Here is a 65,327-nt window from a genome sequence, read left to right on the forward strand (position 1 = left end):
AACTAAATCACTATCCATCGTCATCAGTAGTAATTATGTTACTCCCGATACAGTTGAATTCAAGTGGTCACAACTTCACACCAGAACCTTATAACTCACCAGTAAGAAACTTCTGTAGAGTTCCATACTAGGACAAAATGGTTATCCATCACTACTTCCCTTTCATTTTATCATCAAGCCAAAATTATTTACTGTTGTTATCCATCTTCAGGTTAAAGGCTCTATACAAATCTCCTTTCGTTGTAATAGAAATAATAAGTCATCAATGAAGTTACGTTTATCTTCTTCTTTCAATCAGTATTCTGTCAAAAACTGACAACTTAAACGATAAAATACATTGATATTTTTTTCTTGAGTCGAAAATAAAAAAACTCAAGTAGATATAAACCAATATTCTATCCAAAACAACATTTCATTCTTTATCAACAGAACAACACATACAATTAATATTAAATACACAACATTTACCATTAATAATAAAAATTTTACATTTTTACTGATCAGATGCAGTCCAAAAACATCAATGGGAAGATTCAAACAAACAATACCAAGTGAATTTAAACTTAACCCCATTGCACATGCAAGTGGCTATCAGGACTCAATAGCTAAATGGATAACGCGATGGTGTTTGAAACGAAAGGTACTGGGTTCAAGTCCCAGAGTGAACATCAACTCTGAGATGTAGGTATATCCAGCTGACTCGTCCCAAATAGGACGAAACGTGCGTCCTGTATTCCACTGCTAGCCACTATCCATCTTTGCTTACAATGCTTGTAAATGAAGGCTATATCGAGGCGATACGCACAATATGCACATATGCTAATTAGAGACTGGCCAGTTGCAGTCCGAAAACATCAATGGGAAGATTCAAACAAATAATACTAAGTGACTTTAATGTTACATTTTGTTCGTTGTTTATTCAGTTTCTTAATATTTTTTTTCATCTTAATCTACTTCCCCCCCTCCTCTAAAAAAACATAGAGAAGTGAGTAAACAACAAGAAAAAAATTAGTAATGGGAAGGTAAAACGATATATATATCCAAATGGATACTCGTGCAACCAACTTCCGATTTATAAAAAACAAAATCCAAGTAAAATTCAATCTTTCATTATATAGAAACAAATTTTTCGTGCAAACTATATACAGTGTTTATATTCACACAGATACACAACATTCATATATATATATATACATATGAATGGTGTACATATTGAGCATACAATATAATACTAAAACATGCATTATTAACTACTTAAATAATAAGAAATGAGTAATTAAAGTAGTATAATACTTTATCATTTCTAAATTTATCATACCATAGATTGGAAACAGAACCATTTTGTCCACGGATGCTGTAGTAAGATGAAAATTAAATTTTTAAAGAGAAAAAAAGGGTATATATATATGTATCTAAGGCAACTTAATACTGTTTATAGAAGTTTAATGTATTCAATGTTAAAGAAATTTCAATTCGTAGCTTTTTATTCCCCCCCCCCTAGATAATTATGCTCATTATGGTAATAGAATGTAAACATTTCTTTTTAGTGAATTCACAAAAATAATTTAACTCATTAAAGAATTCTAATGAAAATTATTTACCAATGAAACTGAATATAATGATTGAGTAATTAGAAGGGGTTTTGTGGAGATTTCAGTATTTTCCTAGTTGAGAGCATGAGTCAATTGAAGCTAGACAACTATGGAAAACTTGGAAGCACTGGACGGCCGTTTCGTCCTATTGTGGGACTCCTCAGCAGTGTGCATCCACGATCCCGCCTCGCGAGATTCAAACTCAGAACCTACCAGTCTCGCGCCAGAGTGCTTAACCGATAGAACACTGAGCCGGCATCCGATGGTGTTAATGTCTAACTTTAACCAACCCACGAAGATGAGCAACTGTTCGCCAATTGTCTTCAGTGAGTTTTTATCTCACAACAGACATGGTTTGAACTCCACTGGTCACTACTTCTCACTAGAAATCAAAGAATTATATTATCAGAAAGGGGTTTCGTGGAGATTTCAGTATTTTCACAGTTGATCATAATTGATCAAAAATCAGTGGGATGATTCTTTTTTTCAAACTAGTGTATAAAAGGTGGAGTGTGTGGAGATTTTAGTAATTTTATAATTGAAATCATGAGTCAATTGAAGCTAGAGCACTATGGAAAGCCTTGAAGCACTGGATAGCCGTTTCGTTTTATTATGGAACATACAATACCAGTAAGGTGCCTATAACTTAGTAAACAATAGTATATGGATCATATTTGAAATTGACTGATTTTGTAATGAGAATTAATTAGGGTTGAAAACATGTGCTGTAAATGTTTAGGCTTGTTTTAATGAAAATGACTTAAAACACCTCAATCCTATTTCAAAACCTATTGAATGTACTTTAGCTTCTGATCAAATATGTAAAAAATGAAGAACTATGAAGAAAGCAATTAAGAAATACCTCAGAAATTAGATACTAGATATAACACACTTTTCAGGTCCTTCGGTAACCTCGTCCTTGAAAGTTAAATCATCTCCACATTGTCCTACTGCCATTTCCAACATGATTATTTTGTGTTTTACCAGTTGGAAGACATTGCCGGAGGATTTAAATAATTAGTAAGTACGTTGATCAAATTACTGGTCAAGCATTCATATACAATCAATACTGAACATCTAGTTATATTATCGTAATGCAATTCATTGGAATGAAAGATATCTGGTTATCGTTTGTAGTTCTCTTTACACCGGTTGCTCTTTATGTTCCGTTAGAGTTGATACGCTTGGCCATTTTGTAACTAACAGTTTCAGTCGTCATAAAATAACCTATCATTCCCTAATCCCAAACCATTTCTACACATACATTACTAATGACCCAATGACCATTTAAAAAGGAAATAGAAAAAACTTATAATACATCATACAACTATAAACTTAATCATCGATGCAAATTATCTTTGAATAAAATCAGCTATTCCATTAGTTTTGGACATTTTTTAGACAGATAATTCGACCCAAAGGTAACTGACTATATATTTCCTCTTCTTCTAGTTATATGATGAATTAACGATTATTCAACCAGAATTTAAAAATTTCTGTTAAATAATGCCTTTATTTTGAAGTGACTTTGTTGAAGACAGTTGACCAAAAGTATTCATTCACAGATGACTTGGAAACATTTGTAGAGTATAGAGGAACCACAAAGTAAGCGATGTTGAGAATAGTAAGCAAAGATGGATAGTGGCTAGCAGGGGAATTCAGGACGCGCGTTTCGTCTTATTTGGGACTCTTCCACTACTAGCCGCTATCCATCTTTGCTTACAATGCTTATGAATTTAAGCTATATCGAGGCAATACGCACAGTATGCACATATGGCAATTAGAGACTGACCAGTTGCAATCCTAAAACATCAATGGAAAGATCCAAACAAAACAATACTAAGTGGATGTTGAGAATAGACTAAAGGTATTAGGTATTTATGGCAAGTCGACTGACGCTGCTATGATTTATTGTTAATTGAACTAGTTAGAATGAGAGTCGCACATCCTCAACCATTGTCTACCTCAAAACTTAATTTTACAAGGCATATGTTTACGTTGAAAGAAAGTTATTGTCAAGGAAACCAAAACTTGATGTCAGTCCATTAAGTAAATAATTATTAGTCTGAAGTTTTATGTAATATTTAGACCACAGTTAGTTAAACAACAAACTTACCAAAATAGGCAAAGTAATAATAAGATTTGGATGAAAATCACAGAATCGGTTCACTAAAAGAGTTCTCAGAAATCCTCATTGAGGAAAATTCTAGGCGTTGAATTTTGGACTAGTTTTACCTATCTAGTGAAGTCTTGAGCACATAATGCTGAGAAGTCTAGTGCTAGGACGTTTATTTATTTATTTAAACACATAAATATTGGTACAAAGAGGCATCAGATACATATGTGCCACACAAATCTCATTCGATTTGTGTGAAGGCTGTGATACTGACCAGGTGCCCAAACTGAAGCTGGTGGTTCTCTTAGGGGGCCACACCCGGAGCCTTTGACCTAAAGGTCTGATCCACAAGGCAGTGGAGCATCGTAAGAAGATGCAGTTCCATGGTAGCCGGTGACCAACGATTGATTCATACACCATTTGTTCCCTCAGGATACTGCAGCGAACGTGTACCATTGGTTTGGAATCAGGGTTTTCCAACTCCCGTAGGTGGACTTTCCGTGTCCACCAACCCGGTTAAAGCGCCGGACATCTGCTTTTCGTCCTCTTAATTTCATAAACAATGTCCGTGGCGCGAGAAGACAGGGAATGGGACTTTCCTGGCAGTGGTTGTATGTACGTCGCCATGTGAGAGATTTTCGAGAGGGTATCGGAATGTCCCCACTCTCGGCCGTACCTGGGCATTTGGGGGCCGAGAGCTGTCTAATTCCTCCTGGTTTGATATGTACCTAACTAATTTCATTTCCTGACGAATGCTATTTATCGCAGGATATCATAAACGGTTGTCAAATTCTGAAAACTACTCAGATTAAAGCGACATTTTAATGCAATGTTACCTGAGACATAGTAGCTACTTGATACTTAATAAATTATCTAAATATCTCCTAGATATCAAACGAGGAATATTTCCAATCAAACAAACATTTGAAGGTTATAACATTCAACTGACTGGAAAAACGTCCATCTTTATTGAAGAAATAAACATCTTGTACTCCTAGTATTAACACCATCTGTGAAATAAAATATAATAACCAAGAAAAGTAACAGGTGAAGTAATTCTTATTTTTTTTACACAAAAATGTACATGACGGTCGAAATCAGGATCTCCAGATCCTCCAAGAATATGGTACTATTGAGTTATAATACGATTGATCACATTTCTAACTTCAGATAAATTCTATTCGACCTCATCAGAGATGTCTATCTCACTTCTGTGACATTCATTAACAAAATATAAAGGTTAAATATATTAAATAAACTCGAATATTGAAAATCAAAATATTAAACCTTAGTTAATATAATTAAGATCTTTAAAGCAATTAGACCCTTTGATAAATAAGAAGACGTAGATTATAAGAACTATGTGATATATATTAGCGCAATACAAAATGGCTGCAGAAACAAATAGAATTAAATGACCCAATAAGAGTACAGTATGAATATCCATAATCCTCTATTACCAAACACATAATTGAAACAGGTCATAAAATTGATCTTAATTCTACTTTTGTGGTGTTGTAGAAAAGTGTGAAAGGGCATCTACTAAGGTTTATTGAAGCCTTAACCATACGAAAATTCAATCCCCTTTTATGTAATCAAAAACAGTTTGTTATCATCTTCAACCTACCCTGGTAATATTAGCTTATTATCCAGAGTGATTGAGTTTCAAATTGTTTTCACGTTATTATTATTATTATTATTATTATTATTATCCTTGTCTCCTCTTACCCCCCCCCCAAATTCTAGTCTAGTTGATCTTTTATTTTTATATAAAAATGTTCTAAACAGGTATAAGTATGATCAGATTGTTCTCAATGTATTGCACTAATATATCATCACATAGTTCTGATAATCTTCATCTTCTCATTACACTATCAAAATAATTAAGATCAAAAATCGCCTTTCCAACAGTCTAATTAAACAACAAAACAAAAACTTTATATCATCTTTAATTGGAAATTAGTCAATTTACATTATAAGTTTTCATAAATATACCCAAATAACCAATCACTTATTTATATTTCATGGAGCCAGTCACTAGTGAGCTCTGGCGCGAGAATGATAGGACCTAGGTTCGAATCTCGCGAGACGGGATCGTGGATGCGCACTGTTGGGAAGTCGCACAATAGGATGAAACAGTCGTCCAGTGCTTCCAAGTTTTCTATGGTGGTCTAGCTTCAATTGACTCATGATCTCAACTATATAAAATTACTAAAATCTTCACAAAACCCCCTTCTGATATTTATATTGTTATTACAAATTCTATATTATTATTTCATTATGGAAAAAAAATCAATAAACAACACAAGGAATCCTAAAGAAAGAAAAAAACCAAACAAACACTTCATTATTGATTATCAATCAAAAAATAAATTTGATAGACATAAAAAATAGTTACCATTTAATTTTATTAAATCTTTTTCCACAGTAAAAACTAACGTCATCAAAATAGTTTCCATGTGATTTTTTAAAGAAAGAAAAATGCCAACTAATATCATTCAATAGTTGTCAGTGTATTTGAATGAATACATGAATATAAGTGATTTATATACATACTAACTTCTTTTTTTTAATGTACAGTGTAAATGCTATTTTGAATATTCTATTGGTATATATAAGTGATCTTATGCTCCTCCATGACGGGTAACAGGTGTAAGTAAATAAGTAAGTAAATAATATATAGCGTTTTTTTAGCGAGTTAGTTTTTCTACGTGATGGGGTCACTAACCCCATGCCAAACCCTCCTCCTTTACCGGGGCTTGTGACCAGCAGTAACTCTAGAAGAGCTACAGGCGGAGTATAATTGTAGTGCCGTGCATCAATAATAGTTCACTTCGATAACCGTTATTATACCAATCTTAACGGTGTATAAAATCAGAAGGCAAAAGGAAGCGGCAACTACATTTTTATTGATGAATGATACAGACCAGAAAGCTGTAGGCACATGAGCAAATGTAAGCGAGTGAAGCAAAGATGATGCATAGTGGAGATGGCTGGGAAGCCAACTTGCTATGAGCAAGCATTACTCAATATTTATAATCAGACAAAAATGAATGACAGACATATGATGAGTGAGATACAAAGGGTACACATATACGCTCATATAAAAATATAGTCAAGGTTAATAAGCGAATAATTAACAAGAACAAAATATGACTCATAATGTATAGGTGAATTAGCTTGGCCAGTAGCTAGAATAAAGTATATGGGCTTAACATATAAACTGATACTACATAATAATTCATAAAAGTTGTATTTACTCATTTGCCTAAAAAAAACCAACCTTTGAATACGACCTCTATAGTGAGGCTACGAGTGCATGTCATTGTGAATTTCTGTTGTAGGACTTTTAAAAAAAAATCTACTAATTACTGGTTTTCACAGATTCTCCACTTGAGATTAATCCATGACAAAAATCAACTTGAGAAAATTATTTTCTTCAATTTGGGTCATTTAATCTCAGTTAATAATCAGTTAACTCTTTTTTTAGCATATTTGATTATGGAATTGAGCAACTGACAACCCACGATACAACCTTCAAGAACAAAGAACGTACTCTTTTTAAAAAAATCATTCTTGTGATCTCCAAATCTTCACTATTATAATATAATATGTACCGAAGACCAAAATGAGTTTTTTTTTAGCATCCTACATATAGCCAATTAACTTAATAGGATTAACTTTCAACGAAAAGAAAACTAGCCAGACATCAAAAGTGATAAGTTCACCGATAGGAATAGTAATTAATCTTTTATTACTAAAATCTTGTTCTCGTTCAGCCATATAACTTATGAGATTGTATTTGAATATTGGTCTAGTTATCAGTTAGATTGACTAAATAAATAATCACATTATTAATTTATTGATATATTCACTAGCCAACACACTTACGCTGGATCAGTAACTATACAGTTAAATAATGGTCATCAGATGAAGAATGAAAATAGGGAAAAATTATGTTCAATGAAGATGGACTGACGCTGGTGACAGTAAACAAAAAGCGTTCGTTTAGTATGGTATAAAGTGTCTTACTTCATGTGAATTGTATTCACAAGAATTTGTAACTGATTTAACAACAGATGGTGGTTGTGCAGTATTGTAAATTGACTGAAGTCGAAAATCTGTACTAGTGAACATCAACCTGATGAATCTAACAATTAAGCATGTGTCACATGATTTGGGGTTTACGGATTTTATCCCTAAAGCGATTGTGGGTATACATCTCTGTAGAGTCTAATACTAGAATGAACAACTATCCAGTATTCTCTGACCGTCAATTGTATCCAAGATGAGATCAATCTATGATGATAAATATTTTCAACATTTCTGAATGTATTAAATTCAATTGATGTTATTTACTTGTATCTTACCATTGTTATTTAGGACTGTAATCGAGCAGCCTCTTATTGGCATATGTGCATCCTTTGACGACTGCTCCAATATTGCCTTAATTCATAAGCTTTATAAGTAAAGATGGATAGTGGCTAGCTATGGAATTCAGGACGCGCTTGTGAATTAAGGCAATATCGAGACAATCCACATAGGATGCACATATGCCAATAAGAGACTGATCAATTGAAGTCCTAAAATAACAATGGAAGGATACAAATAAACAATACCACGTGGATTTAAACTTCACCCCATTGCACAAGCAAGTGACTATCATTACTCAGTAGCTAAGTGGATAACGTGATGGCGTTTGAAGCAAACAGTACTTGGTTCGAGTCCCAGAGTGAACATCAGCTCTGGAATGCAGGTACATCCATCTGACTCGTCCCAAATAGAACGAAACGTGAGTCTTGAATTCCACTGCTAGCTACTATCCATCATTTTTGAATGTAGCCATTACTAATTAACTAATGTACTTGAAGGTAGTATACATTAGGTGAAGGATTGTTTAGAACTGGGAATAATTAAACATATGTATGTTCACAATTAGATATTGACAAGAAAGAAAATACTGTATGGAACTTATAATTTTCTTGAATAGTATGAAATTTGTTTTTATCAAAAATGATTTTTTTTTTATTGATATTGATTCAGTAAAGTCTTAAAAGAGGAAAATCTTCATCTTATTTATAATAAACATTCACAACCAGTTAAGTTGTTAATTATCCATATTCAAAGACACAAATGATCTTTTGTTGTCTAAAATTATACATTCACAATGAAGTAAACAATTTTTCCTTCTTAATTATGAGGAATTACCAAATTTTAGTAACATATGGTTGATCATTCCGTTACATTACAGAAGCTAATGGATTAATTAATTGGATTAAATTTATAAACAAATGGGGATAACGTTCATTTATAATGATAGTATAAATTTTATTACATATGGTAACTGTACACATACTAAAAATTGCATTTTGAGGTGGTGGGGAAAATTTGTAGCTCAGATGAATGATTTCGGTGGAGGTTCGTTTTGTGAGTTAAAGAGAACAAAACTACTAATTTTATTTAGTTAAGATTATGAATCAATTGAAGCTAGACCACCATGGAAAACCTGGAAGCACTTGATGGCCGTTTCTTCCTATTGTGGGACTCCTCAGCAGTGCGTATCCACGATCCCGTCTCGCGGGATTCGAACCCAGGACCTATCAGTCTCGCGCCAGAGCACGTAACCGATAGACCACTGAGCCGGCATCCAGCGGTGTTAATGTACTGATTTTTAAAACGACCAAAATCTTTTAACAGAGAGTATGATCTGACGTTAAGAAGTTAGAGTCAATTAGTAGAAATCTATGACTTAAATTTCTTGTTATTTGGTGCTTGTCAGTAAACGACTCCTAAAATCTTTAGAGAATCGACGCCTCCTATTGAAGTCGAATCCTTTACACTCTTCACCAACGTACTATGTCGGGATAGATGTAAAGCCAAATCGAACTCTGGGACGATCTTATCCTAAGTGATTGTTTATATTTTTATTGTATAATTACCAAATGCATAAACTATTATATTCTTTTATATCCCTACTTGTAAGTTCTTGTTAGACGCAGAAATAAGTGTAATATGTTATACCTTTCTAGAATTATTCTTTGATTATTACGGGCCTATGATTTAGTTCTCTTCCATTAGTGGCTCAGTTATGCCCACATTGTAAGTTCTCGATTCTATTGATGTATGGTCAGGACTTCGCTCTATATTATTGTTGTTTGAGTGATTCGTAAATTCAAACTGTATAGTTTGAGAATTTATTTGATTGACGAGTTGTTCTCTATTCTAGCCACTGTATAAGCGAGGGTGGGAAACTGTATTGTAGACCAATTGTCATTTAATGTTATTCTTGGCTGTTGTCTTAATTTTAGCCTCTTATTGGTTACCCAAAGTTTTTTGTACTAAAAAAAAACAATCTAAGGAGTTAATAAATATTTAGATCAGATCAATACAACTGCTCTCCTTTTTTGCGTTCCGATCTCACGGGCTCCAGATAACCAAACAAGGAAATCTGACTATTCTCACAGACTCCCTAAGATGAAAACTTATTTCACGGAAATGATGGAAAAAAATGGTCAGCTTTGTTAACAAAAAATGATTAATTGTGATACTTTTTACTGTTTCCTGATCTAATTTCCTACGTCCCATATTGCGAAAATAGATTAGTTTCAATTGAATGTTAATGCGAAATTACTTTTTTTAATCGATAGAACTCAGAAACGTAATATAGGTTCGTATGTTTGGCTTTAAGCTATCTTTCGCAATAGAGACAAGTCATATAAACCGGAATGACTGCGGTAGGATTTAGATTTTTATGTTATGTAACCACTATTCCATCATTCAGATGAAACTTAGCTTCAATTAAATGTATAATAATAGCTTGTTACAGTCAGTGACCAATCAAAACTAAATGACAATGCCACAAAAATTAACAACTAACAACATAATCCATTTGTAACTTTCTATGTTATAAGATAAAATAAGAATGATACAGTTGATAGGCAATCAATTCGGTGAACATTTAGTTAATTTTCATAGTTGAAATCATGAGTCAATTGAAGCTAGATCACCATGGAAAACCTGGAAGCACTGGACGGCCTTTTCGTCCTATTATGGGACTCCTCAGAAGTTCGCGAGATTCGAACCTAGGACCTACTAGTCTCGAACATTAACACCGTCGGATGCCGGCTCAGTGGTCTATTGGTTAAGGGCTCTGGATCGAGACTGGTAGGTCCTGGTTCGAATCTCGTGAGTGCAGGATCGTGGATGCGCGCTGCTGAGGAGTCCCATAATAGTACGAAACGGCCGTCTAGTGCTTCCAGGTTTTCCATGGTTGTCTAGCTTCAATTGATTCATGATTTCAACTATGAAAATACTAAATTCTCCTCAAAACCCCTCTGATTTAGTTAATTCTCAATATTCACCATAGATCAGTTTTCTTGTCTTTCATGACCCTGATCGTCATCGACCACTGTGTTTCTCACAAATATTATTGTTGAATGCTAATATTACTTTATGTAATCATTTATTCGTTTACATTATTCACCATGAGTTGTTTTTACTAACTATCACTGCTTTCTATGACAACAGTAAGAATAATTTTGATGCTTAATCCAGGTTTTGTCTGAAAGCATTAATTTGATTAATCCATATGTTACATGTCATGTACCTGAAATTAATCTATGCAAATTTATCGGCAAAATTTTTATGCAGGTTTAAATTATATTATACTGTATCTAATGCTTGTGACAAATTTTGTAATATCGATAGGATTTGTATTGCCAGGTTCATTTAGTCTTTGGTGATGATCGAATTCCATCGATCAAGTTCAATGTAGTTATTAGTCTAAGTGACTGAGGATAGCTCAATGCCATGTTAGATGTTAAGACTTGTAAATATAACGTTAATTGTTGAGTGATGATAAATTGGCATGAATATCACAGTCTGGATATGCCATTCATGGCCGAAATAATTCAGTCGTGATGTCATGAACTTTATCACTGAATGATTCAGATTTATATCTCACTAGGAGTGTCAGCCTTCGGAAGAAATCGCTGATTATAGTAAAATATGTAGAATTGAAATGGTATGAAACGTTCATGCATTTTAAATGGACTAAAACTGACAAACCTGACTATCATAAATCATACTAAGTCTAACTAAAGCTATGTCACCATTTTGCTTTAGTTAAAGTTTCAAGTACAGTCAATTATAACAAGTTTCTATAGGATGCTTGAAAAGTAGTTGAATCAATTTATCACTCTCCATGTCGTCATGAACGTTTTCTGTCAGTTGAAATATTGAGAATTCATCATCACAACAAAAGCTTCGAAATTTCACATTGCTGAATGCATCCGACCAAGCCAAAAATTTATTCTCATTCTGGTGATTAAATCGAGAGGTTTTCATTACTTCACAAGATAACATTATCATAAGTAGTCAATATTTACTTACAAGTAACTAAAATCTTGTTTTGTCAACATGGCATTTGATTAATCATTGCCAACAATTGTACTACCAATGTGTCCTCCAACTGAAAAACCAGACAAGCAAAAGTGTTTCTATGTCGTGGATCTTGGAGAAATTCACTTTATTTATTGGTTGCATATCGTGTGGCTTGAATTTATTTAGCATACAGCGAAGGTAATCGGCTCGATTCACAACAGAGTTGTGAGTGTGCATTGGTGAAGAGTCCCATAATAGAGATAAACAGTTATTTAATGATATCCCTACGGAGATCAGTCTGTGAATGATGCCTTGCTGTGTTGTTTATTGGAAAAACTTTTTTTAAAACAAAATTAATTTATTCTAAATAAATTTAAATTCGTATTTCTACCATCACTCTTTATTCATCTGCTTATCAAGCAATCAAAATAACCTAGTGATAATGTTTTCATGATAGGTAAAAGAATAGACGTAACTTAACACAATTTTTAAATAAAATTAAATAAACTCTATGGTATTCAATCATTCACTAGCTAGTGAGTAATTCTGAATGGTGATTCTGGAGTTCTAGTGAGAAATCATAACCAATAAAGTTCAACTATGTTGAGCGAGAGGCAACTGAACACAATGTACATTGAATGATGGACTTGTGATATTAGGGATTGATTACAGCTAAACATGTATACCACTGGATGCTGGCTCAGTTGTCTAGAAGTTAAGTGTTCTCGTGCAAGACAAATGATTCTGGGTTCGACGCCCGGTGGATGGATCACGTATTAGCAGTGCTAAGGAGTCCTAATCTAGGAATATCAAGTGCTTCCTTGTCTAGCGATTGTTCAATGAAGATCAAGTCCGTCACATTAACCATGAAAAGCAAATTAGTAAAGTATCCGTACTTAGTGTTAGAAAAGCAGATGGCTCGTTGGTAAACTCCAGGAAGCCTTCAAGAAGCCCAGAAAGAGCCGAAGACGTTCCATCCAATCACTGCTAGGGGAACATCCTAGAATGTCGATGTGTAGCTTCCCTATTGGATGGATAAGAATGACCCCCTATGTGCCTATTGGTTGACCGAAATGATGATTTACATTCAGCCAATAACTATAAATGTATGAGATTTCTGTACTACATTTTGACACTGTTTTGGGGAATAAAAGTTCCTACTTACTAGTCTTCTGTCTTCTCTTTTGCGACGTTGCGGGTTCTATCGTTCAAGTAGTCTAGTAGTACGCGGCATAGTAAGAATCAAAGCTCTAGATATAACATATTGAATTATTGTTTTACTTAATTTATCATCAAAATACGCCTGACTGTTAATGTATCTTGAACGAATGAATAAACGTACATACAATCATATATATGATACAACATTTTGACAAGAAATACCTAGGAGACACAAAATAAATGATAACCCTATGTGTAAGTATATATGTTAATATTATTTTAAGTAACATATTCCACCAAGTTTTACATCATACTAAGCAGTTTTATTCCATAAAAGTAAACTAAACTAATCAAGAAAGTTTTTGCGGCAATGGTAACAAAATGATGCAGTCTATATAACTAAAGATAAGAAAAAAGAAATGAAGTACTGATAGTCTAATGTTAAGTGAATAATAATGAATAAAACTTTCGAAATTGTAAATTTAGCCTAATTAGTTTAGAATATTTGATAGATTTATGTATGTAACTCACCGAGTGCATATTCGAGTACTTGACTTTCAGCCATAACCTATGTGTGAGAGCTAGTAATACCAAACTGAATTAAATGGATCTAGACTCTAATTTGCAACCTAGTGACTAGAAGTTAAATGACTAAACCAATAAACTACTGCTTCATCAGTATATGATATAGAGTGAACCTTGGTTAATATCTTCGTTAAATCATTATCTTATCATTTATCCATGATTTATGTATTCAGTAACTATTATTTGCCACTGTATATCTTACAACTGCTTTTAATTCCGTTAGAAATACCTTTGTTTTATTTATTAATCCAATAAATAAATAGATAGAAAATAATTTTAATAGTTGAAATCATAAGTCAATTGAAGCTAGACCACCATGGAAAATCTCGAAGCACTGGATGACCGTTTCATCCTATTATGGGACTCCTCAGCAGTGCGCACCCACGATCCCACCCCGCGAGATTCGAACCCAGGTATTCCATCTCTTGTTGATTTTTTTTCTTTTAAGCATTAATTAAGAGAAGAAAAAAACAATAGGTAACAATTCAACTAATATTTATATCATAACTGAAAAATTACAAATCACCCCAATACTAAAATTAACTTTATGTTTTAATGAATGTGATCAATGTTGGAAACAATCCTCAAAGTTCTAGTAAACTACCATGAATGGGGGAATACACCTATGTTAGAAGTATGATAATATATTCTACTAATTTAAGTTAATTATAGTTGTATATTTGAACCAGTAAAAGCCAACTCAATGATTTAAATCACAACATGGTTACTAAGAGGCGTCAGGGGTCATAAATTTAGCATCTGGAAGTGCTGTGGTTGAGTACTACTAGAAGGAATATCACTAATGCAAACATCTGTTCAGTACTTCACGATTTTTTAATAGTTGCTATGCAAATGGCAATTATTGATCTACACCGAAATAATTTCCCCCTAACCTATTTTTATTGATTCAATAATATTTGAAAATAATTTGATCTTTGATAGAAAAATGAAGACATATACTTATGCACACATGGAAAGAGATTAGATTTCAAACTGTCATGATTACCATCTATGGAATATTCATGATATTTTTTGTAATTTTATGTCTTTCAACTTTCCTTTTTTTCAAAGTAGAACTTTTCACATGTCAAGTGTCAAATGATAACTTACTGGACTATCGCTTTTATAATAAATCCGTTTCTTTAACCATATCTAATATCCTCAAAATAACTCCTGATTTTTTGTAACTTGACAAAAATAATTGTTTGTCAACCGATCGGTTACACAGAAGTTGTGTCATTAGTGTTAATTGAATAATGTTTAGCACTGTAGGATATACAATACCTGGATGAGAAAGATAAAACAGATGATAAATCAGTTGTTTTCTGTAAATACACTAAGTTTTCTGATCATTTCTTCTTTATAAACAAGCTGTCAGCAATCATTATAGTTTATTTAATATGTGCCGACTAATACGAAACCTAGGACAAAGGTTTCTTGCTTACTGCTTCTAATAACATAACTTTAAAGTACAGAAAGTGTGATTTACTTAGACTAATGGCTGAAATTGTAATTTAATCTATAGAATTTGATAAGCGTTAAGGACTAGGGTGACATGATAATAGTCATTACTCTGTGATTTATCATTGCAAATGAAGTACTGTTTCGGTAAATTTTGATTGTGGCTAGCAATGGAATACTGGAAAAGTATATAACTATACTTAGTAACCGTCAGCTGTACATAAGTATACACTGCTCGTGTTTACAGTGGGACTTAAACCTAACAGCTCTTGGTTCAAACTTCAACGCGTTATTCACTAAATTGCTAAGATTAAACAACCATTAAAAATGGAGAACTATGTTGAATATAACCTGATAGTGTTTACTTCACTCATGCTCATTGAATCAAACAGTTTAGGATCGAACACAAAATATATTTTTCAGTTCACGTTTTCACACTTTAAATCAACTTACTTAGAAACGTGAATTATGATTAAAGGCGGTTAACTTGAAATAATAAAAATATGACTAAGAAAAGAAATAAGAGGAATGGAACTGACAGGATTGATCGAAATCAATTTCATTATATGTTAAGCTTTCCATAGCAAGAACTGTTAATGTAACATTTTCCACCTCAATCCTGTTGTTACATGAGAACGCTATGTAATTGAAACCTATTCCCTTACTTACTCACGCCTGTTACTCCTGTAGTGGCGTGCTTCAATAATAGTTCACTTCGATAACCGTTATTATATCAATCTGAACGGTGTATAATATCAGAAGACAAAGGGAAGCGGCAACTACATTTTTATTGACAAATAACATAGGCTAGAAGGCAGTGAGCATATGAGCAAATGTTAGCGAGCGAAGTAAAAATGACATGCATGGGAGATGGCTGGTAAGTTAACTCGCTATGAGCAAGCACTAATCAACATTTATAGTCAGACAAAAATGAATGACAGACATGTAATAGGTAGGATAAGAAGTGTGCATACACATACGCTCATATGAAAAAATAGTCAAGGTCAATAAGCGAATAATTAACAAGATCAAAATATGACCATAACGTTACAGGTGAATTGGCTTGTCCAGAAACTAGAATAAGCTACGTAGGTGTAATATAGTACACGACGTTACACTACTCCCCACACTCCCAATGGAGCATAGGCCGCCGACCAGCTTTCTCCAACCCACTCTGTCCTGGGCCTTCTTTTCTGGTTCTATCCAGTTTTTGTTCATTCTTCTCATGTCTGTCTCTATTTCTCGGCGTAATGTGTTCTTTGGTCTTCCTTTTCTCCTTTGGCCCTCAGGATTCCATGTGAGGGCTTGACTTGTGACGCAGTTGGGTGATTTCCTCAAAGTGTGCCCAATCCACTTCCAGCGCTTCTTCCTGATTTCTTCCTCCGCTGGATGGAATCTGGTTTGTTGTCTCCCACAGTAACTTGTTGCTGATAGTGTCTGGCCATCTGATCCGAAGTATCTTGCGTAGACAGCTGTTGATAAACACTTGTATCTTCTGGATAATGGCTTTCGTAGTTCTCCACGTCTCCGCCCCATACAGTAGAACTGTAATGACATTTGTATTGAAAATTCTAACCTTGGTGTTGGTTGACAATTGTTTTGAGTTCCAGATGTTCCTCATTTGTAGATATGCTGCTCTTGCTTTGCCAATCCGCGCCCTCACATCTGCATCTGATTCACCGTGTTCATTAATGATGCTGCCCAGATATGTAAAGGTTTTCACATCATCCAAAGCTTCTCCGTCAAGTGAAATTCGATTGCTACATGCTGTATTCTATCGGAGAGTCTTGCTTTTCCCTTTGTTTATATTGAAACCTACTGCTGCTGTGGCTGCTGCTACACTGGTCGTTTTCTCCTGCATTTGTTGTTGCGTTTGTGATAGAAGAGCCAGATCATCCGCGAAGTCTAAATCGTCAAGCTGCATCCTGCCTGTCCACTGTATCCCATGCTTTCCTCCAGATGTTGACGTCTTCATGATCCAATTGAAACCTATTCCCAGTGGTTATTATATATATATATATATATATATATATATATATATATATATATATATATATGCTGTGAAGTCTATCTGTTCAATTGTCCTTGCTCAATATAAAAAGTTGTTTTACGTGGTTACTGCTTCTCTCTCATAACTTTCATTCAGTTGTCATTGTCGCGATTATGTAATTATAATTAGATCTATCTAGTTACTCTAGATAAAATTTTGTTTTTATTTAGTACTCACCAAGTATGAAATGTAGAACAAGCAATAATAAAGATGGTCGCCCAATGTTGTGGATTTACACCGTTGGATGCTAACTCTGTGGTCTGGAGGTTAAGCTTTCGCGTGCGAGACAGAAGTCCCTGGATTTGAGTCCCACTTGCGGGATCATAGATGCATACTGCTGTGGACTTCCATACTAGCACGAAACATCCGTCCAATGCCTCCAGGTTTTCAGTTGTGGTCTAACATTCATCGATTCATAATCTCAATCAAAATCTCAATATTCTCCACAACCCCATACTGATAATGATGAATTCAAGATTTTGAAAGGAAATAAAAACCATTTATTTCCAACTATATTATGTGGATATTTCTAGCCATAGATTATGATCAACCTATGGACCTCAACCATTATATCTACATCTGTATACAAATTTCAGAATAACTACCAAAGAAGTATATTTCTAATGATCAGTCAGCACAACATATCGCGGCAGAGCATGATTGGTTAATCACAGTAGCGTATTCAAAACATTACTGAATTGATACTCTAGGCTCATAAAAGGTGAGATTTGTTGGTTTTTTAAACAGGCTTAATTATGTCATCTTCATGTACAAAGTTGATGAGAAAAAGTAAAAGTTATCTTAGGGAGTATATTCTGGTAAATATTTTTAAAAGATACTAATTATCTCAGGTGGTCTAAACGATACTTCACCGTTAACTTAACTCGACCAGGGATGTTCACATGTTCAGTAAAGTAATTTACCTACTTTACCCCATCCAATATAAAATAATTCTAAAACGCCTGTTGGTTGACTGAATTAAATCTCTCCTTTAACTCAAATGATACTACCTAAATTAGATAACAGCGTTAGTTTTACAAAACCTACCGAAGATTTACTTTTTGTGTTTAGTTAATTTTTTTAGCTTCAGTTTGGCGTTAGATAATGATAGAAGCTAGAAAATATATTTATTATTCAAAATAGTTCTTTGATTATTACAAGAAACTCTCTGTCATTTCTTATCAACTCTGCTAATGGGAAGTTCAAAACAGTCTAAAGGAGATAAGTCTGTTTCCTAGACTCAGGTTTATATCTCATTCAGTCTTTCTAAAATAAGATATCTGAATCAATCCATCGAGGTCTGCCACTGTTTTATCCTTCAAGTTATCCATACTTTTCTTTACCTAGCAAATACTTGGAAGTTCAAATATCAATCTGTCATTTAACTTACTGGTCACTACAAGGACATTTTAGACTATATGAAGGAGAGATAGTCTGTTTCTCAAAATCTTCCGCTCATCGTTTCAGTCGTTAGTTAAAGAGTGAATCATTTTTCCGCTTTTCCCATGAAAGGTACGCTAACAGTTAACTTTAACCCTAGTTTGATCAAGTACTCGGAAAAGTTATTTAGTTTTATCTAATATTGCTTAAATCTTTTTGACTTTTTTTCAGTCCCTATTCTGTGTAGAGTTTAACTGTTAACATATATTTATTTACTAAAAACTCCCGTAAGTGAATAAAATAAATGACTCAGTAGCTAAGTGGATAACGTGATGGCTTTTGAAGCGAATAGTACTGAGTTCGAATCCCAGAGTGAACATCAACTCTAGAATGCACGTCCATTCAGCTGACTCGTCCCAAGTAAGATGAAACGCGCGTCCTGGATTCCATTACTAGCCATTATCCATCTTTGCCTATAATTATTAAAATTTCACGAATAACTCCATATTATATACGTATAATATTCTCATACAGTACATTATTCTTTCTCGAACATTGCACATTTTATTGATCATTACTTTTTTTTAAAAAAAAACGTCATTCCATAGAATGTTTGCTGTTGTAAAATTACTTTTTTTAAAGTAACTCAATCAATATGTTTTTTAATAAGTCACGTTTATGAGTCACAACTCAATTGAGTTTACTTTTATCATAAAACTATAAAACTTATGATAAGGCTTTCACATAAATCAAACTGTTATCATTTATCATGTTAATAGTTTGTAATGGTATGTTGCCAAAAAAAATCATTCCATTTTTTTACAACAATTAAGTAGTACTAACTACATGTAAACTAATAATAAATTGTGCAGTTATTGATTCTTTACTCAGTATTCTCAATCGAAACATTTCCCTTCATTTTAAAACTAAAACTTGATTTTTAGGGGGTGGGGATAATTTCCACTCTCATTAGTAATTTTGACTTTGCACCTAGCAACTAAACAAAATAAAATGGGACTTATTATTTATATAATCATATGATGGAAGGGGTGCTTTATTCTGTGTCGTTTATGCTAGCTTATTTGAAAAATGTAAAGTTTTCTACGACAAAAATACCACCCCATCATGCTACGCAACTTTTCAAGTGTGGCGCACTTAGCAAAAGTCATACTTTTAGTTAATTCTATAATAATAATAACTATTATTCCAAAATATCAATAATTGGGTGATTAGATAAACGAAAACAAAACCATGATTACTGACTACCACACACTCAGATGATTTGAGAACGAAGAGTTTATCCCAAACTGATTTGTATTTATGAAGATGAAATATTTCAAATGAATATAACACTCTACTGAAACTGTTAATCTAGTTACCGTTAGGAAAAACAAAAAATGTCACTAAAGATGAAATTTTGAAATATTCAATTTATAGAGTTGAGATCATGAGTCAATTGAAGCTAGACCACCATGAAAAACCTGGATGCATTGGACAGCCAACTCGTCCTATTATGGGACTCCTCAGCAGTGCGCATCCACGATCCTGCCTCGAAGGATTTAAACCCAGGACCTACCAGTCTCGAGACAGAGCACTTAACCGATAGACCACTGAGCCGTAGGTGGTTGCGCACTTCTGAGGAATCACACAATAGAACAAAACGATCGTCCAGTGCTTCCAAGTTTTCCATGGTAGTCTAGCTTCAATTGACTCATGATCTCAACTGTATAAAATTACTAAAATCTCCACAAAACCCCCTTCGGATATTCAATTTAGTTGATAGAATCTTACATATACCTAATTTTCCCTTTGTTGTAATATTGATTAAAATAACAATAATTAACATAAAAACGTTTTTTGAAATTTTACTTACTCTATACTACTAGAAGGTGAACTTAAATCACCAATTGTGGTTAATGTTAATGTAGCCCAATAAAATGATTTTAAATATCTTCTAGACATAGTTACTTGTTCTGCATCATTATATGGTTGATAACCCCATGGATTTTTAAATCCTTCATATTTTGATATTAAATAATAAAATGCAGCAAACCAATGACAACCTAAGAATAAAATATGAATTAAATTTAATACTCTCCATATATTAGGAAATATAGTTCTATTTTCAACACGTAATTTCCATTCATAATATCTATACCATTTAAGAAATCTTGGAAAACGTAACATTGGTTGGATACCAACTTTGAATTGTAATAAATCCAATGGAAGTAATGATGTAATATCTAAAAGGAATTTATAGGATTTCATATAACGTATCAATAGTTTTTGATGTTCTTTTACTTTTAATCCACATTTTAAATAACTTGTATTACATTGTATAAATATATCAATTAAATAGATTATATCTGTTAAAATATCAAATGATAACCATATTGTTTGATATTTTAATTGTAATTCATCAAATGCTTGACGTGCTATTGGTGTCCATAAATTATATAATAATGCCATAGATACTATTGTTAACCATATTAAATAACCAGTACTATTTGGATAAAAAATGATCAATAGTTGGGATTTATTATTATTATTTTTTAAATTTTTTAAATTTTTTTCTAATTCATTATTGAATTCAAATGATTTATTACTTTTATTTGTTTCATTACTTAATTTTTTTTTAATAGAATAATCATTATTATGATTATTTGGTAAAGTTGGTGTATCTAAGTAGAACATTTCATCTTGTGTTATGGAATTTATTGGATTTTCTAAAAGTAATTGTTTTTCTGGAATAATTGTTGTTGCTAAGCTTTCCGCATTATTATTATTATTATTATTATTATTAGTAGTAGTAGTATTGTTAGTTATTTGTTCATTTAAATCAACTTTATGATATGATGATTTTCTTTCATCATTAATATGATTATCATGATCATTATTATTATTGTTATCATTATTATCGATTTTTGGGATACAATTATAATTATCTAATTTTTGTTGTGAATATAATTGATCAATAAATGAATGATCATAATTTGTATCTATAAAATAATCATCATTATTATATGTTCCACGTCTTTGTGTTGAAAAACGATACATAAATGAATCTCTTCTAGATAATTCATTATTATTATTATTATTATGTAATTTACGTTTAAGCTTTACATGATCCATTGAACTTAGGACAACTTTCATTGTACATTGTACTTTTTTCCAACGACGTGATGCATTATCATTTGATGATGATTTTTGTATATTATTTTGTGTATTATAATAGATTTTATTTAATTTTGTCATAGATGATCTAGTTATTTTATCTAATTTAGATAATGACATACCATAATTAGAATGAATATTAAGATATTGTTTTGATGGTAATTTACATTGATCCATTTTATTGATTTTAGATGAGGGGGATAATTTTTGATCATGACTGATATTATTACAATCCAATAAAATTGTTTCATTATCAGAAATTGATTTTTGTGATATGTTGTCATGAGAATATTGAATATTTAATAATGAATTTGGTTTATTGATTGGATTTTCTTTAGTTGTCATTATTGATTATATTAATTAATGATTTTAAGAAAAATAAAATTTTTTTTTATTTTTTTAATCAATTAATTATTTTCAGTAAAAAAATAAAAGGGATAAGTCTATTTTTCAGGTAAATTCCATACATTTTGAAAGATGACAAGTTTAATTTGTTACCATATCAATTTACTCATTTGTGATTGGTTAATTAATTGGCGAGATTTGATTGGTCAGTTTTTCATTGAATTGTAAATGAGACATGATATGACAATCATTACATATTAAATGAATAATTTCATAAAATATGTATTTAAGTCAAATGAATTGATCTAAAAAAATGTGTAAGTATTTACCCTAAAAATTTAAGAAAATATTCTTTCTACTTGAAATTATCATGAAGTTCAGTGAAATCATGGATGGCCGTTTCGTCTTGTTATAAGACTCTTCAGCAATGGGCAACCACCACTCTATGTGTAAGAAACGAACCAGGAATTTGTGATCTCACTTCGAATGCTTAACCTCTAAACCATTGAGTGAGGATCTAGAAGTTAAATGTTCGATGGCGAGACGGAAAATCATAGGTTTGTTTTTCGTATATGGAGTCGTGGATGTGTATTGCTGAGTCACATACTAGGATGATGTGGCCCTCTAGTGCTTCAAATGTTTTAATAGTGGTCTTTATTTGTTTGTTATTCGATTCGTAATTACAACGAAATTCAACAACCTCCATAATCCTATACTGATTATAATGAAATCATGTGAAAAATATGCAGTCACATCACCAACGTAAGATATGATGATATTTTATGTACAACTATAAGTCAAGGTTGTTTCATCTTAAACTCTTGGGCAACACATTTTATTCTCTGACATAATTTTTCCGGTTTTCCGACTTAATATGTATGGTAACCATGTGTACTTATGAGCTTTAGTAAATTGTTTACAACCTACCATAAATTTAATCGCTTGAAACTTCAAGAAGTATCAATAAAATGGATCTAATGTGTTCCTCAGTTCCTTTGGCAAAACAAGAGGGGTGTAATATATCGAATTCATGAATCAAGTGTATTATGCAGTGAAGAGAGATGTAATGGAAACAAAGCTGATCATGTTTATTTACTAATAAATGTAAAAGAAAGCTCATTACTGATTAGAAAACTTTTGTAGATAGCTTTTTGTGTATTCACAAGTTAAATAGCTATGAAATGAGAATATGTCGGAAAACTGAGTATGTTGTACTGTAAATTACTAACATTAAACATGTGTCGACGAATGAAGTGATTATTAACATCATTGCTGCCATTCATGTCGAACCCAAATTTTACACAATATAATTTAAACAAAAATTTCTTAATGTATGTTTTATTTCATTTTTTGATTGATAATATCAGATGAACTAACTGGACTGACAAGATTGAGGAGTATATTGAAGTTTTCTAAATTAAGCCATGAAGTATCTAAGAGTTTTCATAAATTTATCTTCTAGTTAATTTTCAATTGATGAAACATAATCAAACTGTAGTTATTTTCAGAAACATGGTATTTTGAAATAAAAACGTTCATTAAAGGAATAAAATGAAATGATTATGTGTAATTTCTACCCACTGACCAAAATTCAGCACTTACTAAAAACCAGGAAGCACTAGACAGGTACTTCGTCCTAGCATGTGACTCATCATCATTATTTATCCACGATCCCACCGGTGAATGATCCCAGAACCTTAATACCACTCAGGAGTCGCTCAAACTTCAGACTGTTAACTAAAGATAAGGAAATTAACCTTTTGGTACTGTAAATAGTTTCACACCAAATAAAGTTTTAAAATAATTCAACTGTTGTTACTTTTCAACAGTCTCAAGTACAACTCACTAGCTGAGCATTGAATATGTTGCAAAGAATCTCAGACGTATTCACCAGTGATGATAATTTTATTTGTAACAGATTTGATGTCCTAAAAAGATATTGAGAAGGAGTTTACTCATACACCCATGATACAAACAATTTTTCTTTTTTGGTTTATAACATATTAAAACTATTGAGATTGATAATAGGAACAATTATAGAATTGATAGTTGAGATCATGAACCAATTGAAGCTAGACCACCATGGAAAACCTGGAAGCACTGGACGGCCGTTTCGTCCTATTATGGGACTCCTCAGGAATGTGCATTCATGAATCCGCCTCGCAAGATTCGAATCCAGGACCTATCAGTTTCGCGCACGAGCGCTTAACGACTAGTAAAGTATCAATAAGTAGAAAATTAAATTTTTGATGTCACTCGAATTAGTATAAGCCAATGTTCAATTATTGCCATATCGAATCTCGTTAACGATACCTCCATTGAGACAAATATTTTATTTAACGTTTAAAACTAATCAATACATTAAAGGATTGAACCACATATCTTGTAAGCAAAAATGGATAGTGGTTAGCAATGGAATCCAGAACGCGCGTTTCGTCCTATTTAGGACTCGGCAGCTGGATGTACCCACATCTCAGAGTTGATGTTCACTCTGGAACTCGAACCCAGCACTATTCGCTTCAAACGTCATTACATTATCCACTCAGCTACTGAGTCCTGATCGCCACTTGCTTGTGCAATGGGATGAAGTTTAAATTCAATTGGTATTGTTTGTTTGAATCTTCCCATTGATGTTTAGGACTGCAACTGGTCAGTCTCTAATCTTGTTTTGTTACTTTGTCGGATTTCTTATTACAAATAAATCATTTAATGTAATCCACACAATCTATCTCACTTTATCTCTGAGATTGATACAATTCTAACTATAATAATGAATAGTCATGCCAAAAAATGTTGATTCAGAATACAATCAAATTATTCTGATTTTATCAATATTAGTTTGTGAACGCATACACGATACTACTTATGGTTTTTATAATAATTTAACATTACGTCGTCAGGAAAGTTTTTAATTCATGTAACATGAAATCTACATAAAATATACACATACATTGTACCATAAACAGGAAGTGGTCATTTTATTCATATATTATTTATTATATAAATTCATTCATTAAAACAAAGAAACCATAAACATGGGAATATATTCCATACTGTACATAATTCAGAAAACATAATGTATTGCACTAATATATATCACATAGTGTAGTGTGGTCTACTTATATCCTCATAAGTAGTATACGGTTATGGTCAGACATAGAATGTATTTTGGCAGAAGACCGATAAGGAAAGAACAGAAATGAAACTCGATTGGTAGGAAAATGCATAAACAATGTAATTAGAGAAGATGGACTGATATTTACAGAAGGAACAGTGAAGATTGAGACAATTGATTGTTAATTTGCAAATTAACTGTTCATTGTATGGTTATGAGAATTTAGTTAGATAGTCTGTAATTTGTGTCTGAACACATTCGATTGTCCCACTCGTTTTCTGTTCACTATAATAGTCCTGATAATCTTCATCTTCTTATTACACTATCGAAACATAATTTCACTTAAGAACACAAAGTCTGTCATTAACCTGATATAAATTAAGGAACCATATAAAGATGTGAAGTATTGAACAGATTTTGTATTATTGTACAACGATCTACAGTATTACAACCAGACAGTTTGAACAAAGAAGCTTCTCACAAAACAACCTTGTAAATAAGTTGACTTATATATTTTATACCGTTGACTAATCTTCCCTTATATGGTTACGGTATAGTGATTAGTCTAATATGACACTTTAATCTAGGATATAACAGCTTTCTTCTCTCTTAGTTTCTATTACTCAAAAATACAAATGTTACAAGGAAGATCTATTAATAAATACTTCAGAAGAATCTATTACATTCTAGATTACTTAGTTATATGTCGATAAAATCCAGTAATTACCCATTAACTATAGGAATTATCAAACTGAGTACAAAATCACAAAGAATTAAGTGATATAATAAAAACTGAATTAAAAAATCAAATGAATGAAGTTCATACTGGATAAATATGAAATTTAACTGAGTGATAGTTATGTGGTATGGTCTACTTATATCCTCATAAGTAGTATACGGTTATGGTCAGACATAGAATGTATTTTGGCAGAAGACCGATAAGGAAAGAACAGAAATGAAACTCGATTGGTAGGAAAATGCATAAACAATGTAATTAGAGAAGATGGACTGATATTTACAGAAGGAACAGTGAAGATTGAGACAATTGATTGTTAATTTGCAAATTAACTGTTTGCTGTATCAGATCTTAGTAAGACAGTTTGTAATTTGTGCTTAGATACATTCAGATGTCCCTACTTGGGTTTTTGTTCACTACAGTTATATTTAAAATTATTACCTAAACTTCCGATAGTGTAATAAGAAGACAAAGATAATCAGAACTATATGATATATTAGCGCAATACATTAAGAACAATCTAGTCATACATAGTTGAAAGCATGAGTCAATTGGAGCTAGACCACCAGGGAAAACCTGGAAGCATTGGATGGCCGTTTCGTCCTATTATGGGACTCCTCAACAGTGCGTATCCACGACCTCGCCTCTCAAGATTCGAACCCAGGACCTACCAGTCTCGCGCCGGAGCACTTAACCGATAGACCACTGGACCGCCTTTCAGGCTTTCCTTGGTTGTCTAGCTTCAATTGACTCATGTTTTCAATCATGAAAATACTGAAATCTCCACAAACCCACTTTTGATAATAATCACGCATATACTTATTAAGACATTTTTATATGGAAACGAAAAGGTCAACTAGACTAGAAATGGAAGGTAAGAGGAGACAAGGATAATAAAGAAATAATGTGAAAACAATTTAAAACCTCATCACTCTGGATAATAACCTAATATTACCAGGGTAGGCTTAAGATGAGAACAAACTGTTTTGATCAGATTGTTCGAAATGTATTGCTCTAATATGTTACATAGTTCTAACAATCTTCGTCTTTTTATTACCCTATCAAAATTTATCAAAGAGATTAATTGCTTTAAATTTCTTAAAAGAAGACTCCTAGCACATAAACTTCCGTTTAATTTCTTCTTATTAAATTGGATTTAGGGATTGACACCAATGTTTTTATTGCAAGTAATTTCTAATGTTTATGATTATTAATCATAATCTGGGTCATAGCTATAATAAAATGATTCTTACTAAATAACAATACTAGTGATAATAATGATAGTAATGATACTTTTGGAATATAGTACTGTAGTGAACGATAACATCACTGGGGACAACTGAATGTATTTTAATACAACATTACAGAATATCTTGATAAAATCTGAGAACCATACAATAATACGTCATTTGCAAAATATCCTTCAATTGTCTCAGACTTTGTTATTCCTCCATTTTCATACCAATCACCCTTAGTTCTTATTCTTCTCTCTCCGATTTTTTCAAACTTCTGTCGCCAGCCATTTCTTTTACGACTGGTGATACATGCTACATATATCTGTCGACATCAGTAGAGCACACCACAGTACCTATGTCAGCTTAGATATTATTTTATAGAATAATTATGAAATACATCAAACTGTTGAGTAAAATCTGTTATAAGTTTAATAAAAAGTATTATCTTATTACATACATATAAATAACTTTATTTTATACAAGCCTTAATAAAAAGACAAGTTGATATAGTCAGTTTTAATATTTTAGTAAATAAATACTTCTAGTAAAGATGGACAGTAGCTAGCTGTGGAGTCCAGGACGCACGTTTCGTCCTATTTTGGACTCGTCAGCTGGATGTACCCACATCTCAGAGTTGATGTTCACTCTGGAACTCGAACCCAGTACCTTTCGCTTCAAACGCCATAGCGTTGTCTACTCAGCTACTGAGTCCTGATAGCCACTTGCTTGTACAATGTGGTGAAGTTTGGATTCACTTGGTATTGTTTGTTTGAATCTTCTCATTGATGTTTAGGATTGCAACTGGTCAGTCTCTAATTGGCATATGTACATACTGTGCATATTGCCTCGATATAGCCTTATTTCACAAGGATTGTAAGCAAAGATGGATAGTGGCTAGCAGTGGAATCCAGGATGCGCATTTCGTCCTTTTCGAGTCCCAGAGTGAACATCAATTCTGAGATGCAGGTGCATCCAGCTGACGAGTCTCAATCAGTTGCAGCCTTAAAACTCAATGGGAAGATTCAAACAAACAATATCAAGTGAATTCAAATACTTTTAGTATTTAAAAATGTTGGAATTATCCCTTCGTTATTATTCACGAGTGAATTTTGATTAATCATAGTTGATGAGTGACGGTTAAAATACATCTATCTGACAAGCCTCTGCATAAGACGAAACATGTATTCTAAATTCCATCTCTAACCATAATACGCTTATTTTAAAATGAATATTTTTGCTTAAACTTTGTCTATTATCTAATATTAGTCTGGATGATGTGTCTTATAAGCCTCAGTTAACAAAATTATTCATTAAGCTCGTATAAACACTCTCTGAAAACACTTATTCAAATACAGAAATCATAGAAGAAGTGTACTTTACTTATAGTCTACTTGTTAAATCGATTGCGCGCGTGCGTGCTGATTCCCGCCAATTAGAGAGGAGTGGATTATCGATAAGATCACTGATACACAAAACCAGTATGACCAGTCTTGAGTACTTATCAATCCTGCTTTCTGCCTAGCCCACACAGTTAAGTCCAGAACACCAATAACAGCCTCTACAATATGAATCATTATAAACAAACATACTGAGTTTATATACCAATCAAACAGACCACATCATACTATAAAATAGAAAATAACATTTGTACAAGATTTGGCCAAATGTGGCTGTGAATAAGGGAGACAGTAATTAATGGACTAGGGATAACTCAAGAATGGTAAATCGAATAATAATAGTCTATAGGTCAAAATAAAGCTTATGATAAGAGAAACACGAATATGTATAGTTAAGTTACTTAACAATTATACAATAGGAAATATACATATCACATTGGTCCATAAACAGCCCTCAAAGTTATCATTCATAAATCTCCAACGGATATAACACTGCTCATTTAAATCTTAAAGTATGATAAATGCTAAAGATGTATTTGGTTTGATTTCTGAAATTTTTATGCAGATTGCATTTATTACGAATGGACGGTCAGTTGAAGTCGGTGAATTGGTACAACAGTCTCTAAAGAGGTTGAATACCATTTGTAGTAGTAGATAGGTCTTGTTTACACTTATCGACAATCATAAAGCTTGATTTTGATTTTTAAGACTAATCTTCTTGAGTTCCATGCCATTAAATTATGTTGTACCAAAGTTAGCGATGAATAAACTGATGTTCGGTTAGTGATATGCCCCGAGAACAATAGTGAATGGTAACTTTGGGATCCATTTATGGACCCATATTTTGCATATAATTTTTATCTTATATTTGCTAAATAATTAAACTACTCATATTCATGTTCCTTTCATTGTGAGCATTATTTTGACCCTTGGACTATTACTGTACGAATTACCATTCCTGAGTTATCCCCAGTCTATTAATTACTGCTCCCCCTACAGCCACATTTGGCTAACTCTTGTACAAATGTTATTTTCTGTTTTATTGGTACGTTGTGGTCAGTCTGTTTGGTATATAAACTCAGTATGTTTGAAATACAATGATTCCTACCACAGAGGCTGTTATTGGTGTTCTGGACTTAACTGGCTGGTCTAGGCAGAAGCAGTACCGATAAGCACTCTAGACTGCTCGTACGATTTTCGTGTGTCACTGTTCCAATCGATAATTCGCTGCTCTCTGATTGGCGGTCTTATCACGTCATACATTAACAAGGGCATCCACTCGGCCATAAGATATAACAGTTAGTCAACGTCAAATTAACTACTTATTATTTCTAACATTAGAGAATGCGAAAATTGATGTTTACCAAATCTAAATGATGTTTTGTAAATAATTATTTTCCTTTCCTAATCATGAATTTACTGTGTCAATCATAAACTGACAAACATTTCCATCTGAAAACATAAATTTGGTTTGAGTTTTTTTTCAAAAACTACTACTTCAGAGAAGCGTAAAGAAGTTATGTTTTTCTTCTGTCCCAGGGAATCTAAGACCAATCCTTTAAAAAAATGAACAAAGGAAAACCAAAGGCTATACACGCTTCCTTGAATCAATAGCTATTAAAAACATAAACCGAATTTGTTTTCAAAAAGAGACAGTTGTCAAGTTATCATTGTCACGGTTAATCTAGTTAAATCATCTGTAATTATTAAAATTGTTGTTGTTATTTGTATTTTGTTATGCTATCTCTAGTTGGCTGATTGTTGTTTCATTCACAATAAATTATCTTGATACTCATCAAATTCTTAAACCTACACAAAACTCTTCAAATCTTCTTCATACAGTCTATCTTATCAGCTTTTGAATATATGACATGGTTGAACCCAACTGATCACAGCTTCTGACTCAAACTTTAGGAATCGAACTATGAAGCTAGCCATTAGTTGTCATTGGTGGTCCAGTACAAGACCAGTTCGTGTTTTGAAGTATAGAAATTCCACAATCTCAACAAAATCTTATGCTGGTATGATTTTGTATCACTTAGTTTATCTTTCATAAGTTCTCTGTTTCATCGACTTTTCACTCTTACATTAGTAAGATTTTGGACTGGTTACTCATGAACGCTTTGCCGCTCTATCTATCTAACTAATGTAAACTAATAAATGCTTACAAATTGATTCACAAGTCAACAGTTAATTTAATGTAACTTTGAAATAAGTTTATCCATTTGATTTTAAAATATTTTTGACATGAAAAGCAGTGATACTATCTAACTGTTCAAACAGAAGTAGACAAACAGGGATTCGAATGCGTTTATCCAACTGTTAAAAACTGACTGCTTAGACTGTTAATAATACAAACTTTGAAATCTAACACAAAAGAAATTACATTAAGTAAATTATTCGATAACTACATACTAACTGATGCCGTGTCAAGTGCTTTTAAGTATTGAAAAACGAATACACTTCATATTCACATATATCTCGAATGTGTTCAATTACTCATAAGTAATGTATAGCATGTTGACTATATTTTAGTGGATTCTTATTTCGAGTTTATCATCATTTTCTTTATATTTTCACTTCAATTATGAAATGCTATGCTCAGTTTTCGTCCAAACAAAACACACACACAACAGTTAAGTAATATTGTAACTAAACCAACTTACTGATTATCTTTAAGATTTCAATAGAAATCAATTCAATCAGTGATAGGAATAGGCACAGAGTAACACTTTGGATACCGAATAAATTAATAACAGAAGGCTTCAACAGGTTAATACAAAATGTAGTTTAGAAAGCTTATGTGTTCATGTTAGGTCAAGGATGAACTCATTGAAGGTATGTACTTTTGATAAATCTTAAATTCAACCGAACCAGATATTCTGTGTGCCTCATTTTGTACTATATCCTAAACCATTAACACTGGATTTCATGAAACCTGTTATTGTGTTAACCATGAGGCCAATAAACCATACAAACATTAAAATTTTCAAGGTTACAGTCAGAACATCAAAAATCTCTGTAAATATCTGTCAATAACTTGATTTTTACATTGATAACTTGCAAGATCATGCCATTATATTATTGAACCAAAACATGTTAAGTTCTAAATATTAATAAGTACAGAACTTAAGGTATATAATAAGCGGTTGGTCTCTATTAAAGAGAATCAAACTCAAAACTTAAATCCAGGTATAATTTAAATTGATAGCTTCCATACATAGACACACATTTGAATATAGACAAATAAATCTAAAGAATTCAACTCGATCCCTTTCTTCACTCTGTCTCATTACCAACGATCACAGTCAGACTGTTTCATAAGTTACTTTATGTCGAGTACCACAATTTTACATTATACAACATTTGCCGGGCTTGGTATTAGTTAGTTTTTATTATGGATTAATTACAAATTATGTTCTTTTCAAATATTAAATTCTGTCAAGCTACGCTCCTTGATTGTTTTGACAAACATATACCCAAATACTGGAACTTAAATTGATTTGGGAAATAAAAAGTGGATTTAAAATTATTGAAACAAAAAACTAGTTATATATTGTAGCTGTGATTAGCAATTGATGAAATCCTACATATTTATGGATCTACTTGCAACCTTAAGAGAATCAAGTTGAGTAACGGTTTAACTATAAATGATATTTCACTGTTTTCTACAGCTAAACTTGCTTGTCATTAATAATCCTCCTGATTTCCAATTGACCATTTTAATACAGTCAAATGATTTCATTTTTGTAAACCGAGATTGTTATATGATGAAATTATCATTGAAAAATCCAAGTTGATCCATTTGGTTTTTTAGCTAAATATAATACACTCGAAGATCGATTACCACGACGCGCTATGCTGACTAGTATTGGGGATGGTTGAAAGAGAGTTAGGGGCGGCCAAACCGAAACGTGGCATCAGTGCTTGAAGTTACTAACTTCTAGTCTGCGCCACGTTGGTAGATGCAGACTGCTTGGTTGGGGTTTGCGTGACTATCGTAACCAATGGTTGGAGACTCTGGGTGATATGGCTCAGAATCGACCACAATGGCGTAGGCGTACACACTCTTTTTCTTCTCTTAAACCGTGAGATTAAAACTGCTTCATACCTGTCTTTCTTCCTGTAATATATCCTTATATACAATCTTTCTTTCATATATTGCCACCATTAAATTAACTACTATGAATTTGGTGTTCATCTTGTTGTGCTAACGAGGTATGGCAACTTGAATCGATACATATATGTGTATGGTCCTACGTCGTAGCTGACTGACACCTGAAATAATTCACACGGCCCAAATCATTGTACATAGAATATGTGACTAAAATACAGAACAAAACAAAACAGTTATCCATTTAATATATTACAGTCATCTCTATTATCATCTGATCTCATCTATGAATAGGCTAGAATTCATCTCTGGATTTTTGATAGCCTCCAATATATTTCCAAGATTCAGTAACAGTGACAGTTTAATGTAGAAGTTATCCACAACTAGATTATACTGATAATTAGTAAATTTTTCTCAGTGAAAAAAAAGCATTTTCAAAACGCTACCAAGTATCTTAGATGTATAGTACCTGAAACTGACCAACCGCAATAGAACACTAACATTTATCTCATTGAAATAATGAACTGTTTTCAATTGTTTGTATTATCACCTTCATCGCTAATGTCATAATGAAAGAATTTCCTAACGAAGAAAGATATATTGACAATTGATCACTCCTTACCACCTTGAGTTAAATCTAATTCACTCACTCTAAACCTGTCGAATAGAGAACAAACACACAAAAAACAGATGAGCTCAATAGCGTCATAAGGGTAGTAACTTTTCATACTACTTGTGAGTAGGAGAAACTTAAGATCTTGTACTACTAAGTTATTCACTTACTTGGTCTTTATATTCTTTATTTTCACTCTTTTACTAATAATTCAATGTCATATTCCTCAGAATATCACATGAGATTCGATTAATTATAGTTTGAAGAGGATATATCGTTCATCTACGAGGTTCATATTGAAAGGAAATCATCGAGAATATCGTCATTTAACGCTTGTATCTAAGTCTATATTCTGTGATGACAGAAAAGACCCTTCTCGTTGTAAAAGATATAATACCTCCAAATAGTCGATATCATAAAGTTTATTCCCTTCATTAGTGATTGAGAATACCGTTATGATGAAAATAATTACAGCACATTTACATCTCTACAATGTACCTTACGAGTATAAACCTAATAACATATTATTCAAATTTGATATTTCTTAATAATCGATATCCACAACTACATAAGTGACCCGACTCATAAGCTAGCAGCCAGCACATTACAATTCAAACATTAAATTATGACCGAAAACCTCCACTTTCTACGTCCAATCACTTGACGTGCCCCCGAATGCCCTGGTATGGCCGAGAGTGGGGAGAGTCCGCTCTCCCTCTCCAAATGCTCTCACATGGCCACGCGTATATAGCCTCTGTCAGGGAAGTCCTACTCACTGCCTTCTCGTGCCACATGTGTTGTTTACGAAATTGAGAGGACGAAAAGCGAATGTCCGGCGCTTTAACCGGGTTGGTGGACACAGAATGTCCACCTAGGGGAGTTGGAAAACCCTGATTTCAAACCAATGGTGCGCATGGGCTCTAGTATCTTGAGCGAACAAATGGCGTATGAATCAATCATTGGTCACCGGCTACCATGGAACTGCATCTTCTCATGATGCTCCCCTGCCTTGTAGATCAGACCTTTAGGTTAAAGGCTCCGGGTATGGCCCCCTAAGAAAACCACCAGCTTCAATTTGGGCACCCGAGGAGTATCACAGCCCTTACACAAATCAAATGAGATTTGTGTGGCACATATGTATTTAGTGCCCCTTTGTACCAATATTTATGTATTTAAATAAATAAATTAATCACTTGACGCATTACGGTGATCATCATCAAATATCAGTGGATTCCTTATTTGACGATATCTATATAGTTTGAGAAACATATCAATAGAATTCCATTGTTTAATTTATAAATTCCTAACTTTCACAGAATAGCACTTTTAATCTAGGATTTCGGTACAAGACAAAACTCAGGTTTATTTTGTCTTACAATTTAAAGGGTATTCATATAATTACCAGATGAATGAATGCATATTTTGGTAAGAAAACAGATCATTCACAATTCTACTCACCCACCTAGTATAAATAATAAAACTGATAGCCTTGATCTTTCGCTTTTAATTATAGATATATATATATACTACTGAAATAATAAAAAAGAATATATTAATTATACTATTTTAGTTTGGATTGGTTAATAACCCCCTTTCATATACATAATAAATATATATCTTTTTACAATGAAAATAAACCACACCATACACATTCTATATTGATATCATCCATTGACGTCAGTACGGAATACACTGGGAACTAGAGTGTAAATTACAAAACTAACCAGATTAAAAAAATAATTTATGAGAGGAAGAAATATCTGTCTATTTAACCATATGTGGAGAAATTAGAATCTTAATAGTAATCATGGTAACTGATAATAACCAACTCATATATGATTAATTTATTAGTAAAATATGTTAAGATGTATAAAAATATACATTTTATGTGTATTAACTATATGAGATCAGTAGTGGCCCGAATAGTTTAATGGTAACATATCAGACTGTTAAACTGGGTGATATAGGTTTGAGCCTTACAAGGAGCATTAGTCCCCTTAAGATTACAGATATATCTTAATAATTAGCAATAATTAGCATGAAACCTAGGTTTAGGGTCTCCTGTCGACTACCTAACATAATGATATATGCACTGACAATGAAGTTTTTGGAGATTATTTAAACTGAAGATGATTTACATCACGAACTAACTTAAGATAGATAATCGCTGAAAGCTTCGGAGCGATAAACAGATATTTTATTTTCATTAGGTAATGCACTCTAGATGTTTATGTTTCAAGGTGAACATGTGACCCATAAACAAGTGAGTCCGCCGTAAGTATTAATGTGATACTAATACAAAGTCCATCTGTTGTTAAAGTAATGGAACACACAATAAGCTTATAATTTTGTGCTTTTCGCCAATCTTGGTGAAATAAATGCTTCTTCAGATATCGGACAATACTGACCGACTAAAATAAATAACAGACTCATGAACAGAAACCTTTTGAAAGCAAGAGGATCGAACTTATTAGATATGTAAAGGTTATTAGAATTACATGAATTTATTTGATACTAACAGGTTCTCATCAACCGTTTACAACATGAAAGACTGCAATACAAGTCCTGTGTTACAATCCTAATTAATGAAATCCCGATACTTTTATATATAGATCACAAACTATACCTAAGCCAAATATTAACCATTATAAAGCCACGTTTTTACGGTGACACACTAGCATACTACTATTTAGTAGTATCATTTTATCCCACATCAAACTTCTACACTTTCTTGAAATAGCCATCAACATCCTTTAAGCACATATTGTAAAGTATGAACATAAATATGCACATATTCATTTGACACTTAAATATCATACTACTCCAACTTAACCATTGTGTATAATTAGTTTTTATGAGAAGAATATTCAGTTTTACCTATTCAATTTAATCTTCATGCTATATAATAATTGCTGTCACTTGACCGGCTTATTATCATCTCGATTCCCACATTCAAGTATAAAAAAAGATAAGATTTCCTTCTTCTCAACACTCAGTTAGATATCGGCGAGACTATAATTTATAGACGACCTTTCAACGAATCCAATATGACCATGGGAAATGTTAGCCAGTCAGTAAACAGTCAGCATAGAGTAAAAATATATTATATAAAACCAAATAATTAAAGTGGATACACTTCTTTTATATGGTCCAAAAACTTGTCAAGGTTAGAATAAGATTCAAAGGCTCCAAAATCGTAATACATAAGGTAGAGGAACTCATCCATATGGCTCCATAATAGTTGGTCTCTGGAACCATGATAAGGTCACAAAAACCATCTCAGCCTCGACCACATAGCTTCAGTATTGTTTGTGTTTACTCCAGTTGTGTAGGTTTATCATGGATATGTCCCTACAACACTCATACCACTGAACACCCGAAGCTTCAGTAACTTGTGCGATTATTGCAGCCAATGTTAATGGTGCTTTTATTATACAGCTCGCGGCAATTATTATATATCTTAGTCTCAATCTGGATCGAGCGATAAAGGTTCCTATTCTAGCAAACGTCTTCCTTCAACATATATTACATCGAAGGACAATATCACGGTAGCTTGCACAAGGTCTACAAGTCATTTAATACCCACAATTACAAATACAGGAACTTCTTAGTAGTCTCATTTGTTGTAGCCGCTTAATTGTCAAGTCTTTTCTATAATTCTCTGTGAACCGATCGTACACGAGCACCAGGTACTGAGATCGGCGCCGTGACCTTGGAACCCCTCAAACACTTCTGATTGGCTCGTCCATAAATTATAGTCTCGCCATAGATATCATTAGATATATAACATTTGTATGAGAGAATATATTCATTGTGTTAATTTAAAAAAAAACTATAGTAGTATTGTCTAGAAAAAGGGAATTGAATCTGTACAATTTACATTCTTTTGTTTTCGTTTCTTACTACAAGACATATGAAGATGATAGTTTAAAGAATGAATAATTCATCCTTTAAAAAAATAAAGCAAAATGCTATTTGAGAAAGATTTTCTTTGAAAATTGGTTCTGTTTATTCAGTATTATTATTATTATCATCATCATCATCATTGACATCAAATGGCAAAAACATTTTTCGAAAATCTTTAGCTAAATCAGTTTCTTCATCTTCTTCATCTGTACAATCATGCCAGTCGGCTTTTTCTGGACAATTTAAAATACGTGGATCTGTTAGGACAATACTGTAAATAGTAAAGATAAATTAGAAAGAATGTAAAAAAGGAGGAATAACAAATTAGTTGTAGATATAGTGAAAAAGTATTAGATTATTAAAGAATTCAGTTGATTATAAATGTACGAATTAGTGTGTTAGGTAATGAGAGTTAGTCGGCAGGAAACCCTAGACCTAGGTTTTATGCTAGCTGGTACTCGTTAGCAAAGTGTACCTGCAAACTTGAGAAAACTTATGCTCTTTTTGCGGGCTTCGAACCCGTGCTGCTCAGATTCACACAGTCTGAAACGTCACTACAAAGTTGTTTAGGCTACGACTGATTTTTACACAAGCACCTTGCTGATGAGTGTCAAACAACATGGAACTTAGATACAGAGTTTTTCATTGACTATTTCAACCACCTAACATCTCAAAATAAGGCATGTAATGTTGAGCTACTTAGACTAGTGGTCACATGACAACTTGATTGATAGAATTCGATCAGCACTAAAAAAGATTAGAAGAACAAGTCATTAGTCATAATTCGGTGATCACCTAATCGTACGGAGATCAGTGAACTAGATTATGGACAAAATATATTGTTTGAAGTTTTGTAGCGGTAGTTATGGCAATGTTATTCATTTACAATGGATAGCTTTGAGCCACTTTTCTTTACATTAAGATCAGTGATACAACCCGACTGTTCAAACAAAAGTGCATGGGACACGGACTTCCAAGCCAACACCATTGAAAATCGAAAATTATGACAATTACGCACCATTAGGTGGAACAGGTTACAGAATCATAACCCACTAAACTAAAGTAAAAAATCTGTAGTGATATATTAGTCAGTCAGTCACAATGTGACACTGTCACGTATGTATATCGGTTCTGCAAGTCGCTATACATCATTAACAGAGAGAGATGAAATTGTCAGACCAAAGTCGAAAACACTAGAAGTAGTCACAATAGCAGTAGTAGTACAAAAGATTAAACATTGGAGAGACGATTCGAGTAGGAAATTAGCGAAGCCCAAAGAAAATTATAAATTCAGAAGCTTGGAATCTGGAGGGGAGACAAAGAATGGATACACCTGCGCCGTCGTAAACGATTTTGAGCCATGTCATTCAAAGTCTCCAAGCATTGGTTACAATTATCACGTAGACCCCAAACAGGTAATCTACACCTATAATATCGCTCAGTCCAATTGTCAGTGACTTCGTGGACTGATGCCATGTTTTAGTTTGGTCGTCTCTAGCTTTCTTCCAGCCTACTCCTACACAACATTGGTCGTCGAGGTAGGCAATGGTTGGGTATACATAGCACATGTCCCGACGACTTCAGTTGATGAAGACTTACTACCAAATCAAATAGTTATATACACTGACACACTTGAAATCCGGTAACCATGTAAATTTATGTGTGGTATTTAAATTGTGGATCACGATCACTGAACGAGTCCCATTCAAAGTAAACAATAACCATCACGAAACCTACAATAATCTCCAAATACTAATGAAATCTTATAGATGAAAAATTCACCTTTTGACAGGTTTCGGGACAAAAGTTTGTACAAAAACCCGACCTGAGAATGGTAATCGGTTTACCTTAACGACAGGTCTACCAGAGAAAGAAATCAACCTTCTAAGGCTCGTCCATTTTAACATCGTTGATAGAGATGGAACTTTTGAAAAACTGTCATGGTGATTAGCTGAGTCAAGCGGTGTTTCTCAAAGAAGTTTATTTATTTATTTGTTTATTTGAACACATAAATATTGGTACAAGGGGGCACCAGATATATATGCGCCACACAAAAAAATGTCATTTCATTTGTGTGAGGGCTATGATACTGTCCGAGTGCCCAGACCGAAGCAGATGATTTTCTTAGGGGACCACACCTGGAGCCTTTGACCTAAAGCCCTAATCCCATATGAAGATGTACCCATTAACTTAGAGTAATCAGATAAAACAGTTTTGTCTAGTGGAAACACCTACAATGCGATCTTCTGAGTGCCACAAGTGACTATCGGGGAATGAGTGAAGTGACTTTTCTTCTTTCCAAATACGAAATTTACTCTTTACTAGCGATTTTAGTCGATGTCTAGTCTAAGTAGTCGAAAGCATTGACCACGCCATTCATTTTGGAAGCCCTGACAGTTCAGAATTTGTGGTTGCAGTCAAAAAAACCTCCCACGATACGCACTATTTACAGGGTAGGTGAGGTCCTCACCTGAACATCACAGCGAGTCTACTAGGAAACTGTCCCAATTGTACTACCATAAGGTTGTAAAATTTAGTCCCTGAAAGTGAAGAACAGGTACATGTTCTACATAGCTGACCATACGGGTTAACAAAGCATCGCTCAGAAATGGTAGAACTGATGTCGAAGTTGAATGTAAGATTTAAATAAAAGTGGGGAGTTAATTGATGACGCTGAAAAGCCTCGGAAACAGAAGCGGTTATGGGGTGTAGTCAGTCAGTCAGTCAGTCACAACGTAGAACTTCGTACGTACGTACATCAGTTCGAGTTGCCATACCACATTAGCACAGAGATGTAGTTGTCGATTAAAATCCCATAGTGGTAGAAGTAGTAGGAGTATAATCAGAAATCCAAAAGATTAGGGTTTGAAGAAATTATTGAAGGAGTATAGTACAGTGAAATAAATTTGGAAAGAGAAAAAGATAAAGACATGAGGAATTCAGAAGATTAGAATTTGGTAGAACACAAAGAGTGGATGCACCTTCTCCATTGCAAGCGATTTTGAGCCATGTCATTCAAGGTCTCTAACCATAGGTTGTTATCATCTCGCGAATCCCAACCAGGTAGTCTACACCTACCAACATGGCCCAGTCCACTTGTCAGTGACTTTATAGATTTGTGCCACGTTTTGGTCTGGCCACCCCTAGCTTTCTTCCAACCTACTCCTACACCATGAAACATTGCACGTCGGGGCAGTCGGTGGTCGGGCATACGTAACACATGTCCCAGCCATCTCAACTGATGAAGTTTCACTACTTCATCAATCGATTTGCCATCCCTACCTAGTACTCGTTCCCTAACAACTGCATTACTTACCCGGTGGTCCCAGGATATACGAGCAATGCTTCGAAGACACCTATGATCGAATACTAGTAGCCTACGAATATCCTCTACTCTTATTGGCCATGTTTCACTGCCATAAAGTAGGACGGAGCGAACTGCTGCACAGTAAACCCGTCCTTTGGTTGCTAGACGGATATCTCGCCTACGCCATAAATGACGCAAGTTGGCGAAAGCTAGACGAGCCTTCTGTATCCGTGCTGAGATTTCGTCACATACCAGACCACAAGGGCTGATGAGACTCCCAAGATAAGTGAAGTGGTCTACACGCTCAACTACTTCACTCCCTATCATTAGTTCAGGTGTCGCTGCAACCCAATCCTGAAGTAACATTTTGCACTTCGAGGGAGAGAATCGCATTCCGAACATGCCTGCATAGTTGCTTATAGTGGTCAGAAGACTCTGCATGTTGTCAGCGTCTTCACCGAGTAAAACTATGTCGTCGGCGTATTCTAAGTCAACAAGTGAGCCTCCCGGCAAAAGTTCAACTCCTGGAGGTTTAGATGATGAAAGTGCTATCTCTAAAAGTATGTCAATGACAAAGTTAAACAAGAATGTGGAGAGTGGACAGCCCTGACGAACGCCACTTGAGGTAATCAGTTCTGATGACAGTTCGCCATAGGCTCTAACTCGACCAGTTGTGTTCGAGTAGAGAGCCTTTATGAGGTTAATGTACTTCTTTGGTACTCCTTTCACTGACAAACACTGCCATAGAACCTCACGATCAACTGAGTCAAATGCCGCCTTAAGGTCAAGAAATACTACTATTGTGGGACGTCTGAATGTATGTCTATGTTCTAGGACCTGACGTAGGGTGAATATCTGGTCTATACAACCACGTCCAGGTCGAAAACCAGCCTGGTTTTCTCTAGTCTGCTCTTCACGAGCTTTGGTTAGGCGACCTAGTATTATTGAAGCTAATATTTTAGACACTATATTAGTCAAACTGATTCCTCTGTGATTGTCACAGGAGGACTTTTGTCCTTTCTTATAGACTGGCACAATCAGTGATTGGGACCAGTCAGATGGAATTACGTCCAGTTCCCAGATTCTACCTAAGACCTCAGTCAATCTCACTGCTAGTACTGGACCACCATCCTTAAAAATCTCAGGGGTCAACCTGTCAGGGCCTGCTGCTCTCCCTCGCTTCAGATTTCCTATAGCTTTTTCAACCTCGCAGAGAGTTGGAGGACTTACATCAATTTGCCATTCAGGACGACTGGGGATCATGGGTAATTGAAGTGTGGCTGAAGGCCAGTTGAACTGATCCCTAAAGTGTTCTGCCCATCGATCCAATCTCCTGGATTGAGAATGAATAATATGCCCATCTTTATCTGAGATGGTTTCACTGATATTCGGGTTCCTAATACCGGTTTCTTTAACGAGTCTGAATAGCTGCCTACTGTTACCTATTGCCGCTGCCTTTTCCATCTCTCTTGCTTTCGCTACCCACCACTGTTCACGATCATTACGTAGGCTTCTTATAAGTCTGCGCTTAAGTTGACTCCGCTCTTCGTTATGTTCAGAGCCAGGTGGGATGAGTTTACGAGCATCTATCAGTGCGGTAGATGCTGCCGAGATCCATTGTTTCTCCCTAACGTTATGGTTTACCTTACTAGCGGATATCACTGCTGTTTCCACAGCTTTTCGGATGTCATTCCACGCTGCTTCGAGGTGGACACAACTTACATGGCTGCCTAACTGTTTTTCTAGTTGTTCCTGAAATATATTCTTAGCTTGCCTATCATTAAGTAGAACCCTTAGAGGCTTCCCTGCAGTGTCTTTCCTACGACCAGTAAGACGCAGACAGATACGTGCTCGCACTAGAGCATGATCTGAATCTAAACATGTGCCCCAGAATGAGCGACAGTCTTCTATCGAGCCCCTCCATCGGTGGCTGATAGCGATGTGATCTAATTGGGTCCAACGTTGGGACGAATTCGGGGGTCGCCAGGTCAAAAGATGTTTTTCCTTATGCTTAAAGTTAGTATTTGCAAGAAATAGGCGGTTATCTGAGCATAGCTGCAACAGACGGTCGCCATTATCTGTTCTTTTCGCCATGACACCATAAGATCCACCCAGGTGTCTTTCCCTTTCACTTAGTTTACCTACTTGAGCATTAAAGTCACCTGCTACTATTACTACATCAGAACGCCTAGCTTTTCGGAGAAGGTCAGAAAGTTTCCTGTAAAACTCATCTTTTATATCGTCTGAGCTGCAGTCAGTGGGAGAGTAGGCAGAGACGACGAAGAGGCAACGACGAGTTTCCCTATCTTTCCGGGTCCTTACTGAACCGTTTACTCGGACAGCGCATAGACGACTGTCTACTGGGATCCAGTCTAAAAGAGCTAGTTCTGCCCTAGGACTTAATGCTATACCTACTCCAGTGAGGCCACGGGAAGCAGCATCAGGGCTTCCAGATACACGAAGCGTGTATCGAGATGAATCTTTATTTTGATTAGGTGCGGTCAAATGAATGACACTACTCGGATCTTGTATGCGCGTTTCGGAGACGCAGCATACATCGATGGTGTAAGATTCTAGAGTCATAGCTAAGGAAGCCTGTTGTCCTATTTGGCACAATGTTCGGACATTAAAAGTTCCTACATGTAGTTTAGAGCGTGGTTTCAGGAGACCAGGAATAACATTCCGTGTACTCGAATCGTTTGCCCTAGCGGTGCGAGGTGATAAAAGGACGTGGGAAGGGTTAGTCGTGGAGATAACAGAGTTATTAGGAGGTGTAGAAAGGATTTGAAAGTGACCAACTTGGTCTCGTGTGCAGTTACGGGTATGAGGGCTAGTATCACTTCCCGGCTGCCCACACCGTGGAAGGGTATTTCTCGAGGGACCTGAAAAAGAAGTTGGATTAGTGTTGGTCTTAACGACCTGGGGGCGTGACCGCAGTGCCCAAGGGACAACTGCTTGAGGCCGGTCACGCACGGCCTTTTTGTGGGGGATTTTTGACGTGTTAGCTCCGTTCTTCAAAAGTCCTTACCGCCGGAGACGGAAATCCGTGGGATAAGGCGAGGTGTGCATTTTTAGGGTCGACCTTTTCTAACCCTACCCCTCCTTGTGGGAAGGCAGCATCGCTGTCATGCTGGTTGTCTGAAGGAAACACCTTACTGCTTTCACACCTCTGTACAGTCAGCAGTACGACTTCGCCTTCGGACCTTGGGATTGCTGCTTTTAGTCTCACCGCTCTTCAACCGACCTGTCTGGCATGGTAGGACCTTGAGGAACGATTGTTCCAGCCAGCATAGCTCGATTGGATCATCACGATAGGCAAGCCCGACCACCACGTCAAGGTAGCAGCAACGGTCGGGATGGGGTGTAGTACACATACATAGTAACAGTTCACTAAAACGTGTGATGCTGACTGGCATGAAAATGTGTTAGAAGACTAGTGGAGACCAAACTAATACGCAACATCAGTCCATGAACCCACTTACTGTTGGTCTGCGCTTTGAGTGATAAAGCTCAAAAGCGATATTAGTTCGATTCACTCCCATAAATATTGCCCTTAGTGTCATCCCATATATCATATTACTGTAACTGATATCAGTATTATCGTTCTGACTCCTCGATTTCTCATGTTATTCATTTACCTAACCCAGTAAACTTATGATAAAAGTCAATCCTTTAACATCATTTGTTAGGAAACTTCAAAGTGAAAATTTCTTAAGTTAATCAGAAGTAATAGAATGAACATACCGACCAAATTGTAAGTTCGCACTCGAAATACGATCTTTTGGAATTCGTCCAAAAAGTTTTTCACCAGTAGGGAGCTCAACAAAAAAATAAGGAATTCCAACTCTACAAATCTATATTAAACAGTTATAAATAGGAGATTATGTATTACACAAACATATATAATGGTAGTTACTGAATATATAGAGGAAATGAAATCTAATGAAATTTTCGGATAGATTATAGAATCCAAAAAATGATTTTAGTTTTGGTTATCAGAAAACGAAAAGGGACTAGCAACAAATAACGAAAAAGATGGATGGAATATTAATAATGAACTAGAGGAAAATAAAATAATGTGATTACGCGAATGACAGGAACGACAACAACTTAAAAAAAGTTAGTTCCAACTGAAAATGACCTGGAATTTGAGGATAGAAGTAAGTTATTTCTATTGTTTGATCTGAGAATAAAAATGCCGACAAATCAAAAATTCTAGTATTATCATTCTGATGAGTGAAGTAAAGATATTAGCGTTCCTTACTCTAGTGATTATCTTTTTAACCTTCCTGAATTTATATATACTAGTTATGAACCTCGTAGGTTATGATCAAGGAGTGGTCTACACAAATGTCTCTTACACTTTCATCCATATTGTTTTTTAAGAAAGAACATAATTTAACAGAATTCATCAATTACGGGTTTATGTACTCAACTTTTGGGTACATTGTTTAGATAAACGACACTGCTCGGATACCCAAACCAAAAGAGATGAGGGAGAATTTGAATCAACGACACTTTTGTTGAGTATTTTTTTAAGACTAGGCCACCACCACTCATTCTACTGGCGTAAAAATACCCATCAAAATTAGAGAATATATGTACGTTGTAAATATTTGATGATAAATAAACAAGGTTCGACTTTAATTAATATGATAATAGTCTTATTGGTTTAGTAGTCACTTCTTTTAAGATGGATTGGACGTAGACACTTGTAAAGGATTCTTTAAATCAAAAAGAACTGCTTCCTAGTTTTACAGCTAAATTTCAAATTATACTGTAGACATTTTTAAAATAATTTCAAAGTTAAACCACAAAAGTTTACAAAACATACTTCATCTAATTCTGTCCGTCGAGGAACTGGTTTTAGTTCGCATGGACTAAAATCAGTATTGGAAGATAGCTCGAGAAATACTTGTTTCACCTCCGCTGCAACTGAAAATGGTACAGGAACAACCTTCAGTGAATAAATAAAACCATAAACAAAGACGTATACGATTGTTAAAAACATCAAGGTGAAGCACGTGCACAAAAAATGTAAAACTTCAGTGATGAGAAATAACTAAGCTTAAAACTATAACTAGCATGTTCTCATTATTAAGAGTAAAAAATTCAAACTGATTTACTGAGATCAAAACTACAGCTCAGATAATAATGTAAGATGATTAAAAATTGACTTTTTTAAAACCATTTAAATCCTAAGCTGATTTCAATTGGATAATTATTAGAAAATAGGGAGAACTAAAGAACTGTTTCCTCTTTCTATATGAAACTCTGTCTGGAGCACCTCTGGGGCTACTGTCGGTCTCATGCCCGGATAAAGAAGGATGGTTGGGCATGGGGTAAGCGATCTCATCCCGTAGAAAACTAACTCGCTAAAAAAACGCCTTTTGTATGACCTCAACACAATGGTCAACACGAACCCACCGGCGATCGAGACCAAGACTTCAAGCTCTCCCAACTAGAAGCGTTGTGTCTGAGTTGCCGTCCAAAAACATACATTTACAACCTGTCAATTAATTGTTCAGGTGAAAACCGGGTTTAAGAAACAAAAACCACTAAATGGATACATAGACCCAATTTTCTCATACTCACTTGAAGTTGATAATGTTGGGTCTTCAAATTTCGTTCAAATGTTACCATCGCTTTACCTTGTGCAGCATACATACGTTTTAATCGGGATTTATATTCTTCAATTTCCGAACGAACATATTCTGGACAAGACATCCAGCTTTGATGATGACCGATAGTTAAAATCAATGCATGGTCAGGTACAATAGGACCACGCGGTAATGCTACATAGGCTTGAGTACCAATACTAACAATTAAATGTTTTTTAACTTGTGGATTACCTAAACAAAACCAACAAGCTGCATGATTTCTGTTCTCTGTAACAAAAAACAAAACATCAACAATGATATTCTGAGAAGTATAAGACTCAAATCTAATTTTAATAATCTATGGTACCTCTCCTACACTTACGTTTGTTTACGTTTGATTTTGTCAACCCCCTTTAATTAACTTATTTAACAGATAGTGTTATTCGAACAGTAACAATTTGTATATCTATGCATTGTTGTTATCATATATGTATGAATATGTATGCTTGATCATATATATATATATATATATATATTATAATTAATTATTAGTTTATTTGACTTTTAATTCGCCTCTGTATACCAGGGCGATTGATATACAAATGCGTTAATAACTTGAACGGTATTAACTTGAACGGTATTACGGAAATTTCCTCCAATGATTACAACAAAAAGTGTGATTGTGATTAAGGAGACACTAAGTCTTGTCATTATTACGTGAAGAAAGTATGCATACATGTATAGAGAAGAAATCTCACTTACTGTCGATTTTTTCTTGAAAACTTTCCTCACTGGTATCATTTTTATCAACAAGTTGTCTTTTGATGTCATCTGTGTCTTCAAATGTATTAGTGTTTATTTTGCGCTTTTGATGAGTGTCTTTTTTCGCAACAGTTCCTGGTTTTTCCTTGGTATTCATGTTATAAAAGTATTGCTCAGTTTGTACCTCCTAATAATTGATATAAAAACATAAAGCTAGCAATTCAGATGCAAGTATGTATACTTATGAAGCATAATTCTACTTACTAATCTGCAGTTGAACACTTCACGACACTTACGACGATTTATATATATATATATATATATATATATATATATATATATATATAACTGAAATAATCAACCTCGACGTATAATGATCTGAGGTAGAAGTTAATTTGAAAAGATTAGGTTACACAATGACAACAATTTACTGGATTACTAATAGCTAGTTCAATTTACGCAAAAAATGCCACATTTACTAACAACTACAGTTGGACCGTTTATGGCTGTTCTGTCTGGTGTAGATTCTGAGAAAATCCGGTCTTATGTGGACCTTGAGAGACGACCTACGAATTTATGTGGCTCATATCTCTTACTCTGAAGAAATACGTTGCTTCAGTACAAGTTAGCATTATTCTGTAACCCGACTTTGAAGAATGAACTGGTTCGCCAAATTAAACTGAATGGAGAAACGTGTTTTTTTCACTTAGCTTGTATGATCAATTATCATCACATAGCAAAAGCTGTACTAAATAAATGGAAGTATACTATGATCATACATATACACAGATTCGAATATTAATTTCCATGTAGTGTACAACTTCGGTTTTTGCCCCAAACATAATAGTGTCTTTTTGACATGGATTTTAGTAACGAACGGTAAAGGATTTCAGAATTATGTACAATCGTAAGCAGTACATAGTGAAAAATGTGAACAAGTAAAACATCTATTTTCGGGTCTTGTAGTTGACTATTTTAAAATCATATAAAAAAGAGGTAAAAATAGAAACATGCTTGTTTCCCATACACCTGCTTCAGTCTGGGCACCTGGGCAGTATCACAGTCCTCACACAAATCAAATGAGATTTGTGCGGCGCATATTTATCTGGTGCTTCCTTGTACCAATATTTATGTGTTTAAATAAATAAATAAATACACTTTAACTACCATACATATCTATAAACTCGTTTAACTTACTGTTTCTCTATCTAAAGAATGTTTATGGTCAACAAATTCGCGGTATGGATTTTCTGTTACGTCTGGAGGTTGATTTATTAAATCCTGATGATCCATTTTATCAATCGGGATTAACTTGAGAGCATATAAATACTAAACGAACTAGTAAAATTTACATAAAAATACCTTCTGGTTACGTTCATTTTTCACATCTGCCAAGGATATAAAACGTGTAGTATGACAAGCTTTTTCTTGTAAAACACGGTGATTTCTACAGTGGAATCATAGGAACAAAACAAAAGAGTATCAAACTCTATAAAAATAGAAGTTTAAAGCTGGAAGCGAATGAATTGCCTTGAAGGAAAAACAAGGCCATAACGATTGCATGAGAACTAATCAAACCACTTAGCTTCAAGAAACTAATGAAACAAGTGGGTTATAGAACTGCAGATAACCAAGCGGATACAGAGGAACAGTCGCAATGTGTAGTCCCAAATGAGAGAAACCAAACCAGTGAGGAACCTCATCGTTTTATATACACGCCACAGAATGATTGGTAAAGCTAAACTATAATGGTGAGCCCATGACCAAAGTGCAAATAGCATCAAGGAGACAGTGTATGTGTCAAAACAGCATCTCGTCTGCCGAAAATAGAATAGAGGGTCATACAGGTGAATTGTCGATCATTGGCTAAATTGTTTTACTTCGAAAAAATAGTTGGACCAATTTTATTGACGAAAGCATCACTAGATACTTTAGAATTCAACCTCAGAGTCAATACTTTGGTTCAAGATTTAAGGTTATGGTTCAGAATCGGGATGAAGTTATACGGTTGGTTTGTCAGTCATCTAAACCTTAACTCCAACTGTTAATCCTAAACCTCATACCCTTAGCCTTACAGTAAATCTTACACTCAGCATCCTAAACTTAAATCCTAGTCCTAGAGTTACAAATCATTTATTTATATTTGTTGTCTTTTGATAGGATGGACAAGTTTAATATGTTCAGCCTATCTAAGGAGTGACTACAGCTTGGCCTTATTGTTCAGCTTTACCTAGTGAGTAACTACAAATGTAGCTACTAATGTTATTGTACATACTGCAAGATAACATGTTTTGCCGACCTTTTATGAATTTATATTCAGCTAGCAATGACTTCACAAGTAGATTTGCTTGAATCTAAGTTGCAGGTGAATCAAATAAATGTGTACTTTAAAACAGTAACACCCCGACAACAACTTGGGACTATATCTAATTTGTCTACAGTTAGAATAGTTGTCCATGGTGGCACCCGAGGAGGAAGTTGACAGTTGACAGTCGAGGTAGGAGGGATAGTAGGGACTGAAGAGGAAAATTGATTATGAATATGGTGGTCTTGAGTGCTGTTAAAGCTATGAGGGCGGTTTCCACATTATGGTTGCCACACTGTGGATGGATTTTCCCAGAGGTGTCTGAAAAGGAAATTGGGTTGGAGTTGGTCATAATGACCTGAAAGTGTGACCGCAGTGCCCAAGGGACAACTGCTTGAGGCCAGTCACACACGACCTTTTTGTAATTTTTGTGTTAGTTCCGTACTTGCTGAGACCTTACCGCCGGAGACGGAAATCTGTAGGATAAAGTGAGGTGTGTATTTTTAGGGTCGACCTTTTCTAATCCCAACCTTACTTTGTGGGAAGGCGGCATCGCTGTTATGCTGGTTGTCTGAAGGAAACACCTTATTGCCGTCACACTTCTGTACAGTGATCAGTACGATTTCGCCCTCGGACCTTGCATTTGGTGATTCTAGTCCCACAGCTCTTTAACCGATCTGCCTGGCATAGTAGGACCTTGAGGAACGACTGTTCCAGCTAGTATAGCCCGAATAATTCATCACAACAGGCACGTCCGTCCACCACGTCAAGGTAGCAGCAACGGTCAAAGTTTGCCCACACACAATTTAACCAGTCACACTGTGTTTCATTTAGTGTCCGATACACTACGTGTTTGGACAATATCCCCAAACAAGTTAAGGAACGATAGTTCTACAACATTTTGTCTAGACACTTAAGATCTTTACTTGTGAAAAAGAGAAACGAGATTGTACGGTGAGACAATAATTTTTGGACGAGCTTTGAGCGACGCTAAAGTGACCTTCAGTGTCCACCCGATAACTACGACTAAATGAGTTATAAACAGTGTAAGGAATTAAAATAATTATTTACAATTGATTTTTAAGGTTAGGAATTAGACTTAGGATTCTCATCACGAACTAACACCAACTATAGTGCTAAAACTCTGTTTAGCCAAATGGATGAATGAATTTAGCGCCGAAATTCGAGACCTGTTATCTTATACCTGACTGGTTCGTCCATAAATTATAGTCTCGCCGGTTGTATTCTCAAGTAAGGTACACAATAAGCTTGAAAATGATGTATTACCTGTATGGTGACCTCTCGTAATACACCCCGTTACCACATGAAAAATGGTATCTTGGTCGAGTAAGATAAGCCAATCGCGATATTAAAATCGAGGAGGAGTCAATACACTGCTGGCAACCATCAGGGAGTTCAGATAGAGTTAGCTTATTAACATGTTTCGGCCACTGACAAGTGAGCAAGAGATCAACACCCAAAAAGCCGTTGTCTTCTGCTGCAAGAGCCTCACTGAGTAAACTGGATGGCAGATTACAGTTATCAGAGTTAAGTTCCCACTCAGCCATGTATACTACACGTAAACCACTCATAGTCGTATATGTGCCCTTAGAGCCTAACAAAGATTAATACGAAATAATAAAATCTACCCAGATACGTCAGGTTATTGCAAAGCTCACAACCAGATTCCGCTTGACAATACTTTTGAGCGATTTCCGTGTATGGAGACACGATATAAGTAGGTAAAGAGGCTGGAGATTAAAAATTTTAAGAACGTACCTGCCAAACTTCCATCGATCATTCTTTTTATCTCACTAGTTTCGGTTCCAAAAAAGTCTCCTAAACAAAACATCATCTTTATTTATGAAAACGTTTGTGAAGAACATACATCAAACTGTCCAGCGACGTTTATAACCTTAGAAACCCTTGAGTATAGTGCACTGACTCTCCCTTTGACATCTCCACAGATAAGGCTATTCAATGAAATGACTTTTAACTATAACATACATTTTATGGGACAGACCATCCGGCATCACCTTGAGGTTTGTTAGTTGCGCGTTATTTCGACCTAGTTAAAATGCATTAACCTAAAGAAAGATTATCAGGGAACTTTGCTAACCATTTTTCTATAATAGCGTTATAACATCCTTTCAGGACATAACATTAGAATTTTGACCCAGATTGTTGTTCAATAACACCATTTGATTTCTGTTTTGTGTCACGCCGTCGGTGTCACATGAGCAGGGGAAATTTTGTCGGTCAAGTGAACCCACTATTGGTAGGTAGCATTCAATTCATAACAACTGTTATCGATTTTTAATTTAACATGCAGTTCTGTTGAAAGTGCTATTTGTTACCGTTTTGTTATAATAATGAACAGACACTTCAGCTTGCAGTGCTAACTTTTTCGGCGTATTCTTAGTAGCTTTTGCATCATTATATCTCGAATAAATTATCTCGCTGCGATCCGCTACTGGTCTATGTTAACCCTGACAATGGAAGTCCTTTGGTTCATCGAACCTCGTTCACGATACACTTACGGAAGTAATTATTGTCTAGATCAAAACTCTCGCTGCTCAAATATGTCTATCCTTGCAAACAGAATGAAACTAGTACGAAAATACTTGCTCTTATCTCAATAGTGTTTTACGTCTGTCGCCGGACATCACTATTCTCTAGTAATTGATTTGGATCAGTCCTAATAACTGTTTCCTCTTCTAACACAATTTCTCTATGTCGAGTTAAAATCATAAGTCTGTCAGTGTCTAGACAGTCTGTGTATAGGACTTTAAGGTCCTGTTCTGATATGCAGGGAAAAATGTAGGTCGAGTTTTAGGTCCTCAGGTAAATTGAGAATAATCATTGCCTAATACTCGAGATACGGTCAGGAAAATAAACTTTACTTTTCTGCTCCTGCATACTCAAATGGTCTGAAGACCATTGAGATAGTTTTAAATTGCGTTAAAGGTACGCTATTCAATACGATTCAAACACCGATACTGCATGTAAAACGCCTAATCGAGAAAGCTAAGAAGGCTACCAAATACCCATGACTTAACTATTAACCGTAAATGTATGCTTTGGCTAAAATTTGGTTCAAAACCAGTCCAAAACTAATCAATATATAGAAAATCTGGTACTTGTTGTACCAATACATTTGGAGACATCATTCCTAATGAATTATTTGCTTATGGAACACATGTGAGTGCACTACTGTGGGCTTGAGTTAGGTAATCCCTAACATTCTAGGAACCCCAAAATTCCACTCGCCGTCGACAAATCAAGATGCGGCTTATTTTAAATGACGCTGCTTACCACTAATCACTGAGGCAGTCTGACAAACTTCAGTGATTCCAAATCAAACCAGTTGATAATTGAGCTTATTTTGGTTTCCTATCTGCATCTTCCAGGACAGGACAGACTATCTACTAAACTGATGTCAATATTTCATTCCATAGTGATCACAGAAGCTGCTGCCTGACAGGATGGAGCTCAGTCACGAAAACCGTTTCGTCCAGGTCATATGACACAACGCCAACAATATAAACGCATAATCAGTGAACACATTTAGGTTCATGTGAACATCAACAAACTTAAAGAGACTTTCAGTCGAACATATCAGAAGGCTGAACGCATCACCACCTACCACAGGCTACACATATATCGATGTAGCTGTAAATAATTCCCCAAAATCAATAGCTTTCTAAGTGTTCGACATTGGATGCTGACCACGTTGTTTAAGTGGACTTGTTTAACTGAAGGCTTTCGGTCATGCATCCTCACCAGATCACGTTTCAACTCGGCGTGGGACACAGCTCCTACGTTTCAATAGATAGCTAAGAACGAACGCCTCTCGATATATTGGTGACGTATCAAATATATCTTTCCTAACTCTTCTCGTCTGACTTCTGATTTCTATTTGGCCAAAAGGGTTTCGATTATAGAAGGTGCTACTGGTAGCTAATTGTAAAGTTAGAATACTAGTCGTATCCTCAGTGGTGAGCCTAACGTGATCTGGTACACCAAGCCAATAAACTGTGAGTTTGTTCCTTCTTGGAATATTATTATTCATTGTTATTCTTTATTTGAATTTTATATACTGTGATATACTTTTTTTCGCGAGTTTTTCCCGGATATATTTTAATTAGACATTTTTCGTTCTTTATATTACTATGACGGAACACTCACCTAAGGTTTTTAAGTTAAAATCTATTCCTCCTACTTCGATTCAGTTAACGCCATTTTGGCCCGACAATATCGAGTCCTGGTTCTGCTATGCAGAAGCTGATTTTTGCATGCACGGAGTCACGGACTCGCGCACACGATTCCTCGCGGTAGTTAAGGCGTTACCGCGCGAATTTAACAGGTACGTAACACCTAGTATGTTTACTAGTGATGTCCCGGAACCTTACAAAACTCTCAGACGGTCGATTTTAAAACGCGGAGACGTAACTGATCGACAACGGTTAGACCAACTCCTTAACAATATCGACCTGCAACATGGTTCGGCGACAGACATGTTGCTAAGAATACGAGAGGTTATCGGCCAAAGAACTTTCGATGATGGCCTATTCAGACAACTTTTCCTGTCTAAACTTCCTCAACAGGTGCAAGCAGTTCTCGCCTCATTTCAAAACAACACCATAGACGAGCTGGCTGCATCTGCCGACTGCATCTTAGAAATCACAAAATCTACTAAGGCCGAGGTCTTTTCAGTCAAAGAAAGACCTCAAACGACCCCGAATGACAGTACCGAACTATGTCATACACTGACACGCTATCTTCGATTTCGTAATGACCGTAGTCGGTTAAAATCCCCACGTAGGAGCGTTTCACGTAAGCGATCTGTCTCTCGACCACGAGAGACAGACAACCCCGACTGGTGCTGGTATCACAACCAGTACGGTAAATCCTCTAGAAATTGCAGGAAGCCCTGCAATTACCCGAAGTCTAAGGCGACTGACACGAATAAGATTTCGGGAAACTTTCAAGCCGGCACGCGTTAACGGCAACCGTAGTCGGCGAACACAGCAGTCTGTTATACGTCACGGATGTGACTACGAAAGTTCGCTACCTCGTCGACACCGGCGCAGAAGTTAGAGTTCTTCCAGCAAATCCCGACGACAGACTTCGCGAGTCTGTTTTAAGTTTACAGGCGGCAAACGGGAAGCCGGCCGCTACATACGGTAAAAGGTACGTCTACCTAAACGTGGGTTTACGCAAACCCATACACTGGATTTTCGTTGTTGCAGACGTCTCTATGCCAATCATTGGTATAGACCTGTTACAATACCACAATCTACTAATCGACACTCGCTCAAGAAAGTTAATAGGCGGAAACACTAAGTTATCCGTTTCCGTAACTCCTTGTTCTGGTTGCAGGTTATCCCCAGTCACAATCAAGCACACCATAGACCCCCTGTATCAATCATTACTGGACAAATACTCATTGATATACCAACCGCAATCGAAATTGCCTTGTGTAACCAGCAATGTTACACATCACATCTCGACTACAGGACCACCTGTATTCTCGAAAGCCCGCCGACTCGCTCCCGAAAAGCTTAGGTTAGCCAAAAAACGAATTCGACCGTATAATAGACTTAGGGATAATTCGGCCATCAAATAGTCCATGGTCATCCCCATTGCACATGGTCCCCAAAAAGGACAGCAACGATTGGCGGCCAACTGGTGATTATCGGCGTCTGAATGCTAAAACCATTCACGATCGTTACCCGTTGCCTTATATTCACGATTTGACAGCTACCTTGAAAGGTACAACTGTCTTTTCGAAAATCGACTTAGTTAAGGCTTGTAACCAAATACCGATGGCAACCGACGACATTCCTAAAACCGCCATCATCACTCCCTTCGGTCTTTACGAATTCTTGCGAATGCCTTTTGGTTTAAGAAATGCGGCTCCAACCTTCCAAATGTTTATAGACGACGTCTTCCGAGGTCTCAACTTCGTACATGCGTATGTTGATGACTGTCTAATAGCAAGTCCGGACAGAGAATCACATCTCAAGCATCTGGACATTGTTTTCGATCGACTCCAAAGGCGTAGTATTACTGTAAATATCCAGAAATGCCAAATCGGAACCAACTCCTTAGACTTCTTAGGACACACTATTGATGAACAAAGCATCCGACCCCTTAGGAGCAAAGTGTCGGCCATTCTGGATTACCCAGAACCGACCACGATCAAGCAATTGCGAACTGTCAACGGACTTGTAAGTTTCTACAGACGGTTCATACCTAAATGCGCATCCCTTATGAAACCGTTAACCGACCAACTTCGTGGAAATGCAAAATCAATTAGTTTAGACGACACAGCCCGTAAAGCATTCTCCACAGTTAAGGAACACATCGCTAAAGCAACCCTGCTCGCACATCAGGACACTCAAGCGCCCATTAGTATCGCCGTAGACGCATCCGACTCAGCAATCGGAGGAGTCTTACAACAATGGGTTAACAACTCGTGGCAACCTTTAGGATTTTTCTCCAGACGGTTGCTAGACGCGCAATCTAGGTACAGCACGTTCGGTAGGGAACTCCTAGCTATGTATTGTGTTGTACGGCATTTCCAACATTCCATCAAAGGAAGAGAATTCACACTTTTTACCGATCACAAACCTCTTACCTTCTCTTTAAGTTCATCTTCAGACAAGTACTCACCGCGAGAATCTCGACAACTAGACTACATTTCGCAGTTTACTTCAGACATACAACATATTTCTGGAGCAAACAATGTAGTCGCAGACGCTTTGTCTCGAATAAGTTCCTTGAACAGTTTCCAGAGAATCGACCTTCTTAAACTCTCTCAGCTTCAAAAAGAAGACATTGATCTTCAGCATGAGTTATACTCGACAACTCTTAAACTACGTATTAAGCAGATAGGAACAGGTAAGGGAACCTTACCTTGTGACACATCTACAGGTAGGGATCGTCCAATAGTACCAAAACATTATCGACGCAACGTCTTCAATACGTTGCACAATCTTTCTCATCCAGGTGCTCGTGCAACAATCAAGCTTATAGCCGAACGGTTTTGCTGGCCTGGCATGAATAAAGACGTGAGGGAGTGGGCACGCTCCTGTGTAGGCTGCCAGAAATCTAAGATCACAAGACACAACAAATGTCCCTTAGGCTCTTTCAAAACCCCTGACGCTCGTTTCGACCACGTTCATCTATACTTGGTAGGACCCTTACTCGATTCAAACGGATACTCATATCTCTTAACATGCGTAGACCGTTTCACTCGATGGCCAGAAGCAGTACCGACTAAGGACATTACTGCTGAAACAGTGGCTCGCGCCTTCGTCGGACGATGGTTAGCAAATTTCGGTTGCCCTTCCGCGATCACTATTGACCGCGGACGCCAATTCGAATCTGGACTTTTCCGTTGTCTGACATCACTATTAGGAATCACCCGCTTCCGAACGACCGCCTACCGCCCACAAACAAACGGGTTGGTAGAACGTTTTCATAGACAACTTAAAGATTCATCATCAGCTGCAAACGTTTCACAGTGGACAAACGCTCTTCCACTCGTCTTGCTAGGTATCCGCAATGCAATGAAAGCTGACATTGGATACACTGCATCTCAACTCGTTTACGGAACGACACTCCGACTCCCAGGAGAATTCGTGGATCCTTCAGCTTCTTCATTGAACATGGATCTAAACTCTTACACGAGTAGGCTTATAAACGCTATGCGTTCAGTTAAACCTGCTCACACTCGACCTCAATCAACTGATGTTTTCGTTCAACCTGAATTACGACATAGTACACACGTCTTCGTTCGTCGAAACTCACATCGACGACCTCTCGAATCAGCATACGAAGGACCCTTCAAAGTTCTTCAACGTGAACCCAAGTACTATGTAGTCGATAAGAACGGCACGAACGATAGCATCAGTATCGATCGCTTAAAAGCAGCGTACTTAGAAGGAAACCCTAGCTACGCCGAATTTCCTTCAGTACAATCGTATGACACGGCTCCTACACTCGTAGTACCCCACACGACAGCCGATACACAACTTGATACTTCGTCAACGTCGATAGATAAACCTAAAACAACGCGTTCTGGAAGACGAGTAAGATTTCCAGAACATCTTAACGAATATTGCACGTAGGACACATGCTTTATCTCGGATTCCCTTTTCATTGTTTATTATAAAAAATAATTTTTTTTAATATGCCCATTTTTTTTTATTTAAAAAAAACATTCTTATTTTTTTGAGCGTATTTATATTTTTTTATATAAAAAACCATTTTTTTCCGATCGCTTTTACGCTGTTTGCAAGTGTGTTAGTTTATTTATTTTTTTCCCACTCATCTTGTGTCCTTACGCAAGTACGAGTGTATTTTCGACATGCGCTCACACGTTCTATTTTTTCTCTTTTCCAGGACGGCTGGAAAAGAATGAGGAAGTTTCCCAAGGAACCGAAATTTTCATTGTATTTTATTTCTTTATTGTTATGTTGTACCTCATGGTCCCTTAGTATAAAGAAAGACGACCAGGCGCTGCTAAACGAAGCAAGCTATCAGAAGAGTGTTTACCAACGACAAACTCGTTGGGTTTAAACTTCTGGCTGGTCACGTCTTAGGGGCATCACTACCTCACTAGGGGGGAGTGATCTGTAGCTGTAAATAATTCCCCAAAATCAATAGCTTTCTAAGTGTTCGACATTGGATGCTGACCACGTTGTTTAAGTGGACTTGTTTAACTGAAGGCTTTCGGTCATGCATCCTCACCAGATCACGTTTCAACTCGGCGTGGGACACAGCTCCTACGTTTCAATAGATAGCTAAGAACGAACGCCTCTCGATATATTGGTGACGTATCAAATATATCTTTCCTAACTCTTCTCGTCTGACTTCTGATTTCTATTTGGCCAAAAGGGTTTCGATTATAGAAGGTGCTTACTTACTTACTTACTTACGCCTGTTACTCCCAATGGAGCATATGCCGCCGACCAGCTTTCTCCAACCCACTCTGTCCTGGGCCTTCTTTTCTAGTTCTTTCCAGTTCTTGTTCATTCTTCTCATGTCTGTCTCTATTTCTCGGCGTAATGTGTTCTTTGGTCTTCCTCTTCTCCTTCGACCTTCAGGATTCCATGTGAGGGCTTGTCTTGTGACACAATTGGGTGATTTCCTCAAAGTGTGCCCAATCCACTTCCAGCGCTTCTTCCTGATTTCTTCCTCCGCTGGATGGAATCTGGTTTGTTGTCTCCCACAGTAACTTGTTGCTGATAGTGTCTGGCCATCGGATCCGAAGTATCTTGCGTAGACAGCTGTTAATAAACACTTGTATCTTCTGGATAATGGCTTTCGTAGTTCTCCACGTCTCTGCCCCATACAGAAGAACTGTCTTGACATTTGTATTGAAAATTCTAACCTTGGTGTTGGTTGACAATTGTTTTGAGCTCCAGATGTTTTTCAGCTGTAGGTATGCTGCTCTTGCTTTGCCGATCCGCGCCCTCACATCTGCATCTGATCCACCGTGTTCATCAATGATGCTGCCCAGATATGTAAAGATTTCCACATCCTCCAAAGCTTCTCCGTCAAGTGTAATTTGATTGGTGCATATTGTATTGTATCGGAGAGTCTTGCTTTACCCTTTGTTTATATTGAGACCTACTGCTGCTGAGGCTGCTGCTACACTGGTCGTTTTCTCCTGCATTTGTTGTTGCGTTTGTGATAGAAGAGCCAGATCATCCGCGAAGTCTAAATCGTCAAGCTGCATCCTGCCTGTCCACTGTATCCCGTGCATTCCTCCAGATGTTGACGTCTTCATAATCCAGTCGATCACCAGGAGAAAGAGAAAGGGTGAGAGTGGGCAACCTTGCCTAACACCGGTCTTTACCTCGAACGAGTCGGTGAGTTGTCCTCCGTGGACGATTTGGCAGTTTAGTCCATCATAGGAGTTCCGTATGATGTTGACTATCTTCTCAGGCACGCCGTAGTGTCGAAGAAGCTTCCATAGTGTCATCCTGTCCACGCTATCAAATGCCTTCTCGTAGTCGATGAAGTTGATGTACAGTGATGAATTCCATTCGATTGATTGTTCCACAATGATACGTAGAGTTGCGATTTGATCTGTGCACGATCTATCCTTACGAAATCCAGCTTGTTGATCTCGAAGTTGAACGTCCACGGAATCCTTCATCCTGTTTAACAATACTCTGTTGAAGACTTTTCCTGGTATTGAGAGGAGAGTGATGCCCCTGTAGTTGTCGCACTTGCTCAGATCGCCTTTCTTTGGTATCTTGATCAGAAGTCCTTCTTTCCAGTCTGTTGGTACATGTTCTTCGTCCCAAATCTTACTGAAGAGGATGTGGAGTATCTTGGCAGTTGCTGTTACATTTGCTTTCAGTGCCTCTGCCGGGATGTTGTCTGGTCCCGCTGCTTTGCCACTCTTGATTTGTCTAATGGCCATGCTGATCTCTTCAATTGTTGGTGGGCCAATATCGATTGGGAGGTCTGTGGGTGCTGCTTCGATGTTGGGTGGGTTCAGTGGAGCTGGTCGATTCAAGAGTTCTTTGAAGTGTTCTACCCACCTGTTTCGTTGTTCTTCAATATCGTTGATTACTTTGCCTTCCTTGTTTTTCACTGGTCTTTCTGGTTGACGGTAATTTCCAGCAAGTTTCTTTGTTGTATCATACAGTTGTCTCATGTTTCCCCCTCTTGCAGCCTTTTCCGCTGTCATCGCTAAATCTTCCACATATTTACGTTTGTCGGTCCTGATGCTCCTCTTCACTTGCTTGTTTGCCTCTGTGTATTCGGCTTGTGCCTTGGCTTTTTCTGCTCTTGTTCGGCTGATATTGATTGCTACCTTCTTGTTCCTCCTTGCTTCAATTTTATCCAGTGTACCAACAGTGATCCATTCCTTGTGATGGTGCTTCTTTTGGCCCAGAACCTCCTGACATGTTGAAACGATTGCCTCCTTGATACCTTTCCAGCTGCTCTCTATGGTGGTTCCCTCTCCATTGAGTAGGTCATGAAAGGCCTCGAACCTGTTGCTGAGGGCTATGTTAAATTCGTTGAGTTTGTCAGCATCTCGAAGAAAGGCCGTGTTAAACTTTTGTGATGTTGTCCGCGCCATTGTCCAGTGCTTCTTGAGTTTTAGTTTCATCTTGGCGACCAGCAAATGGTGATCGGATGCTATATCAGCTCCTCTTCTGGTTCTCACATCCTCCATCGTCCTCCTGAACTTTTTGTTGATGCAGACATGGTCGATTTGATTTTGTGTAGTGTGATCCGGTGAAATCCAAGTGGCTTTGTGTATGTTTTTGTGTGGGAATATGGTGCCACCTATGACCAGTTTATTGAAGGCACATAGGTTTGCAAATCTCTCACCGTTTTCGTTCCTTCCTCCCAGTCCATGTTGTCCCATGACGTCTTCGTATCCAGTGTTGTCCTTTCCAACCTTGGCATTGAAATCTCCCATTAGAATGGTCAGGTCCTTGGTTGGGCACTTCTCGAAGATTGACTGCAGCCTATCGTAGTATTGGTTTTTAGCGTCTTCATCGTAGTCGTTGGTCGGCGCATAGCATTGGATAATGTCCATTGTAATGCCCTCTCTCTTTGTTTTGAAGGAGGCTTTGATGATCCTCGGTCCATGAGATTCCCATCCTATAAGTGCATTTTGTGCTTTTCTAGACAGCATCAGTGCCACTCCTTGTGTATGTGGGGCATTTTCTTCTTCATGACCGGAGTATAACAGAAGTTCCCCTGAAGACAGTCGTTGTTGTCCAACCTGCGTCCAATGTGTTTCACTGATTCCAAGCACTTCCAGGTTGTATTTCCTCATTTCCGCAGAAATTTGGAAGACTCTGCCGGTCTCCCACATTGTCCGGACATTCCATGTACCTATAAAAATTGTCGCTCTGGTTGTAAGAAGGTGCATCGGCCTCATGACTTCCGAATGAACTCGGCTTTCATCATGAGACGTCATAACTATTCCTTCTACTCCCAGGGCAGAGTTTGAATGGTTTGAATGATTTTTTCTGGTTAGCGTTTTTTTAGCGAGTTGATTTTCTACGGGATGGGGTCGCTAACCCCATGCCCAACCCTCCTCCTTTACCCGGGCTTGGGACCGGCAGTAGCCCCTGGAGGAGCTACAGGCGGAGTTATAGAAGGTGCTACTGGTAGCTAATTGTAAAGTTAGAATACTAGTCGTATCCTCATCGAAAATTGAAAATAGTTCTCCAACGGCTGGGGAGATGCAGCATAATGCTTTAGTATCCCAAACCGCCTTCTCAGTCAAATTTCACCTTATTATTAATACCTTATTATTACCTTATTATTACGATCATGTGATATAAGTGTAGTGAAAACAGTTCAGGTATTTAGTCTTAACGCAGCAGATTAAACAACAAAATCAAAAATATTTTTTGACCTAAATCACATCGCTCTTCTGTATATTTAAAAAACGCTTCATTTATTCACTAATAGTTAGTTAAATACACAATTAGGCCTGCCACCAATCGTGAAAAAATATAGGCCGAACACCAGCATTCTCCATCCAACTCTGTCCTGAACAATCCTTTCCAGTTGCTACTCATCCTTTTCATGCCTGCTTCCAATTCTCGATGCAATGTATTCTTCAGGCTTTCTCTTCTCCGTTTCCCTTCAGGATTCCAAGTTAGCGCTTGCTTCGTGATGCAGTTTGATGATATGACCCATACAACTCCAACGTCATTTCCTAATTTTCTCTTTAACTAGAAGCTGGTTTGTTCTCTTCCAAAGTAGGTTGTTGCTGATGGTATCCGGTCAATGTACATTGAGTATCTTGTGTAGACAATGTTCTGTAAATACTTGTACATTTTTGATGATGGTGTGTACTACTGATGTCGGCAGATAAAAGTAGTATGTATCATCAATCGAAAGTAAATTACCTGGCAGCATGAGGTTGGGAGGATCGAAGAAAAGAGAACGGGAACAATGAATGATTGCTGTGGAAATGAAGAAACAGTCAAGTTTGAGACAATTGATTGACATTTTGCAAATGAAGGACTTACTGTATGGTTCTCAGATCTTAGTGAGATGTTCTGTAGTTTTGTATTCAAACACATTTGGTTGTCACCACTTGTGTTCTCGTTCACTACAGTGGTAGTCCTCCAAATTTCAGCTTCGTACAGTACAACTATCTTGACGTTCGTATTGAAGTTTCTGACTTAGGTATTGGTTGACAGTTGTTTCGAGTTCCATATGTTCATATGTTTTGAGTACGGGTAGGATGAAGAGGTCGACAGTGATGTCGATGACTTTGCAGAGTACTTATTCCATAGGTTTATTTACCGCTACACATAATTTTCGCCACCATAACTGACAACTGGTAGTCTTCATCAATAAATTACACTGAAAACGACATCCACTCCGGATAAAACGCGAAAAAATTCGTTCCGAAAGACATTTCCTTATATAAGTCTGAAAGTTATGAAGCCTTCTGCCGGTAGCTATTAGTATGATACCTTCTGTATCCTTCAGAAGACTTTAGCTTTCTAGATACTGAAGCACGTCACTTTTTTTGTTACTCATCATACCCCCACATAAACAACGCTGCTCTTCTACTACTCAAAGACAAGTCTTTGAGTTCACTTAACTAGACCACATCAGAAGGGTTCAAGGTTTGAAGTCAAGGTCGACGATTAGAATTGTGTTACTAAGATTGTCAGGTGCGTCCATCTCATTCTTTTTTTTTGACATGTTGAAAAAGTGGGAGATTAGGACCGCTCATCCGACCAAATCAGAAGCTGAACTCATGCTCGAGTGATATTTGTTCTTGTACAGTCTGTAAGGAGTATGAAAGCGTATACTCCCAAGCATATAAATGCTTGCTTGAAATATTCAAATATTTCAAGTGAAACAATTGTTTTGTCTTGTCAGCCTCGGGTAGTAGCGAAAAGTGAAAATTTATTTACGATATCTCTCAAAACTATTTCGCTTTTGCGTGCCATGTGATATGCCGTTCTGAGTCATTGAACTGTTTGCAGATTGTCGTTGCTATTCTCAAACTGCTTCCCAAAAAAGTTACGTACAAATTTTCTTTCGCTGGCGTTCTATATGTGTTCTGACAAGCATTTGAAAGTAGTACATATTTCTCAACCTAAAGTTGAAAATTTTGATGGTCCCGGTTTTTTAAATCACAGAACAAAAGTGCTATATCAAGAAATACGCAATTAACAGGTCATCACATTTCGGTAGTATAGGAAATAATCTCTACATTCTCTCTGTATTAGGTAAAAATTATCGCAGCATACTGCTACAATGGTATACCGCCGATGCAGCTATGGGTATATTGGTCCCTTATCTACTAGACAGGATTACCAATCAGTATTTATTCGTCATATGTAATTCTTCAGTGCCACGAAAAGTCCGTATTCGATAGTAAAGCTTGTCTAATTTAATACGGGGCATGTGTATTCGGAGCTAAAACATTTGATACAAAATGTTGTCGCTTTGTGTGTTCACACCAGCTACAGAGGACAAGGAAGACTATTTTTAAAAAAATTGGTAGTAAACAAGGTGGAACTTAGTTCTAAATGTGACGTAAAACGATCCGACATGCCGTGACAACCAGCACCACTGAACGCTATTTTTCAATGTGTAGCCTCACTGCGGTCATCCGGCCAGTTATCAGAACTCAGTATTTATTAGAGGCGAAAAGTTAGCCCAGTTTCAAACTTCGTTTATTTCGTGTAGCTTTATCTTCTGGATCAGTTTTATACATCGGTGTGTTAATCATAAAGTTTTTAGTTTTTTCTAGTGAAATATCTCATATTCTTATCTGTTTGTGTAACATTATTTATTTATTAAAAAAAACATAAATATTGGTACAAGGAAGCACCAGATATATATGCGCCACACAAATCTCATTCGATTTGTGTGAGGGCTGTGATACTGCCCAGGTGCCCAGACTGAATCAGGTTGTTTTCTTAGGGGGCCACACCCGGAGCCTTTGACCTAAAGGTCTAGTCCAGAAGGCAGTGGAGCATCGTAAGGAGATGCAGTCCCATGGTAGCCGGTGACCAACAGTTGGTTCATACGCCATTCGTTCCTTCAGGATCCTGGAGCCCATGTGCACCATTGGTTTGGAATGGGGGTTTTCCATCTCCCCTAGGTGGTTCCTCCACATCCACCAACCCGGTTAAAGCGTCGGACATTCGCTTTTCGTCCTCTCACTTTTGTGAACAACACCTGTGGCACGAGAAGGCAGTGAGTAGGACTTCCCTGACAGAGGCTATATATTCGCGTGGCCATATGAGAGCATTTCGAGAGGGAGAGCAGACTCTCCCCACTCTCGGCCGTACCAGGGCATTTGGGGGCCTGTGTAACATGACGAATAGTGAAACGACTACCACGAGGTATACAGATTAAATGGGCGGAAGCTGCAGACGGTATTTTAAGAAAAGGGGCTACAACCCAATTTTGATGATTTGTTGCAATTCTTAGAAAAGAAAGTGTCGATCGCCACGAACACTTACGAACAGTTAGCAAGTGGGAGCTACAAAGTTCAAACGACATCGAACAACCGGTCTGCTTCTATTCGAGCTAAGGTCCATACATTGTCGAGTAAAGGAAAAGTTCATTGTGTAATTTGCTCTGATACCCACGAAGTCGTATCTTGCGCACAACTGCTAGCAGTAAATTACAACGAAAGGTTAGAGTTACTGAAGAAGTTAAAGCTTTGCTTTAATTGTTTAAAACCCAATCATCGAGCAAAAGACTGCCGACAACCCATGTTGTGAAATCGATGGATGTAAGCAACGTCATCATAGAATTCTTCACAACACAGAACCTGATGCTAAACAAGCATGCTGTAATTCTACTTATTCTACTGGAACGTATTTGGGATTTGTACCAGTCAGGTTACATGGTCCCACAGGACATGTGGATACTTATGCATTGTTGGATGATGGCTCAGACTCGACACTACTGCTTAGTGATGTGGCAAAGCAGGTAGAAATTTCAGGTACAGTGA

General features: G+C 36.2%; 2 protein-coding genes across 2 annotated transcripts; both read right to left on the bottom strand.

The window, feature by feature from the left end:
• Positions 1-15,769: 15,769 nt before the first annotated feature.
• Smp_056560 (putative cyclic-nucleotide-gated cation channel) lies at positions 15,770-22,246 on the bottom strand (the record flags this gene model as incomplete). The annotated part of the gene is made up of 4 exons (XM_018797259.1): positions 15,770-15,804; positions 15,837-15,916; positions 20,601-21,201; positions 21,838-22,246. 4 exons carry the CDS (start codon positions 22,244-22,246, stop codon positions 15,770-15,772), a joined length of 1,125 nt encoding a protein of 374 aa, XP_018652319.1.
• Positions 22,247-37,464: 15,218 nt separating this feature from the next.
• On the bottom strand, positions 37,465-51,137 carry Smp_152510 (hypothetical protein; the record flags this gene model as incomplete). Its single annotated transcript, XM_018797260.1, has 10 exons — positions 37,465-37,633; positions 44,414-44,523; positions 45,504-45,626; positions 46,265-46,557; positions 47,032-47,218; positions 48,229-48,360; positions 48,394-48,478; positions 50,624-50,951; positions 50,986-51,087; positions 51,116-51,137. 10 exons carry the CDS (start codon positions 51,135-51,137, stop codon positions 37,465-37,467), a joined length of 1,551 nt encoding a protein of 516 aa, XP_018652320.1.
• Positions 51,138-65,327: the final 14,190 nt, after the last annotated feature.

Source organism: Schistosoma mansoni, chromosome 4 (assembly GCF_000237925.1).
Source record: "Schistosoma mansoni strain Puerto Rico chromosome 4, complete genome".
NCBI lineage: Eukaryota > Metazoa > Platyhelminthes > Trematoda > Strigeidida > Schistosomatidae > Schistosoma > Schistosoma mansoni.